Source organism: Jatropha curcas, chromosome 3, assembly GCF_041381405.1.
Source record: "Jatropha curcas cultivar XTBG-Jc1 chromosome 3, XTBG_Jcur_1.0, whole genome shotgun sequence".
NCBI lineage: Eukaryota > Viridiplantae > Streptophyta > Magnoliopsida > Malpighiales > Euphorbiaceae > Jatropha > Jatropha curcas.
The window spans coordinates 5966322-6027269 of record NC_143153.1 but is presented as its reverse complement, the minus strand read 5'-3'; the positions used below and the strand labels follow the sequence as shown (position 1 = coordinate 6027269).

The 60948-nt window shown below is 32.9% G+C and overlaps 6 protein-coding genes and 1 pseudogene across 11 annotated transcripts; 1 reads left to right on the top strand and 6 right to left on the bottom strand.

The window, feature by feature from the left end:
- Positions 1–276: 276 nt before the first annotated feature.
- On the bottom strand, positions 277–7174 carry LOC105641492 (uncharacterized). Of its 2 annotated transcripts, none has more exons than XM_020682276.3 (4): positions 4001–7174; positions 3815–3907; positions 1014–1087; positions 277–770 (listed from the first exon to the last, which is right to left on the bottom strand). In XM_020682276.3, the coding sequence occupies exon 1, from the start codon at positions 6863–6865 to the stop codon at positions 4136–4138; it is 2730 nt and encodes a 909-aa protein (XP_020537935.1). In that variant the 5' UTR covers positions 6866–7174; the 3' UTR covers positions 277–770; positions 1014–1087; positions 3815–3907; positions 4001–4135. The 2 variants fall into 2 exon arrangements, with proteins under 2 accessions (XP_020537935.1, XP_012081436.1); XM_012226046.4 differs by having other exon boundaries at positions 3815–3861.
- Positions 7175–18088: 10914 nt separating this feature from the next.
- Positions 18089–22291, bottom strand: LOC110010318 (uncharacterized; annotated as a pseudogene). Its single transcript, XR_005178643.2, has 2 exons — positions 21423–22291; positions 18089–19762 (listed from the first exon to the last, which is right to left on the bottom strand). The product of XR_005178643.2 is annotated as an uncharacterized LOC110010318 (transcript).
- Positions 22292–23163: 872 nt separating this feature from the next.
- Positions 23164–26690, top strand: LOC105641548 (pentatricopeptide repeat-containing protein ELI1, chloroplastic). Its single transcript, XM_012226134.4, has 2 exons — positions 23164–25397; positions 25487–26690. The coding sequence occupies exon 1, from the start codon at positions 23231–23233 to the stop codon at positions 25253–25255; it is 2025 nt and encodes a 674-aa protein (XP_012081524.1). The 5' UTR covers positions 23164–23230; the 3' UTR covers positions 25256–25397; positions 25487–26690.
- Positions 25796–28065, bottom strand: LOC105641493 (chlorophyll a-b binding protein 151, chloroplastic; the record flags this gene model as incomplete). Its single annotated transcript, NM_001308686.1, is given in 6 exon segments — positions 25796–25803; positions 25805–25808; positions 25810–25824; positions 25826–25858; positions 25860–26436; positions 27864–28065. Coding segments are annotated over 6 exon segments (783 nt in total), but the record flags the coding sequence as incomplete, so codon positions are not given.
- A 472-nt stretch (positions 28066–28537) lies between these two features.
- Positions 28538–31884, bottom strand: LOC105641549 (calcium-transporting ATPase 12, plasma membrane-type). The gene has a single exon (XM_012226135.4). The coding sequence runs from the start codon at positions 31620–31622 to the stop codon at positions 28677–28679; it is 2946 nt and encodes a 981-aa protein (XP_012081525.1). The 5' UTR covers positions 31623–31884; the 3' UTR covers positions 28538–28676.
- Positions 31885–42294: 10410 nt separating this feature from the next.
- Positions 42295–52300, bottom strand: LOC105641494 (Nucleoporin, Nup133/Nup155-like protein). 2 transcript variants are annotated; one of them, XM_012226050.4, is made up of 8 exons: positions 51944–52296; positions 50739–50863; positions 48824–50659; positions 47896–48617; positions 47663–47815; positions 45631–45967; positions 43835–43902; positions 42295–43131 (listed from the first exon to the last, which is right to left on the bottom strand). In XM_012226050.4, exons 1-8 carry the CDS (start codon positions 52132–52134, stop codon positions 42583–42585), a joined length of 3981 nt encoding a protein of 1326 aa, XP_012081440.1. In that variant the 5' UTR covers positions 52135–52296; the 3' UTR covers positions 42295–42582. The 2 variants fall into 2 exon arrangements, with proteins under 2 accessions (XP_012081440.1, XP_012081441.1); XM_012226051.4 differs by lacking the exon at positions 42295–43131 and having other exon boundaries at positions 43834–44427; positions 51944–52300.
- A 1551-nt stretch (positions 52301–53851) lies between these two features.
- Positions 53852–57920, bottom strand: LOC105641496 (Sterile alpha motif (SAM) domain-containing protein). 3 transcript variants are annotated; one of them, XM_012226052.4, is made up of 4 exons: positions 57763–57920; positions 57366–57456; positions 55287–55479; positions 53852–54275 (listed from the first exon to the last, which is right to left on the bottom strand). In XM_012226052.4, the coding sequence occupies exons 2-4, from the start codon at positions 57417–57419 to the stop codon at positions 54145–54147; spliced, it is 378 nt and encodes a 125-aa protein (XP_012081442.1). In that variant the 5' UTR covers positions 57420–57456; positions 57763–57920; the 3' UTR covers positions 53852–54144. The 3 variants fall into 3 exon arrangements, with proteins under 3 accessions (XP_012081442.1, XP_012081443.1, XP_020537946.1); XM_012226053.4 differs by having other exon boundaries at positions 57366–57451; XM_020682287.3 differs by lacking the exon at positions 57763–57920 and having other exon boundaries at positions 57366–57742.
- Between the last annotated feature and the right edge of the window lie 3028 nt (positions 57921–60948).

The following is a 60948-nucleotide window of genomic DNA, read 5'->3' as shown; positions in this document are numbered from 1 at the left end:
TAAAAAAGTGATTCCCTTTTCTCATAATTTAACCCAAAAGAAAATTTTATACTTCTCTTCGTGCAACTCATATTACCACTAAAAAACAAAAAGTGTCAATTTTTACATAGGATGCTGGGGACCGATTGTTTCACTGGTGGTCCTCTCCCGTTTGTTAGTCATTTGACTGCTATACATGTGAGAGAGCTTTGGTGCCTTTAGTCCTCTGCCCAGTTTGCACCATGCAAGGGCAGCATTTTGGGCAGGGTGGTCCAAAATGAATTATTTGTACACAAATTGAGATCAATTAGCTTCTCTGGATTTTATAACTTTAACCTGTCCTGGCCAATATAAAGAGCAGTTAACATCAAAATCATGCAAATGCACATTGATATGCATGTCTCTTAGTTGCTCAACTTGTTTGCAGCTTTTCCTGTAGAATATGCAAAATACCTTCTTTGATATTTCTATCATTCTCAAGTAAACAACTACCCAGTCACAAATCTATCATTCTAGTATGGTATACTATTCCAAGAATCCCAGATGTTCCTTGCTGTTAAAATTTGAAGCTATTTGTCTTCTGGGATTTACCTCAACAGTGATCTTTTCCATGAAACAAATGTTAAGGTAAACATGTCTCTCTATTAGATGCATTCCTCCTCCATCTGCTCTGACATTTCAAAAAACTACTCTTCCAACAATTAAAAAACAGAAACTAAAGTCTGCTACAGGAAGCATTGGTACAAAAATCAATCTGCCATACTATTGGATGGGCAAGTCTGGAAGAGAAACTGCCAAGAAAAATCATGTAATGTTAAATCCTATAATCAAATGTCACTTGTCAACTATGTGATAGAAATATCAAATATGATTTTCTCATAGCTACCACAAGTTTTATGATGTGCATGTCGCCTTTCAATTGAGGCCATCAATAAATAGATTTAATGAACACTTATTGATTATTACAGTTGCCGGTTTACAATCAATTGAAGTAAATCAGATCAAAATGAGTTTATATTCCCTCATGTTAGTACCTTAGTATTGCAATCACAGAGAGTCTTTAAGTTAAAATCCAGGCCTTTGCTACATCCAGATGTAATGCTGATTCCTGCCAAGAAAAAAAATGGGCCACGCAAGTGAAATTCTTATTTCCTTCTTATATTTCAAATTGATTTTCATCTATCATGTTTATAATCTATGATATGAACCAAAAATTAACAAGGCAAGACAGAGAGTTACAAACCCATGCTTACACAATCTCTTCCCTTCTACCCCTTGTGATCCACCAAAATATACAAAACGCTAGGGGTGTAAATGAAAAGAGCCGGCTCGCGAGCTATTTGAGCTCGACTCGGAAAAATTTCAAAAAGGTTCAGCTAGAATCGAGCCCGAGCCCGAGCTTGAGCTGACTCGTTTATTAAATGAGCCGAGCTCAAGTCTAATGATTTTCAGCTTGAAAGTTTGTCGAGCCTTATCAAGTTTTTAGATATACATATATATAATATCTATTTTAGATTTACTCAAGCATCTAACCTCGAGCCGAGCCCGAGCTCAAAATTTTTCGAATTGAACTCGAGCCTAAAATTTGCAGGCTCGTTGATTTTCGAGCCAAGCTCCTAATTGAAGAATTTGAAATTCTAGGGCTAATGTGTAGACAACAGCGAGGTCTGCAAAGAGCACACAAAATATATTGCAAATTTTCATGAATTTTTTTTATTCACTTTGATCATGATAGCAACTGGAACACATTTTAGAGCCAGTGCTTGTCTCAAACAGTTCACAACCAAAGCATCTGCTCATGGACAAACCCATCTATTACATGTCATGAGCATAATCATCATATACCCAAAGACCCAGATTTGCAAGATATGTGGATCTCCCGCCCAATAAGTGAGACTTCTAAATTTCCAAATGGGACTCTAAAACACTTCTGGCTACTTCTGGTAAATTGATTCTGCAAGACACCAACCTCCCTAGCCGCAGAAGTTATTATGAGCTTGACACATTAGTGCAAGCCCGAGATGGCATAGTGATTCCATGCTGTGTCAAGGTCTCCCTCCACTAAAATTTCAAACTTCCAAGTCTGACTCAATAGAACTAATAGTATTGTTTCTGAAGAATTGGGTACTGTAATAGACAATAAAACCACATCAAGTGTCACCAAGGAAGTCTTTGCATTCTGCGATTCATCACTAACGGCAAACAATTCCAGAAGTAAGAACAACATGTACATTTTTGGTGTGATTGGATTATTATATTGATTAATGCAAGTTCAGGAATGCTTAAGGTTACAATAGCTATGGTGTGTATCAATAAAACAGAGTGATGGTAGTGCTTAAGGCAAATGTATATACATGGAAACAGTAATTATGAGACATCAGCATTGGAATATTAATACAGACACCAGGAATGAAGGTTTTATAAAATAGAGTACCGCACTGTGACAGAATAGTGGTCCTAGACTCCTAGCAGTGGAAAGATTAAATATTGCATGTTGATAGCTTTCGACATGAACAAATGAGAGCATTGTGGTAATGATAATATAGTGGTAACAGCAACGCAAGGTGGCAATGTTGATTCTGGGAATTGTGGCAGCGGTAATTTTATTGTGAGGATATCATGATACACCGGTAATGACAAGGAGATCCGACTACGATAGAGATTATGCAGTTGCATGGAGTGATACAAAATGAAGGTGGTAGAATGACAGCTGCAGCAATGGCAGTGGTCATAGAAGTGGTGCACAACCCAGCGATGATGGAAAAAATGGTAGATAGAGAAATTGAACTTCCAAATCTATAAGAAAATGCCAGATTCTCTTGTATGGTTTTAAGACTATATTTCCTAATCCTTCTATTTTTCAGTCCTGCAGAATACCAAAAGGCAAATTTTGGGAAGTATCTTTATGAACATCCAGTTTTCCATTTTTTTTCCTTCTGGTCTACCCCAGGCCTTCAGGGCTTTCTATGTCCATTTTGATCAGAGGGGTTGGCCTTTTCAATTTTTATCTTCTCCAGTCTCACTTAAATATATCCTCTATTGTCCTTGTTATAATTTATGATCTTCTTTTCCTATCTTTATCTTCTTCAGTCTCACTTATTAAAATCTATGATCTTCTTTCCTCTCTCCAATACATTTTTCTTTTATATGAAAATCTTCATCCAGTCATCATACTCTTATGGTAACTAAAACAGTAATTGCAAATGAATTGTATCCATGAAAACAATAAATGTTCTCAAAGATAAGTCATGCTATGAATCATATAGCTTACTCTGCACAGAAGTTATGCCCTAGAGTGTTTTAGAACACCAAGCACATTGGCATAAAGGATCCCCTCTCATCATGGATAGTTGGCAATACACTGTTGAAATATCTCATCATGAGAGGAAAAATAGGGAAAAAAAGGCCAGTATTTATGCTGTAAAGAACTATTGAATAACAAAATGAAAATGTAAACTCTCCTCAACATTCCTTTGCTATGGAAAAAGAAAATTTTAGACTGGACATTTATCAGCATCTCATAAATTCCAAAAGCAAACTCCTTAAATACAGACTAATTTATCCATCTACAATCAATATTATCTCTCATCAATCACATAACTGTTAATCATATAACTGTTGACAAAATGTTAATTAATGAGGACACGAGCAAAATCAATGTAACCCAAAGACCACAAACTAGCAAGCAAAGATTAGTGACAGATATGCAGCCAGTGAAGTTTGAGATATACAAAAATGTGCCAAATTTGCCAATTGGCTTTAACCACTCTTCTCAATTTTTTGCCCACTTTATATTAGAAAAAAGATAGGGAGAGAAAATTTCTTATTCTTTTACCTGAAATGATCAGCATCTTCTGATGATACAACATAAGCTTCTTCATCCTGTCACATTATGCAATTCCACATCAATGAAAAATGGGTGTAGCTTCTGGCATTACAAAAAGAAAGAAACATGCAGAATTCAACGGAGAATGTAAAAGGTGTGAATGTAGATCATGGTTAAACAACTTCAAATGCTTACCTTTATTGAAGAATGGAGCTGGAAAGTAACGAGTGCTCAAAAAAAATTATATACAGGGACAGAAAAATTGTCATCCCAGCAAATATATTTCCAGGGTGCATTCCACAGACAAAGCCACACATCAACATTGGTATATTATGAAGGGAAGCTTAACTCTTTCAATTCATAACAGATTTTATCAGTTTCTAATGACTTTCCAGCTTTTGATAGTTCTCTTGCTAAGATTTCGTAAGTATGCAGACTGGGAGTACAGTTTCTAGATTCCATGAGAGAGAGAAACTTCATGCATACATCTGACTGCCCTTCCTGCAATAACCCATCAACCAAAACTGCCCAAACAATTATATCGCTATTCCATTTTTTCTCAAGCAATCTTTGAAATATGCTCTGAGCTTCTTCCACTCGATTTACTCTGCAAAGTGCACAAATGATCACTTTATAGATATACAGAGCATGCTTGAACTCTGTTACTGCCAGTGAATTGAATATTTCTAAAGCAGGATCCACTTCTAACTTCTTACAGTGAGCAAGTAAAAGCGAGCAGTAGATTTCTGTATTAGGAGATAAGCCTCTCTCCTTCATATTTTCTACCAGCTGACTTGCCTCGTAAGACTTGCCTTCTCTACACAAGCCACTGACTATAGTACTATACGTATTGAAAGTAATTTCAAATCCATTCTCTGCCAACCTTAATAAGAGATTACAAATCAATTCAAAAATATTAAGCATCTCATCTAAGCTGCACCCATAAACTATCTCATTTTGGGCCACAACTCTTTCTTGGCATTCTTCCCTCAACCCTTTCAACAATACATTGTAAGTTCGATAGTTTGGTTCGCATCCCATATCAATCATCCGCCGGAGAAGTGTGAATGCATGATCTAGCCTACCAAGCAACACAAAACCATCAATAAGTGCAGTAAATGTGACCACATCTGGGACCAATTTCTTTTTCTCCATTTCTTGAAGTAATCCCTCTGCATCATCCGCCTCGCCTTCTTGACATAAACCATAAATAAGAGAAGTATAAGTTTGCACATTTGGTAAACAATTGTTCTTTTCCATTTCATGCAAAATCTTGAATGCCAGATTGGTCCCACCATTCCTACAGAGTCCATCAATCAAACACGTGTAAGTGATTGTGTTTGGTAACAATCCTTCTTGTGTCATCTTATCACGAAATTTCTCAGCCTCCGAATATCTATTATCTCTAGAAAAACCACTTATAATGGCATTATAAGTTTCAACTCCAGGAGAACAACCATTTTCTTTCATCCTTTCAAACAATGACAAGGCAACATCCATCTTTCCCTCCTTACAGTAGCCATCAATCATGGCTGTATAAGTCCACTGGTTTGGGCTTTTGTCACGTTCAAGCATCTCACGGAAAATACCAGTTGCAGAATCCAATTTCCCCCCCTTGCAAAGACCTGAAATAAGTTCACAGTAAGTCATCTCATCAGGTTCACAGCCACTTTCCTTCATCATCTCAAAATATCTCATAGCATTGTTATGATATCCTCGTTTGAGGTTTTCAACAATGAGTGTATTGTATGTTGCCACAGTTGGAGACGGGCCATCCTTGAGCATTTTATTGAAAATAAATATTGGCTTCTCAATATTATCCACTGCAAACAGCACCTTTATAATCTGATTGTATGTTTGTACACTTGCCAAGGTACCAAGTCCCTCCATCCAATAAAATATCTTCAAAGCATTGCCAAATCTCCCTTCCATATAAAATCCATTTATCAATGCATTATATGTAACTGTGCTTGGAAAAAAACCTTCCCTAAGCATTTTGTGATACAACCCTATTGCCACTTCCACTTTTCTTGCATGAAACAACCCACTAATAAGCGCCGTATATGTTTGCACATTTGGCCTACAACCTCTGTTTCTCATACTTCTGACAAGACAAATAGCCTCGTCCACACGCCCGACTTCACACAAAATACTAATTGGCACTGTATATGTATACACAGTTGGTTCAATCCCTTTCTTAATCATTTCTTCAAGCATATCCATTGCATCACTAATCCTTCCTTCATTGCACAACCCATTGATGAGAGTTGAATATGTGACTGAATTAGGATCGCAACCATCCTTAAGCATTCTATCAAAAATCTCAAAAGCTTTATCCAAATTACGATTCCTACAGTGACCAAGAATCAACGAAGTATATGTGAAGGCATCAGGGAATATATCAAACTGAAAAAGCTTATTTAAAACCAACATAGCCTCCTGAACTTTTCCTTTCTTACACAAAATATTAATCATAGTATTAAATGTCAATAAACTAGGCTTAACCTCACTACTCAAAATTCGAATATACACATTTTGAGCTAAAGTAACCATGTCAAACTTGCCCAACTGAATCAGAAGAGTATTGAAACTGTACAAACTAAACTCAAAAACACCATTACAACTAAGTCCATTCAAATACTCAACTACCCTTTTAAGTTCTTCCTCATTTCTACAAGCTTTAATCATCAAAATCCTAACATGATCAGCAGGAGCAAAGGTTCGATCTCTCACAAGCCTATTTAGCATTGAAACAAAACAAACCATATCATGTTTGTAAAAATGCCTCCTAGAAATCCAATAAAAGAACTGAAGGGCAGTGTCTGTATTCTTATGCGTACTGATAATTTTTGAAACATGATGAGGCTTGAGGGCAGAAGCTAAGCGATTGAATTCAGGATTTCTAGGCCACTGGGGATCAGCCGATAAAAGGTCAAGTACTTTAGATATTAAATTGGACAAATGGGTTTTGGCGGTTGGGTAATTAGGTTTTGAAGAGAAGAAGAGACAATGGAGGGCGGTTTTTAGAAATGATGGGGACTTGATAAGGGGTTTAAGCATTTCGATTGCGGTGGTGATTTGGGTTCATGAAGGAGAGGGAAAGTAATGGGTGATTTGTAGGTTATGGAGATCTGAGGAAAGAAAAGAGCTTCTGGAGTTGGAGAGATGGTGAACGTGGTCATTGGAGGACCATCACTATTGCCAACCGCTAAGGCTAAAGTCTGTGTTTGCTGAAGGAGGGAAGAGAAAATTGGCCTAGCGTAATTGGCCTGAAAAGATTGTTAGGGTTGCGTTTGGCTTCTGGACTTGAAGCCCTGCGCTGTGCTGCAGCAAATGTGCCCCAGATTACTTTACACTCCCCCGTCCCATTTGCTTGCTATTCATTTTTAAATATTTCAAACTGTCTGTAAAATTTTTAAATTTAAATATGTTAATAATTATTTTTTTAATAATAATATTTATGATTGTTCATTAAATAAATAATTTTTATTAATATTAAGTTAAAAATTGAGGTACAAATTTAAATTATAATTAGATGAAATCAATAATTATTTGTTAACTGTAAATATGAATCCAAATATTAAATAAAGAACAAATATTTTAACTCAATTGGAATAAACTTTGTAATTTATTGTAATGATAATAAATGAATAATATTTAAATTCAATAAGAAATTTTTTTTAAAATAAAAAAAAAAGTTCTTAAACGAAACAACATTTAAATTTTTTTTTTTGAAATAAAGAAGACTTATTTCATAATTAATAATGAGAGTAGTCAAGAAAACAAAACCTCTTAGAATTGTAGTAACATAAATAGATCATAACAAAAAAATTAATAGAAAATTATATACAAAATATCTAAGTACAAACATATACAAGGACTGCAATAACATCAAACAAGTTTATGAAAACTAGTTTATTACTCAATCTGTTCTCTTTATTTAGAGAAAATAAAAAATGCACGGGAATTGAGGTGGAAGTTAAACGAAAAATTTTTTTCCATTTTCTACCTAATCTATCCCTAATTTGCCTTAATTGTTTTTTTGATTTGATGGAGCCAACTCACAGAGAGAGTCCCAAGAGTACATTTATTCGACAATTAATGTCTGAAATTGAGGGAATATTTAAGAAAATGCTCTAATTATTTTGAGAATTCAAAATTTTCAAATTTGACAATTTGAAATTTTGATTTTTCCGCACTTATATTCATTACTTAAGGTTTTCAATAATATGCATCCAAATTCAACGAAAATTTGGAGCCAAAATTTTTGGTTAAACCAACGGTCTCCTCAACTTCTACAATATGCTTATATATAAATTTCAACTAAACTTAGAATATGTAATTACATTCATAGAGTTTTTAAAAATAAGGGCAATAATTTTTCATACCTTATGAATCTATCATTTTTATTTAATCTCAGTGACATCCCAACAGATTTGGGCATACATTCTGAAGATACGCTCACCACTTTTCAACTGCCAGACTTGAACTATTTACCTGAAGACCAAGAAGGTGTTGTGGTTGTTGCTGACAGTAGTTAATCCCAAAATATTGTTTCAGATAGCAGGAAAAACAGAAAAAAGAAGAAATACATTGCTAATGACGTTAAAAAATCTATAACCACCACGCTTTTAGCTGAGATGCAATAAGGTAATGTAAAATAAGCGCAGTTATGAAAAAGTTGCGGTCATATTCAATATTTCTGTGAAGGAAGTTTATAAAATTTGGCAAATGAAAAACTTTATCCAGAGAATAACTCCAGTGCCATGAAAAATCCATGGAATATGGGAAGAAAAAGAGTTCAATTCTCAGATGAAAGGATAAAAGAAATTCTTCTTAGACATTGCATGATAATCGGTTCTTTAGCCATCATCACTACACCCTTTTTTTTCTATCGCAGACTCAGTTCGTTTCTCTTCCTCTCCTGTAGACTCAACATCTTCCTCAATCACTTTTCTCTTTTTATGTGGAGGGTTTTTTTTGCAGTGGCGTATGTTGACATTTGTGGACAACCTTCTTTGAGGGCTCTCTTTTATTTTCATTGCGTATTTTTTTCTTTTCACCCATCAGACCAGAGGGAGATTTTGTAGATTTTTTTCCCTAATTTGTTCTTTTTCGAAATAAGGTTTGAGGAGGATATGTGTTTTTGTTTAGTTATTTTTCATTTTCTGGCTTCCGTGGTCATTTTCTTGCTCAACGATTTCATATATAGTCGTCGATTGATGCTAATGAGAAGGCACAGGGCGGCGGTTGTAAAAATGAGAGGATTGTGGAGAGATGCAATGGAGGCAGTTTTCAAATGTTGTGTCTCTCTATATTTCGAAACCCTTATTTAAAGGAGGGAAAGAAAAAAAAGGGTGCATAACCATACAAATACACACTATCCTTTTTAGTAAAACATAATGTTGATAGACATAGATAATAAAATGAAAACACATTTGTAAATTAAGCACGTTTAAACGACTTAGACACCTGGAAGCGAAATAGATATGTGTCCAATATATTTTTAGTATGAGCACATTTGTTAACTCTCAATAGTTTACAATTCTGTGATAAAATAACCGTTCACTTTTACTTTGAAAACACAAGGGCATTAAATGCCCAGTCTTTGCTAACCGTGCACAATTAACACAAGGACGCAAATCAAATGAGAGTATTTTAGACTTTGAACAATTGCATCCTTCCCAAAGTTTCCATTTTAAGTAAATTTCTCTATATAAAAAAACATCCAAAATAGAAATTTTCTCTAAATAAAGAGAACAAGGGGAGTACTAAATATTTCGACTTTTAGTCTCGCGATCTCTATTTGCCTTGAAGGAAATAGCATATTTCTAGAAATTAACCATCTGGCCAAAAGCTTTTTCATACCTGAGCAAACAAATTTTTCATATAAGAACAATCCCTAGTCGAGACATTAAAGAAAAAAAAACTAAAAACAAATGTGAACTTTTTTTTTTTTTTTTTTTTTTGATAACAAAAGCATTGTGAACTTTATTCCAATATGAGGTTGATTTTTGAGGTTGATAACAAAAACAGATGCATTCAAGCAATGTGAGGTTGATTTTTGCTTTTTCATTTTTATTTAAAATTTTTGCTCTTAATTATAATTATAATTTATTTTCTTTTACTTTTTTATGTTATTAACTTTTAGAAACTTATTATCAATATTGATTAGGAAATTAATTGGTTCCTAAACTATTGTCACATTAATATATGAGGATCTCTATTTTCAAAAATTAACTACGAGGTCTCTAAATTATGATGTCATTAACATTTTGGTCCTTCCGTGTACAAAATAAAGGGACCAAAGTGTTAACAGAAATTATAAACTATGGACCTCATAATTAGTTTGATAACAATTTAGCGGCTAATTTCTCAAATAGTTAAAAAAAATATTACTTTAGATAGAATGATCAATGTGTTAACGAAATCATAAGTTAAGATCTCATAGTTAGTTTTTAAAAATTAGAATAAAGGCTATTGAACTTGCAAATCAAGATTAAAAAAAAAAAAAGCCTCATTTTGAGCTTTTGGGTCATTTACATCACTAACTCATACAAGAGATGTTCAAACAACACCAAAAAATGGGTTTCTTCAACGCGTCTAAATCACATGGTCAAGCCAAATTAAAATTATACTATAAATTAAAAAAAAAAAACAATGATGCGTATGAAGGAATAAAGTTCAATTTGCCTCTTGAACTTGAAAGCAATATTTCATTTGCCCAAAAATCAACTTTGTATATAATTTATACCTGAACTTACACCAAAAGAATAAAAAGCTCAATTTATTATTCAAAAGAATCAGCAAACTAACATTGAAAGCCCTCGAAGCACAAAATCCCCATCTCTCAATTTTTTTCATCATGTGCATCCAACAAGAGCAAAACAGAAAGAGATAGAAGCACCAGGCTATGGCTTTCTCCAATTGATCTTCAGCATCCATAAATATTTGAGCTCAAAGTTGAACTCACAAGGTCAGCAACTACATACATTGTTCTGGGTGGTTAGTTTTGAATTGGGTGTTGTTGTTAATGATGAAGTTAGTATAGTGAGGAGCATCAATTGGTTGCCATAGGTGGGAACTGTTATGAATTAATCTCAAATAATTCCATAATAACCCAGATCATGCAAACTACTAGATTCAACAAAATAGATTGAATAAAAAAAAGGTTGCGTACCTGACATCATTGTTGGTCGATCTTGAAGTGTAGAATTAGGTTTGCAGCCTTCCAGAGAATTGAAGAATCTATTTAGCGGAAGCAGTACGAAAGGAACGTAAAACTGAATCGTATTCAACTCCTCTGGGGACCACGACCTTTATATACCTGTAGCGTTAGTACAATTCCTATTTCGGTCCTTTAACAAAATAGAAATTATATAATGGTCTCTACACTTAATATCTATAATCAGTTGATACCTCAATAGTCAATTATTCACAATCAAGACTACATTTGAAATTGACTTTACAATTAGACTGCTGTACGTATTTATTTTACATATTAAGCCCACAATAGAAAATTAAATCCAACAATCTCCCACTTGGGCGAACATATGTTAAATAAAATACATACATCAAAATGAGCTCAACAAACGCAGTCATACAAGGTATCCAAAAACAATCTTGTCCATTAGTTATATTGATAAAGAACTGAAGAAACATTCGCCATAGATCTCATGACTAAGTTCATCATCAACTACATTACCAATACCCCTAAATGACATAGATTCATTATAGAAGTGTAGCATGAAAACTACATGCAATGTGATCATCATGTCTGTTTCCAACTGGTCACCAACAAAAGTGAGATCAAGCAAAACAATAATAATAATACAGAGTGTAACCATCAACCAAAATGAGTACTCAACAAAATTTCATAATAAAACATATCCAAAACAAAATAGAGCATTCAAAAAACATAATGTATACATAAAGAGCAAACTCCCACTAAAACTAGACAGTCTCAAGCAAAACGATACCCATATGAGCGGTGTGCTCATGGAAAACTTTCGGTATCACTGCCTTTGTAAGCGGATCCGCAATCATAGAGTTTGTTCCAATATGCTCTAAGGATATCTGTCCACTCTATACCCTCTCCTTCACAGCCAAGAACTTAATCTCAATGTGTTTTGATCGAGAAGAGCTCCTGTTGTTGTTGGAGAATAAAACGGCTGACCTGCTGTCACAATACAACTTCAGTGGTCTTTCTATTCCACCTACTACACGCAGCCCAGTGACAAGGTTTCTCAGCCAAATAGCTTGATTGGATGCCTCATAAGATGCTACAAATTCAGCTTCCATGGTGGAGGTTGCCACTAGAGTTTGTTTCACACTCTTCCAAGAAATGGCACCGCCAACCAATAGAAAAATGTAGCCAGATGTGGATTTTCTACTGTCTTGGCATCCAGCGAAATCAGAATCAGTATACCCAATGATCTCAAGCTGATCTGATCTCCTATATGTGAGCATATGTCCCTTAGTCCTCTGAAGATATCTCATGACTCTTTTGGCTGCTTTCCAATGATCCATTCCTGGATTGCTGAGATATCTGCCTAACATGCCAACTATAAAAGAAATGTCTGGACGAGTACAAACTTGAACATACATAAGACTTCCTACAGCTGACGCATAAGGAACCTTTTGCATTTCCTGAATTTCAAGTTCACTCTTTGGACATTGTTGATTACTAAATTTATCACCTTTTGCAATAGGGGTATCCAATGGTCTAGAATTCTGCATACTAAATCTCTTGAGCACTTTATCAATATAGCTCTTTTGTGATAATCCAAGAATACCTCGAGAACGGTCTCGATGTATCTGAATGCCTAAAACAAAAGAAGCTTCACCTAAATCTTTCATCTCAAAATGCTTTGAAAGAAAAACTTTGGTTTCATGCAGCAAGACTTTACAATTAGTAGCAAGAAGTATGTCATCCACATATAAGACCAAAAAGATAAACATACTCCCACTGAACTTATGGTACACACAATTTTCAACAGCATTTGCCTCAAAACCAAACGAGACAATTACTTGGTTGAACTTAAAGTACCATTGACGAGAAGCTTGCTTGAGTCCATAAATGGATTTCTTTAATTTGCATACCAGATGTTTTGGATCTCCAATTACAAAATTTTCTGGTTGCACCATATATATTGTTTCATCAATGTCGCCATTGAGAAACGCAGTCTTAACATCCATTTGATGAAGCTCAAGATCAAGATTTGCAACTAAGGTCATGATTGTCCTAAAAGAATCCTTCGAAGAAACTGGAGAGAAGGTTTCTTTATAGTCAATCCCTTCCTTTTGAGTAAAGCCTTTTGCTACAAGACGTGCTTTATATCTTTCCACATTTCCTTGAGAATCCCTTTTGGTTTTAAATATCCATTTGCAACCAATGGGTTTCTTTCCTTCAGGTAATTGAACAAGATCCCAAACTTGATTGTCTTGCATAAACTTATACTCTTCGTTCATTGCCTCAATCCACTTATGAGAGTTAGAACTCTGCATGGCATGATAGAAACTAACTGGATCATCATCTATCATGTCTACAGTATCCTCATGTTCCTAAAGAAACACTATATAATCATCTGGAATAGCACTTCTTCTCTCCCTAGTAGATCTCCTCAAAGGCATTTGAACAGGCTCTAATTCTTGAGGTTGTTGAATTTATTCTTGAGGAAGAATAGCATTGTCTTGAATTGGATCTTAAATAGCGACAGGAGCAACTGGAGTCTGTACGCTATCAGAAACAACAAAGGAATGAGAACCGAATCATCCTTACTTGGTTCCTCTTCAAAGACAATGTTTCTTTCTTTATTTCTCCCTCCAAAATCAACATCCTCAAAAAATGTTGCAATTCTCGTTTAAAAAAAGTTCTGGAAGTAGGATTATAAAACTTATAACCCCTAGACCGCTCAGAATATCCAACAAAGTAGCTGCTGATAGTTTTGGAGTCCAGTTTTGTTTCATTCGGCTTGTAAGGCCTTGCTTCAGCTGGACATCCCCAAACATGAAGATGCTTTAGACTAGGCTTACGTCCAGTCCAAAGTTCATAAGGTGTTTTAGCAACTGCTTTAGATGGAATCCTATTGAGAATATAAGCTGCTGTCTTTAACGCTTCACCCCACAGAGACTCTGGTAAAGTAGAATGACTAATCATACTCCTTACCATATCCATAAGAGTCCTATTACGTCTCTCAGATACACCATTCATGCTGGGAGTACCAGGCATTGTATATTGAGGGACAATTCCACATTCCTGTAGGAAAAGTGCAAAAGGTCCTGGACGTTGTTCGCCTGAACCGTCATATTTACCATAATATTCACCACCACGGTCAGATCGAACAGATTTAATCTTCTTTCCTAGTTGATTTTCAACTTCGGCTTTATAAGATTTAAACATGTCCAAAGACTCAGATTTTTCATGAATGAGATATAAGTAACCATAACGAGAATGGTCATCAATGAATGATATAAAATATCTTTGGCCATTTCTAGCTGCAATATGGAATGGACCGCAAATATCTGTATGAATCAGTTCTAAAACATTGGATGATCGAATGGCACCTAGTCTCTTTTGTTTAGTCTGTTTTCCTTTAATACACTCAATACAAGAATCCAAACCTGTGTAATCAAGTGTATCTAAGATACCATCAGAAACAAGACGCTCAATTCTTGATTTGGATACATGACCCAAACGTCTATGCCAAAGCACAGCTGAGTTATCAATATTCAACTTTCTTTTGGTACCTCTTGTAGTAACATGCAGGGATTCATGATAACTAGTATCAATGTCTAACATATATAGATTATCACATTCATTCAAGCAACCAGTACCCAAAACTTTTGAATTCATAGATAAAGTAAATACACTGTCTCCAAAAGAACAATGAAAACCAGATTTGTCCAAAAAGGAAACAGAAATCAAATTCCTTCTAAAAGAGCGAATAACAAAAGTATCTATAAGATCCAAAAAATAACCAGTACTTAAACATAATCTAAAATGTCCAATTGCCTCTACTTCAACCGGATCGCCATTTCCCACATAGACGTATCTTTCACCGTCAGTTGGCTTTCTATAGTTGAGGTAGCCCTGCAATGAAACACTTATATGAGCGATAGCACCAGAATCCATCCAATAAGTGTTTTTAGGAGCTGAAGTTAAATTAACTTCACAACAGACTAAAACAAGGTACTTACCCCTCTTTGCAAGCCAATTAGCAAATTTAGGACAGTCCTTTCTCAAGTGATCCGTCTTTCCACAAAAGAAGCATTTTGGCACATAAGGCTTCTTTTATACTGGATCTACAGCAGTAGCAACAGCAGGTTTCTCAATAGCCTTTTCAACAGTCTTTGCAGAAGGCCTCTTTCTTTTCTTGTTCTTGCCCTTCTCAGCTGAAGAAACAAAATGAGCACTCTCTCTTTTGTTAGAATTCATCTTTTCCTCCTCATCAACACAATGAGAAATGAGCTCGTTAAGAGTCCATTTATTCGGCTGACAATTATAGGAAGTCCTAATTTGTCCATACTGAGAAGGAAGAGAATTCATAACCAAATGGACTAAAAGGTCATCTGGTAAAGCCATCCCCAGTGCCTTCAGTCTCTTTGCAATCTGAGACATGCTAAGAATATGCTCCCGAACACCACCATTGCCAGCAAACTTCATGGAGGTTAATTTCCTAAAAGTGTTCCCACTTTGGCTTTGTCATTCTTGACACAAGCCCTCTCCAGCTCGGCAAGATAGTTTTGAGCATTGTTCTTTTCAGCTGAGACAGAGTCTCGAACATGTTCTGGAACTCCTTTCTGCATGATCATCAGACCTAAGCGATTAGAACGCTCCCACTTCTCATACTGAACCCTTTGAACATCAGTGCCGTATCAGTAAGAGAGCAGGTTCGTCCATCCTGAATGCAAGATCCAAATCCATACAGCCCAGAAAAATCATAATGTCTGATTTCCAAGACTCAAAATTTGATCCCTCAAGTTTAGGGACACAATCAGGATTAAATGACATGTTAGCTGACATCAGAGAAAATAAACAAATAGATAAGTATAAGCTCACAATCCACAAATGAAACAATTCACATAAGTAGAGATCAAAAATGGAAATAAGATACAGACACAACATTAATATTCTCATCTTTGGATGTAAAACGTTAACTTGTAATTAGTATCTCAACGCAGCAATCAAATATTGATAACATAGTCCTGACAAATAATGAATCTTCCTTTGGGCCGATATATCATTGTCATGGAAAATAATCAAACAATTATCATATATTTATTGCCAAACATGTATTCAAAACTCAGCCAGATAGCAACCTTCCTTTGGGCCGATTAACTATCCGCAACGAATTCTAATACACCTGTCTAATATTCTAAAATAAATCAATTCAAGCAATAGAGGTCACTTTGGTGACTTATTGATCAAATCAATTTATTTTAACAAATATCAAACACAATAGGGACTTAATCACTCCAAAATTTAATCTCAAGTCGACAAATTAATTCATTTAATTGTAATTAAAACAAAACAATTGCAATTAAATGAATTGATTGTCTAAATATTTAATAATCTAAAATTATTTAGCCCAAAAAAAAAAAAAATATATATATATATATATATAATCTAGTCTTTAAGTCACTAAATTAGAGACTAAGTTATAAAATTGGACTAAATAAATTTGAATAAATAAAGTTCGAGGGTCTAATTTAATTAAATATATGTCCATGGGTCCATACGAAAAAAAACAGAAAATTAGGGGCCTAATACGAAAAATAGAAAATTAGGGGCCTAATCTGAAATTTTCCAGGGACCTAACCGTAATTTTCCATCCCTAACCTTAAAACCAAAACGATCAGAGACGAAAACAACAGGACCGCCGCCAACTCTCTCCACCTGCCGTTCCAGACCCTTTTCCGCCGCCAACACCACCAGTTCCAACCGAAGACAAGCTCCAGTCGCCATTGGACGGTGAACGGCAGCCAAGGGAGTCAAAACCGGTGTTGAAATCACAAATCCCTAAACTGACAATTTCAAAGCAAATTCGCCGGCAACAATGGAGGTTTTCAGGTTTTTTTTTTTTTTTTAAACAAAATCCGGCCAGCAAAAAAAAAACAAAATACCAAACGAACAATTAATCGTCAATGGCGTTAGTTCAAAACCTCTTACCTGTTCTTCGGATTCCCCAAGAGCAGTGAGAACAAAAAAAAAATTTTTTTTTTTTATTATTAAACAAAACCCTCAATCCAAAAACAGTAGGGAAAACAAAAAAAAAAAAACATACGAAAATCAACCTAAAATCTAGCAATTATGAACTAGGCTCTGATACCACTTGTTATGAATTAATCTCAAATAATTTCATAATAACCCAGATTATGCAAACTACTAGATTCAACAAAATAGATTGAATAAAAAAAAGGTTGTGTACCTGACATCGTTGTTGGTCGATCTTGATGTGTAGAATTAGGTTTGCAGCCTTCCAGAGAATTGAAGAATCGATTTAGCGGAAGCAGTACGAAAGGAACGTAAAACTGAATCGTATTCAACTCCTCTGGGGACCACGACCTTTATATACCTGTAGCGTTAGTACAATTCCTATTTCGGTCCTTTAACAAAATAGAAATTATATAATGGTCTTTACACTTAATATCTATAATCAGTTGATACCTCAATAGTCAATTATTCACAATCAAGACCACATTTGAAATTAACTTTACAATTAGACTGTTGTACGTATTTATTTTACATATTAAGCCCACAATAGAAAATTAAATCCAACAGGAACTGCACATTTTGTGCTCAAATAGAATACGCAAGTGCTTGGAGATCTTATAGGTAGTGAAGTTGAAGAACTACCTTTGATAAAATTTTGACCAAAATTATAACTCATAAAACCATTATAACCAATGCCATATTTATCTTTTGAAGATCTTTGATTCCTTAACAAGACATCTAGGGTTTTATTTCCTTTTGTGAAATTTGCCAAATCATTTTTCAAGGCGTCAATTTCCTTTTTCAAGGCGTCAATTTCCTTTTTCAAAGATTCATTTTCAAAAGTAAGCTTGTTGCAATTTTCTTTTGAATCATCCAATTTTAATTTTTGATCCAAGTTTTAACACTAGCATACAAACTCAGTATGCATTCTTTACCTTCTTTAAAAGCTTCAATTTCTTATAAGAGATTTTTGCAAGTAATCTCTTTGAAAAAGGCGTCTCTTAAAAGATCACATTTAAGTTTAAGCTTTTTGAAATCTTTCCTTACACAATTATATGTTTTGCAAGTATCTTTAAAATCTAAGTAAAATTCCTTAGAATCATTTTCAAGTTCATTATAGCTCATAAGTGTAGAATCACTTACATCACTTCCATTTGCTTTACTAAATTTAGCTTTAGCAGGTGAAATTAGCTTACCAATTTCGTCTGATTCTTGATCACTTACAACCATCAAGCAAATGTTTGCCACTTCAGCTCCTTCATCACTGGAATTTGAGTCATCACTGTCACTCCAGGTTGCAATCATAACTTGCTTTGGTTTGTGCTTTTAAATTTCTTCTTAAGCTTTAGACAATTTGGTTTGATATATCTAGGTTTGCCATATTCAAAGCGTATAACTTCAGTTGGATCTTTCTTTTTTTGATTTTTTTATCTTCGGTGGAAGTGTTTTCTTGTCAAATTTCTTGTATCTTGTTCCACCTTTCTTTAGCATCCTTTTGAATTTTCTGGCCATGAGTACCATGTCATCACTATTAGCATCACTTGAACTTTCATCATTTGTGACAATTTTAAGGGCTAGAACTTTCTTCCTTTTGTTTTTAACTTTCTCAACATTTCTATTCATCATCATTTCATGTATGAGAAGTGAGCCGATCAACTCATCATAGGTGAGCTTTTTGAAATCCTTTACTTCAAACAAGAGGGTTACTTTTGATTCCCATCTATCCGGTAGAGATGGAAGAATTTTCTTTGTGAGCTCTTATTCTGAGATGGATTTGCCAAGTACCTTCAAAGAATTAACAATGTTAATAAATCTAGTATTCATATCAGTAATGGTTTCATCATTTTTCATGTAGAACATTTCATAATCTCTCCACAATAGATTTATCTTTAATTCCTTGACTTGGTTAGTTCCCTCTTATGTGACTTGTAGCTTTTCCCATATTTTCTTAGCTGAGGCACAACCTGAAACTTTATTATATTCATTAACATCTAAAGAACAATGTAAGATATTGGTAGCTTTAGCATGTAAGGTAATACTTTTCCAATCGTTGTCCATGTTTTCCTCTTTAAGCTTATCAATGGTAACACCATCAACAACTTTCTTAGGAATTTGAGGACCATTTAAAATATTTCTGCAACAATCAATATCAACAGATTGCACAAAATTTCTCATCTTAGTTTTTCAATAAGAATAATTTTTACCATTAAACAAAGGAGGTCTAGTGATAGACTGACCTTCAGAAGGTCCAACTATACCAAGGGTAGACAACGAAGCCATGGGATCTCTCAAAGGTGGTTAAACCTTATAAATTAAGAGCCAATGCTCTGATACCAGATTGTAAGCCCCGATAGGCTATACACAAGAGGAGGGTGAATTGTGATTTATAAAAAATTTAGAGTTTAAATACCTTTTTCAAACACAGCAGAAACACAATAGTATTCAGATAATTTTGTAGATTTAAAATCATATAACTCACTTAAGTAAAAAGATTATCTATAATACTATCAATCAATAGGTCTAAAAATAACTCACTAAATTGGGCAACTCTGTAACTCAAAAACAGTTTTAGTATGAAGCAATATTAATTATAAAGATTCAACAACTCAGAACGTAGAATGACTGTATAATCAAGATAACAACATATCATTTAGATTAAAGTCTTGACTTTCATAAGATTTATTGAATCTTCACTCGATGAATTTCTCCATTTAAATTCCTGCAAAAGACTTTAGCACAACCTACAAATAAATAATTCAATTATTATTTTTGTTTATCATCAAAATAGAGTATTGTAATAACCTTGAGCCAACAAAAATAGAAGCCAAAACATACATGCCAAATGCTTTAAATTTTTGATATATCGGTAGATTTGTTAATCTGGTATTTGCAGGAATTAAAATGTCATTATTGAAAAATAATAACAAATAACTACACACATAAAAGACATCTATCTTACACTTGATCAAGAAACAGAAAAAGAAAAAGACGAGAAATTCTAAGCAACTTGATTCTAAAATCAAATTTTAACAAATAGAAAATGAAGCATCAATCACAGAAACTAATTGACAACACTACAAATCCTCCTTACTTGTCTAGCTCTTCTAATAGGAGGTTTAATATTTCATCGCTGCCAACAACAGGACGAGGATTCACTTGCTTTCTTTGGTTGTTGAAGCTAAATATTTAAGGTTTTCTCTTCTTTTTTTTAATAAAGAAAGTTTTCTCTATTAGATGAAATGTTTTCTGCATTTAAATATCTATAAGAACAAAAAGCTGCAGGGAAAGAGTGTAAATAAAGATTAAAGAACAATGAATTGCACATATTGAAAAGAAAAGAATGAGAAACAACTGTATAATTACTGAAAGAATACAAAAAAGAAAAAAGAAAAAAAAGCACTATATTATAATCTTAAATTCTTTAACTAAGAACACCACTGTCATATCAAGATCAAAAGGTTAACAAGATTGTGCAGACCTAACAATCCATCTATATCTGAGTCCATTTTTGCCTCTTTAATCATAAACAACTTCCCTCCTATAAAATTACATGACCCCTTGATATTTTTTAAGATATATATCAATATCACTGATAAATTAAATATAAATTATTAAGGAGAAAATTAATTAATATTATATATACTTACACATGCAGATGCATCTCTTGCAACTACAGCCAGAATATCAGCAAAAGAAACAACACTAGGACAAATTCTACTTCAGATTTTGCTTTGTCAATAACTTTATAGCCTCTTGCACACTGAAAATTTTGAAACACGGTATTTCACTCTCCATAGTTGGGGTTTCCTCAAGTAATTTCGAAGTGTAGCCTCACATGTAATATTCAATAACAACAACATAAATATGAAATATGCTGCTTTGATGGAGATGAATGTACCATCAATTCTTATAATAATAGCATATAGCATTCTAGTGAACAAATTTTAAAGTAAAAGGCAAAAACTCAAATAGAACATATACATGTATAACTCTACTTGTGCATTTGAATTATAAATGACTTTCAACCAACACATCAAAAAAAGAACATTGAAAGGCATGTATGTTGTTATTGTCAATCAAAAGAACACAAAAAAGAATTGTTTGGTCAGATTGACACTAAAAAAGTCCTACAAAAAAGCTTTAGAAAAGCATATAAGTCCATCGTTATGGCCGCCACACTGGCCTTTGAAGGGGAAGATTATGCCTTATGTTGCCTTGCTTCATAAACTGCAGATTGGGTTCTCCAACTGCTACATGAGCATGAGTAACAGGCAGCAGATGTCTTTTTCTGGATTTGTAAACTTTGGCTTTTAAATACAAGTTAATGTTTTTTTCTCATGCCAATCTATGAGAATTAAATTATTTGCATTCACAGAATTGTGACAGTTATAAATATCTTACCATATGTTTAGGTGGCTGAATACATCATTTCCCCGTCGGCTCCTTTACTTTCAAATTGATCTTTGGCACCCTAAAAGTGAACTTTGGCACCCTAAAGTTTACTTTTTATAACAACTGTACACCTGGTAAAGTGATTGTGTACAACCCATCCTGATGACATGGAAAATTACAATTCTAGGTCATAATTAATTTTGCCACGTTGGATATGCAACAAAAAATTCATGAATCAATCCAAATCAAACCTAAATCGAACCAAATCAGCAACTAACCCAAAATCACTTCTCCCCTTCCTGATCGCACCATAGTCCCCTCTCCTATCCCCTTCGTTTTTCGTTCACCGGAGCTCAAAGCTCTGCCGATCTGATCACCTCACACCACCGGCAGCACCTCTAGCCACCGCTTTCTACCTTCATTCTTGTTCAAGGAGAGCTCATGAGAGAGACAAAGGGACTTGTCGATCGAGACAACCCTCTTTCTCCTTTCTTTTGGCATGTCTAGTGACCTGAGCTCAAGTCGCCCCGACCAAAGCTTCTTATCGTCATTCCTCCACCGATCACTCCATCTCCGGTCCCTCTCTTTCTATTCCGGTGAGCGCAGTAAAGAGCAAATCACAGTCTCACAGTCTCTCTCTTTCTCTTTCAGCGCTACTTTTCTGCTTCTTTGGCAAGGCCAGCCACAAGCCGGCGAGACCAGTCAAGGGTCCGCCAATTACACCTTCCCACCGTCCCTAATAACTTCACTGGGGACCGCTCTCATCAACTCCGGCTACCACAGTGAGATGAGATTGGTTTAGTTTGGGAATAACCCAAATTCAGCATGAATTTGCAGGAAGAAAATAGGATGAGAGAGAAAAAATAAGTTTAATAATATTCTAATTAAGTTAGTAATAAAAAAATTATTTTTTTCATTATTTAAAATGCAATCTAGGAATATTTTTACAAGTTCACACGTGGGAAAAAAAATTAAATTTTCACGGGTTGCTGACTCGATTAATAAGGATGTGATGTAAACAATTTTACAATTTTAGAATGCCACAAAGTCACTTTGAAAGTAGAGGAGACTACAAGACTTTTTTTGCGTAAGTTTAGGAGATAAACCATGTATGCGGCCATGTTTAGGTCTAAGCATGACCACGCAGTTTTGGTTATAAAAAAGGTGAAATCGGAACCGAACCGCTTTTAAACGGTTTTTGAACCATCAGTTTCGATTTTTTTTTATTTTGAACCGAAATTAAATAATGTATTTTAAATTTTTTAAAATGTTTTTTTAAGATTTATAGAATAAATAATAATAATAATAAATATTACTCTTGAAAAAAACTAAATCAATTTAATAAAAATTCTTAAAAATTACTGAAAAAAACAATAACAAAACAAAAAACAAGTTGGAGTTTTTAAAACATATTTTCTACGGTTTCAAATTGAAATCGCCGAATTTAAACCAAAACTGCCGATTTCGATTTTAAAAAATGAAAAATCGGAACTAAATTTTAAATTTACAGTTTTAATTACGATTTTAAATCCGAGACAATTAATCATGATTTAATGTCGATTTTAACCGATTCAGTTTCAATTCGATTTTGATTTAAAACCAAACTGCAGTAATCCCTATTTAGGTCCATACAAAATTGAAAACAAAAGAATTATTTAAAATGAAGTATAACTCATTTTTTATTCCTTTTAAAAATAGAGCACGTGTTAGTTTGATTATAACTGATCCTCGGCACTAATTATTATTTCCCTAAAATTTATGTTAGGATTTTATCTGCAATTGCTCTATCCATTTGCTTCTCTCGCAACCAATATCCAATGGTTGGAGTGATACCAAATCCTTCCCACCATTTCTATCTTCTTCAAACCTCAAAAACCCACAAAGAAACCCAACAACTCCACGCCCTATCCCTCAAAACCAACACTTTCGCTCACCCATCAATCTCCTCTCGCATCCTCTCTCTTTATGCTGACCCGAAAGTCAACAATCTTGAATATGCTATTTCTATTTTCTCTAAAATCCAACAACCCACTTTGGTTCTCTTTAATATAATTATTAAGTGCTACATTGAAAACCAATTATCTCATGATGCCATTTCTCTTTTTTCTGAATTGATTCATGATTTTAAACCTGATTGTTTTACTCTGCCTTGTGTGATTAAGGGTTGTGCAAGGTTACATGCAATTAAAGAAGGGAAACAGATTCATGGGTTGGTTTTGAAACTTGGGTTTGGTTTTGATAAGTTTGTACTGAGTAGTTTGGTTAATATGTATGCAAAATGTGAAGAGATTGATAGTGCAGAGAAAGTTTTTGTTTCAATGGATTATAAAGATTTAGTGTCATGGAATTCTTTGCTTGATGGTTATGTTAAATGTGGTCAAGTTGAGTTAGCAATGAAGTTGTTTGAAGAAATGCCTGAAAGGGATTTGTTTTCTTGGACTGTCTTGATTGATGGGTTTTCCAAGAGTGGAAAAGTTGATGTTGCTAGGGAGTTATTTGATATGATGCCTGATAGGAATTTGGTTTCTTGGAATGCCATGATCAATGGGTACATGAAATCAGGGTGCTTTGTGTTGGCCTCTGAATTGTTTAATAGGATGCCTAAGAAAAATTTGATCTCGTGGAATTCAATGATTGCTGGTTATGATTTGAACGGGAGGTATAGGGAAGCTTTGCAGTTGTTTGTACATATGTTGGAAGGGGATTCTATGCCTAGTCATGCTACATTAGTGAGTGTTTTTTCTGCAGTTTCTGGAGTGGCTAGTCTTAGTAAAGGAAAATGGATACATTCATTCATGGTTAAAAATGGTTTTGAATTAGATGGTGTTCTTGCTACATCATTGATAGATATGTATTCCAAGTGTGGGAGCATTGAGAGTGCTCTAACTGTTTTTCAGTTGATACGAAGGAAGAAGTTAGGGCATTGGACTGCTATACTAGTTGGCTTAGGAATGCATGGCATGGCTGAAGATGCTCAAGAATTATTTAATGAAATGCGCAGGATTGGAATGAAGCCTCATGCTATAATATTTATCGGTTTGTTGAATGCTTGTAGTCATGCAGGATTGGTTGATGATGGTCGTCAATATTTTAAGATGATGACTAATGAATATGGAATTGAACCTTCAATTGAACACTACGGTTGTTTGGTGGATATTTTATGTCGAGCTGGACATCTTGAAGAGGCAAAGAACATCATTGAGCATATGCCTAGGGCACCAAACAAGGTAATTTGGATGAGTTTGCTTAGTGGAGCTAGGATCCATGGAAACATCGATATTGGTGAGTATGCAGCTAGTCGTTTGATTGAGGTAGCTCCGGAGACTATTGGATGCTATGTTGTTCTCTCTAATATGTATGCTGCAATTGGTCTTTGGGACAAGGTTTCACAAGTAAGAGGAATTATGAAAAGGAGAGGGATTAGGAAGGACCCGGGATGTAGTTTAATAGAACATGGAGGCAAGCTTCATGAGTTTATTGCTAGTGATAGATCACATCCACAAACAAAAGAGATATATTTCAAGCTGAGAGAGATGGGGGAGAAACTCAAACTTGAGGGACATGTGCCTGACACAAGCCAGGTTCTTCTATGCATTGAAGAAGTGGAAGAGAAGAAAGCAGAACTGGAAACTCATAGTGAAAGGTTAGCTATCGCGTTTGGACTGATTAATATGGGTTCTGGAAGTCCTATTCGCATCATCAAGAACCTCCGAGTTTGTAATGACTGTCATACTGTGACTAAACTTTTGTCTAAAATCTACAGCCGCGAAATTATTGTGAGAGATAATAGCCGTTTCCATCATTTTAAACATGGAACCTGTTCCTGCAAGGATTTTTGGTGATTGTTTTGGCTTAACGGAATGGAGCCGTATTTTGTTTTTCTCAGATTGGAAGCATCAGGCAGTCCCTAGTTATTGATATAGGAAAATTATTGCTACTGCTTGTGTAACTTGTTCAGAATTTTAGCAGCCACAGAATTTACAGGTAAGTGTTGTGTATATATTTGGGTCCATCTTCCTAATTTTGTTTAAATTTAGTTACTCGAACCATTTTCCTTCTAATTGTATTTGCAGAGGGAGAGATGAGAATATGCTAGGGAGTAATGGAGCTGTTGTTGCAACTGTATGAAAGACTGAAAACATTTGATATTACTGGTGTGGCTAAATTATTAAATTTTATGGCACATTCCAACAATATAGATGGGTTCACGCACAAAGGAGTCTGATGTATTAATGATACAATACTTCCAGAATCCAGACAATCAGTTTCCACTACTATAACACGAGTAATGTTGGAGTCGACAACAAGAGCATTTCAACCGAAGGACAGGACTGAGTAATGTTACAACCTAATGGCATGTAATGATTCTCTTCATTTTCCAGGAACAAAGTTAGTGGCGTAGGCCCATGCATTGTTGGCCACTGGATCCGCAAGGTGATCAGAGAGGTTCTCTATGGGTCCCTTTCCAGTGACAATAGCCTGAACGAAGAATCCAAACATGGAAAACATTGCCAAACGTCCATTCTTGATTTCTTTCACCTTCAACTCTGCAAATGCATCAGGATCATCGGCCAATCCCAGAGGGTCAAAGGCACCGCCAGGGTAAATGGGGTCAAGACCTTCACCAAGCGGTCCTCCACCAACTCTGTACCCTTCGACGAATCCCATGAGCACAACCTGGACCGCCCAGATTGCAAGGATGCTCTGAGCATGGATGAGGTTGGGGTTGCCAAGGTAATCAAGACCACCCTCAGAGAAGATTTGGGCTCCGGCCTTGAACCAAACTGCCTCTCCAAACTTGACACCATTCTTTGAAAGTATTTCAGGGAAGACACAACCAAGTGCTCCAAGCATGGCCCATCTGCAGTGAATCACCTCAAGCTCACGGTTCTTGGCAAATGTCTCAGGGTCTGCAGATAAACCAGCAGTATCCCACCCATAATCACCTGGGAATTCACCGGTCAGATATGATGGAGTTTGCTCAGAGAATGGACCCAAGTACTTTGGGCGGTCTGGGCCATACCTGTTTTATCAATTAAAATTATGAGGTCAGATTTCTCAATTCATACTTTATTAAAGATGTGCACCATTTAATGCGAACATATTCTCAAAGTTCCAACATTTATGTAGTTTAAAGTATAGAACACGCTGTTAAAAGTTCCAGTGAAGGTTTTTTTTTTTTGTTTTTTTCCTAGCTAAGAAAAGTCTAGGGTGTATTATCATTAGGTTACGCTTGATATATATATATAAAAAAATCCGTTGTTATATTTTGATGAACCTTTTCTTTCTGAAATCCTTAAAATGGGATATTTAGAATCCCACATCTGATCACAAACTTCTTATTTTCTTTTTCTTTATTCCAAATCTGTAATTCCAAGGATTTGAATTGCATGCAAACAATAGAAGCCTAATTCCGTGTCTTTCATATTACCAAATTTTCTACGTTGTCGAATTAGATAAAATGTAGAAATTTAGAGATCCCTCATCACAAGAGTTAACCAACCATGATTTTCTGATATATTTTCTGATATTTTATCTTCACTAGCTAGCTATGATGCACGGACATGTAAACGCGAAAACCAGATACGGAGAAATGTCATTTTCAAAAATATAGGAAACGGAAACATGGAGGAACGCCTAAATAAAAAAAAATATAGAGGTTTATTTATTTATAAAATTTAAAAATATAGGAATAAATATAAAAATGATTTAGAAAGAGTACATTTTAAAGGACAATCAATTCATAAGTTCCGTACTCAATGAAAGAAAAAAGAAAACAAAATATTCAAATGTCAAAATGGAAAAAGATATGAAATTCTGTTAAATTTGAAGTTTTAATATTGAAATTAAAAGTAGGATTATTTGTCCTTTTCCAAATAAGATTTGCAAATCATCAAAATTTGATTTGGATTTAAAATCTGATTTTTTTAATGCAAGAAACGTTTCCGGAGAGAGAAAACGAGTGTCCGATTTTCAATATTTACAGAAACGGACTTGACACTTTCCGAAACAGGGAAACGTCAGTCTTCACTATTTCTTTGCCAGAACACAGAAGCTAATAATCTGTTGCTTCATCCACAAATCCATAAAATTTGGTTTTTGGATAATGTAATAATAGCCTATATTTAGGATTTAACGCATTAATCAAACCACTTCCAAACTAAAAAAAAAGCGATCTAATGCATGAAGCATCCCACACCACATGTGCGGGCTTTGGGGAGGGTTGATGCACGCACTCTCCCCTACTTCTAACATAACTGTTAAAAATCTTAAATGGAAAATATTAGAATGGATCAGAACCATATTTCCGTTACAACTATAGTCACATCAAGATTAGGCTGCTCCTTCTAATAATTAGTTTATTACTTGAAAAGTATTATTAGTCTAATGATAAACCAAAAATTACTTGCTAGAATACTGAATGCGAATGACAGATACAAGAATAATTACCATATGCTTTGGGGAGCACTCTTGACAGTTCTGCGCATGGTGATGCGACCACCTCCAAAGGAACCGACCTTGCGGACAAGCTCATTTGATTGCTTCAAAGCCGTCTGCCCAGCAAATGCAGATTGTTGGATTGCAGAGGTTGCCATGGCTATTACTTTCTTAAGCACTTCAGACTATGCCTTATGTGTTAGTTTTTGCCTGTGGAGGTGTTAAAGGAAGGAGAGAAGGATTATATTGAAAATTGAGAAGATGTTATGGATTAGGGAATCAGCACGTCAGCTGTATCTTATTGGTTATTGGATTGGATGTGGATTTCCATGTTGATTTTTTGAAGGAGATAAGAGGTTATGGCTATGCCATGTAGGATTCCAAGATCTTTCTTGCTCAGATTCTTTCACAGGACAATATGAACCACATACTGAGGGGGACAGGTTTTGCTATTTGTGGCTTGATTTTGTCATTTAACAAGAAAAATCTGCAATAAATGGGTTAATTAAGGCTAATTGAGGCTGTTAATTTGATTGTCTTTGGCCTGTGGAAGGTTTTAATAAAGTGAAAAGGCTCTATTTGATTCACCGAAAAATAATTTTTTATAAATAATTTATACTTTCTGTGGTAAATGTTCAACATGTACAGAAAGAATTGGCTAAAGAAGAGCTTATTTACGAGATATATAGACATTATTACAACTACAAGTAACACCTAATGAAAGGAGGGCTACAAATCATAGAGAGGCAAATACCAAACAAAAACATTTGATATTCACAAATAACGATTGATAGGATTAAAAAAGTAATTTTGATTATTGAAAGATCATAGAAAGTGGAATGCCAAACAAAGATGTGAACCATATGCTGTTGAAGACCAATTTGAGAATAAAACTGAAACTAATTCTACACCATATCCAAAGGCCCATGAAAGTGCAGAGATAATGAAACTCAAACCCCAATGCAACAAATTCAATCTCCCACAACCAGCTAAATTTGTTGCAAAATCAAGAATCAGCACCTGCATAGCCATTACGGCCCCCAAAGCCAGCAGAAACCAGTAGTGGTGAATAACTGAAATTGCTACTTCTTTACTTACTATGCTCATGACATTTAACTGATTAAATACCTGGCATAGCAAGAAGCTATTAAAGACCAATAATTTCCACATATCTTCATCTATGCTTTGTATAGCTTTACCAAGTAAGTGCATTACCAGCAAGAGAGAAGCCTGTGACATGGCTTGAGCTGCTATGTTGATCCTAACGGCTTTGGTTACCAGTGGCTCAGCCCTTTTAGCAGGTGGATTGGAAATGAGTTCTTTACTTGTCAACTCCATTACCATCATTAAACTGCCTAAAAGGCACATAACAAAGTTCACCCAAATTAATTGAATTGCTGTTAGTGGAGAGTCCCAAAAACATATTGCAGCAACAAGGTTTATCAGTAACCCTGAAATGCAAGCAGTCAGCTGTAGTTGAGTGAATTTCTGAATATTGTTGTATGCACACCTACCAAATTTCAGAAAATCAGGTAATGAACTTTTATCTGAAATAATAATGTGTGAGCTCTCTCGGGCAATTTCTGTGCTAAGGGTTACCTCTGTGATTCCCATGTCAGCTTTTTTTAAAGCTGAAGTATCACTTGTTAACCCTCCAAAGAATGCAACTACATGACCATTTTCTTGCAAACTTTGAACAACATGAAGCATGTCCTCACCTAAACAACTTCCCATAATATTTGCCTGTTCTATTTTCCTTCGTCTCTCAGTGTTATTCAAATCTCGAATTTGTACACCTTCAAGCTCAACATTATTTGAATCAAGGCAAAAGATTCCAAGTTTATGGGCTGCTTCTCTTGCTATTGAGAGCTCATCTTGTGATATCAATTTGATGCTCACTCCAGCATTTCGAAAATCTTCAAGCATTTTGAAACACGAGTATTTCAGACCAATCACTGCCAGCAAGCATGAACCTTGTGCATTAGGTTCTGGATCTGGACTCTCCGTTTGCTTACAAGCAAATCCAATGGCCAAAAGACCTCTGTGCTTCATATTTTCAATCACTTGCTCTAAATTTGTTTTATGATCTTCTATGTCATGAATTTCCCCCCTCCTATCATAGTAATGTGTACACAAGTTCAAGATTGTCAATGCATCTCCATGCAAGTGTAAATGCACAAATTGCTCAATCTCTTCATTTTTCTTCATCGCAGCCCAACGGTAAGTGTTTATGTTGGATGTTACACTCCCGTGATTGAGAACAGAGAACTGTTGGCTTAACCATTCCGTATCAATAACCCACTTGGACCTTGCCCAATCTGCAAGCGAACTGATGATGGGGGTAACAGACATGTCAGGAACAAGAGCAGGCATACCAATACTTTGGTGTAGAGCTTCCAGAACAACTTGAGGAATCTCAGAATCAAGATCATTATTGTACATATCTTCTCTGCCAATAAAGAATTCGTTAACCTCCATTTGGTTACAAATTAAGCCCCCAGTTGCATCGATGCAGATGACAGTAACAAGGCCCATGGCACCACAAGCTGATAAATTCTGAGGATTTACCCCATATGTTTTGACCTTCTCATTCCAGTACGAGAGGGAAACTGTAATTGCAAAAGGCATTCCATGTTGCATTCCTATCACTATTGCCGTAAGAAAGCCTGTCAAGACGCAAACCCTTCCTCTAGGCCTCCAGAACATACTCTCAAGTATCTTCATTAGCACATCAATTGAGACATTTCCCTTCAATTCTGGCAACACATGATCATTTTTGTGCTGTCTCTTGCATAGCAACCCGACAAACACAATAACAGCGATTAGCACAGACACAAGAAGACCAACATTGTCTATAAAATGGTCGAGTCTCTCTATTTTTTCTTGTAAAAGCGTCCTCTTTGTAGGATCGCCATATACTTTACTAGTATCCACCGCTTTCACAAGCATTTGGCCATGCCCTTGTATTACTTTTGATCCAGAGCAGATAAATGGGTTTGTGTCGTGATCAATTCTTGAATTCACTACTTGATCCAAAACCAAATCGTTGCCATTGACAAACAAACCATCAGCAGGAACCTTATCCCCTATTTTCAAATGCAGTAAATCACCTTGAGCAATATCTGATACCCGTATCCGCTGGAGTTCTCCATTTCTTGTGACTTCAACTTCCGATTTGTTCTTCTTCTTCACCTCCTTCTCACGAAGAAAGTTCGAAACCGAACGGGAAGTGACAAGGAATAAAGTGGCAATAATTATGGCAACCCCATCATGCCATCCATGATGAGCTCCTTCTTCAATCATCTCAACAGCAAATGACAATATAGCACAGATGAAAAGAAGGAAAATAGCACAGATGTTTTGGCCGTCCAAGAAGTAATGAAGAAATCCTTTTGCAGGAACTGCATTAGAACCAAGAATTGAATCTTGGATCCCAGTAAGCATATCAGAGTCAAGAACTGAGGCAGAACGTATATCTACTTCCTCATTGTCAGAACGTATATCCATGGCATGCCAAGATTGACTGGAGGAAGTTCTGGGAAGTTGATCAGAGGAAACAGATGGTGATCGCAGCGATAATGAGACATTGTGATCACGAGGGGTTTTCTTCAGAGAGATGAAAAAGCCAACAACTAAACACCTGCGCCAGAACCGGGCATATTTTCCAGGGGCGTTGGTGTTGGTGTTGGTGTTGGTGACGATTAAGCTAGCAGAAAGAGAAACTTCACAGTCAACATCACCATCATAGCATGTAGAGTTTGTCTGAGACATCGTTTTTGGTAGAGAAATAGCTCTTGACAGAAATCCAGAAACTGACTAAAAAGTCGAATCAATATCGACAAGGACTCAAAGAATAAAGGAAAAGAAGAACAATTCTTAAAAACTCTTTGAAGGGTATGTTCTCTAACTGTAATTTGACGAATGAAAGGATAGGGTATGAACTATTTATAGAGAAATAATTACGTCGGTTACTGAAGTTTTACAAAATTAATTAACTCACCCTTATATTTTTTACCATCTTGTTAAATAGCTTTTGTCCAAAATCATTGAACTTTTCTATTAAATGATACTAAAAAGAGCGCGAAATGCTTTAAAATCTTGAAAAATTAATTTTTTATTATTTTCTTTTTATATGATATTTGTTCTCTTGGGCTTTTAATTTTTTCATAGATCATCAACAATCAAATAATTGGTGTATTTAATCTAACGAGAACGAATCAAATCTTGGATACTAAATATCAAATAGTCAAAAATGTAAAAAAGAGTTAATTAATTTTGTAAAACTTCATAATTAAAATAATGATTTTCCATTTGCAGAGGAATTCCACAAAAATTCCTTTCTTCCTTATTTGAAGAAATAGATAACTAATTTAGTTTCTTTTTAGGCTCGTTGACAGAGGAAACCACTCAGAGGCTTCGTACCATACGTAAGTTCATTTGGTGCCTCTGTGGGAACTGGTAATTCCACGATGAGAAAGAAAAGTAAATGGACACATAAACTCTCTGCGCATGAATATCAATACTCTCACTCTTTGGAAAAGTCTATGTTGGCAACCTATTCGTTGCCGTTGGATTGTACGCATTACACGCAAATTCAACTCGCGCGGGTAGTACTATATTTTCATTCCTTCACTATCTATTTTATTAAATTTTTAAAAAAAAAACTATTTTATTAATATAAAAATTACCTTTTTAAAATAAAAATATATTTGATTACTAATAAAAGTTATTTCATGAATACATGTAAAAATATCATGAATAAATTTATAGGAAAAAAAGTTATCTTAAAACCATAAAACTTATTATGCTTGGTTTATTATATTTTTGCTTCGCATTGACTATAAAAAATTTTTTAATGTTACAAAATCTTTTTATAAAAAAATGTAAAATTCAAATTTAGTATACTTTATTTCATCAGGTTTTACTCTAAAAATTATTGAATATGTAAAAAATTTACAGTTCTAAATTTCTCTAATTCTACAAAACATGATATAATTTACAACTTATACATTATAATTCAGAAATTTCTCATAAAATTTTACTTTTATCATAACAAAATTCATGTAAAAAAATTTAACATAGTCAATGTAAAACAATACTGATTTGAGATCACTAAAATAATTTCTTTTCTTTATTATAATTAGTATTATATGGTTGCAATGTAATAAAAGAAAAGTTAAAAGGCAATTTATAGAATAAACTAGCTGAAGTCTTGCGCAATGCGCAAATCAATTTATAATTCATATTATATTTCAAATGTATTTAATAATTAGTTAGGTAGATAATACTTGTTTAAAGAATCGGGCATATTTAAATTATATTTCTTGAGCTCAAGCCAATCTCAAACAACACCATGTATTAGTCGAGCCAAGCCAAAATAATAATATGGTTGACTCGGCTCGGCTTATTTTCACTCCTAGATATAAAACAATAATATTATATTTATTTACTTACTTGAAAAAGAAAACTAAACAAAGTGAAAATGACAAACAAGCATTATTTATTCATCCCTTACTTAACATGTTTGTCACAAAGTCCAAAGATTTATGCATTTAGAAAGCAAAACCCCAAATCCAACTCCAAACGCATAAGATCCATTACTAGGGATGAAAGTGGACGGGTACCCGCAAAATTTTCATTGCCCACACTCAAATCCGCTTAAAAAACGTGATATAATTTTTAACATCTTATAAATTATAATTCAAAAATTTCTCATAAATTTTTACTTTTATCATTATGGGTCCATTATATGGCACAACCCGAGGTAGTGAATTGGGCTTTTTAAAAATTTAACTTTTAAAACCACAAATCAGAATTCTAAATGAGTGAAAATAGTTAGTTATTGGTTAAAACTTCCTCATAAAGCTTATAAAAAGATTAGAGTATTGAATGTAACTCAGATTCAGATTTCTTTAAAATATAATAAAATAAATTAGAACTGGAGAAATCATAACAGAAGTCTAAAATTCTATTAATCCCACAAAGATGAAACTTTACACATTCGGAATTAGAATAACATAAATAACTTTGTATTTCTGAAAACATAAATAGATGTGTAAGTTGAGCAAGTGCATTCAATCAAGATCTCAAAAATTAAAAGAAGATAAACACAAGGATTCATAGTGGTTCGGCGCTAGCCCGCTCACATCCACTCCTCAAGATTCATCTTGAGATTTCCACTATGTTAATTTTTTTAAAGAGTAAGAGACAAACTAACATTACAAAGAAAATATATCAAATACCTAAACTTAACTTTTAACCCACTAGATTTACAAAGGTTCTAGTAGACCTCTACCATTTTGCTTTACAAAGAACAGAAAACTCAAACTCAAGACATTAGAATCTCACTAATGGAGAAAATTACTTACAGTATAGCTTTATCACAAAAGCTAAACTCAAATATTTTTTTCATTAAAGATCTCTAGTCTACAATAGATTATAACAAATCTATAGATAGAGAAAAATTCAATTATGAGCACAAGATGAATAGAAGACATTTAAAACAAAAACTAAACTCAGAACTATTCTTCTAAAAAGTTGTTGTGAATTTTTTTTTTTCTTAAAAAAGATTTATGGAAGAATAGAGAAGAAAAGAAACAAGGAGACTGAAGAGAAGAGTTTTAAATATTTTTGAAAATTTAAAAATTTGATCTATTACTCTTAGAATTCATTTAGATTTTTATACTTAATGAAAAATATTCTCGTTAGAAACAAGATTACGAATAGGTTTTGAAGGAATATATGCTTCTGACACGCAAGGTTAAAAAGAAATGCTTTGGATGGTGTTAGAAAAATTGTCGGCAATCCTTTTGCACAAAAACCCTTTAGACTGGGTAGGTAACTGGTGGTTTTAGAAAACCAATTTCCTTTTTATCAGAATTTGTGAGTTCTGTATGCATAAAATGTTTTTGATTTAATATAACCTCTTAAACTTTTGCCAAAAACCTTTTTGCTTTTAGATTTTTGTAAAACACAATAATCAAAAGTTTTTTTCCTCTAAAATTTTCAATTAAAAGATTTCAAAATAATTTTTTTTTTAAAAAAAAAAAAAGAGAGATAAAAAATAATTTGTGCTTATAACAATATAATCTCTCTATCCCACATTAATCCTAAAACTCATATAAAATAATCAATACAAATTCTTCAATTTGACTTTATAGTCTTCAATGATAATCCTTGAGTTATAGGAATATGAATTCTTCATTTCCTTATCACCAAATATCCTGCCTCAAGCACTTTAGCACATACAAACTATTAAATTTATTTGATTTGTTAATCATCAAAATCTTTAGGATAATTGAACTTAGCTAACAATCATAACAAAATTCATGTAAAAAAATTTAAAATAGTCAATGTAAAACAATAATGGTTTGAGATCTCTAAAATAATTTCTGTTCTTTATTATAATTAGTATTATACGGTTGCAATATAATAAAAGAAAAGTTAAGTAGCTTTTTATTTATAGAATAAATAATAATGAAAGCAAATTGGTTAAATTATAAATTTATTATTTAAAAATTTCATATTTATACACCTACAAAGTTCAATGACATAAATTCATATTGGGAGCCACTTATATATATATATATATATATATATATATATATATATGTCCAAATGGGAAATATTGGGTTCCTAAAATGTCATTGTGGATTGACAAAAATATCATTGAAGATTTTAATTTTATTGGTTGAAAAATAAATGTAATTTATTTTGATTGGTTATATTAATTTTCTATTTAAATTTAATCAATATTAAAAAATTTAATTTAATTCTAAATTGGAATTACTTTTAATAATTTTTTTATTTATTAGCATAAGTTTTTATGAACCGAATATACATATTTATTTATAAGTTTTTAGTTAAGTTTAATCTAATTTAAAATATGAATTTTGATTGTTTTGTTAATTTCCTGTATGAATCTAAATTCTACTAGAAAATTTAATTTAATTCTAAGTAAGAATTTATCTTTTGTCCTATCCTAATTAGGAAAGTGTCATATCACACCACTATATTATTATTATTATTATTATTATTATTATTATTATTATTATCAAGAATTCGTTACTTGGAATGATTGAGCTCTCAATTATGTCTTCTTCCTTCGATAAGTATAATCTCATTACATTAATTATTTTTATTTTTTTATTGTTAGAATAATTTGATTATGTGATTATGTGAAATATATATACGCATATAAGTTTTATTAATTGTTGTAACGCCCTTTCTTGTCTATTATATATATTGATTTATTACAATTTATCATAGAGTTCAATTAATAAAAATTGTTTGTTTTGTCATTCTCCCTCTTAGTTTTAGAGATCTTAATTATTTTGCTTAATCTCGTAATTAAATTTTTATGTATTTTTTTGAGAAGAAATTAAATTTTTATTTATTAATTCTTATTTAGAAATTCATTATATAATTAAACGTTATATTTTAATGCATTTATTTTATATATTAGAGTATATGTTGGATTCGTGATATATGTACTCAAAAGATTTAACTATGATAATAAAAGAAAATTTTGTAATCCATTTAATTAATAAAAACAACACACCTTCATAATTTTGAAATATATTATTTATATTAAACTCTTAAAAAAGAATAAATAAATCATGATTATACCAAAAAAAAAAAAAAAACTTAAATAGAAGATTTGAACGAGAGAAAGGTTACTTTTTAAATAATCAATGCAACGAGTGAGTGCAACAAGTATCAACAAGCATCAATAATCAATAATGTGCAACGCACGTTAAAAAAATATTAATATAAATTAAAAAAAAAAATCAATTTCACAAAGTTTAAAGTAGATAAAATTTAAGAATTGAAAAACATGATTAGTTTATTAAATGATTATAAGAAAAAAGAATTACTTACAATGGAATAAATTTTAATTTCTTTTTAAAAAAGTGATTGATATTATTAATAAATTAAATCAATCTAGTCAACTATAGATATGAAAATTATTAGAGAACTTCGCATTTATTTGTTTATCAATATTATATTAATTTGCTTACTTGAAAAAGAAAATTGAACAAAGTAAAAATGACAAAAATAACCATTATTTATTCATTCATTACTTACAAAACAAAACTCTCAAAGTCCAACTCCAAAGAGCATAAGAACTACCAGTTCACCGCCCCTTCATTTTTGGAACGCGAAGCGAGAAATTTCTTTGCAAATTCACTGTAAAGACATAAGAAAGAGGGTTAATGGAAATATAGTAAAAATAGAAAGGTTTAAATGGAATAACACTGTTGCCATAGAGTGTACATTTTTTTCAAAGAAAAGAAAAGGTTAGTAAGATAAAGTTTGGCTAAAGTTGACATATATTGCTATCATTTCTTGAAGAGACTACATTTATTATCATAACCATAAATCTTATAAAGAAATTTGTCGTGTCTCTAACTCAAATAAATAAATATATAACTGAAACAGACGCATAACTGAAATTTGCACTTACAAGCGTAGGGATTTTTTTTTTTTTTTTTTTAGGGTACACAAGAAAGAGTGACTTTGAAAGGAGGTAGCAAGCCGTAAGAGGGATTGTATAGTTCCTTTACAATTAATAAATTTGGTAAGAGTTTGAAAAATTAATGTGAACACAGTTGTAGCCTCACGTTTCTGGAAGTTTTTCTTTTTAATGTTGACATGCATTCATTTTTCTCCTCTAGAGATTGAGAATAAAAATAATAATTAAAGAGGAAGTCTTGGGTTTAGTTGAATTGGTTGACTAATTGGCACTTTACATTCTACTTAATTTGCAACTCTCTTATATTTTTATTTTATTTTATTATTTTAGCTTACTTTGGAAGTTTAGTTGCAATTTTATCCTAAATCAAAATTAGAATAAAAGAAATATTATTTTATTATGATTAAAACCTCAATATATCAAACTAGCTCTTAAATTTAATCGAGTTGTACTTTTAGTTTTTAGATTTTCATTAGATTCTATTCAAACTCTTGCATATTTTTATTTAGTTGAACAATTATTTAATACTTTAATACCTTTTTCGATATAAGACATCAACAAATATCTCTGTATTTTACTTCTATTACACTATTAGGTACTTTTGTCCAATTTTTCGATCTTTTCCGTTAAGTCAATAAGAAAACACAAAGTCAAATGAGATGTATTAAAATGTTATATCAGAAAAATTATAGTGCAATCTCTATAGTTTAAAAAATATAACTAGTTCGTCCATATATTTTTAAATACAAAAGGGTATTTTGGTTATTTCATAAGGTACTTAACGTAAAAGATGCAAAAATTAGACAGAATGACTTTATATTTTGACAGAAGTAAATTATAGTGATATTTTAGTCTAATTCCTAAAAGATGTGGACTAGTTGTATTTCACAAATCATAAGAATCCTAATATAATTTTTCCTTATGAATAGTATATTGACAAAATTATATAAGAAGCCATAATAATATCTATACAGCTTGGTAATCCTATTTCTTCAAGATATTTGTTGCCACAAAATATATTTTGGTTAGAAATCCATTTATGTGTTTTTTACTTTAGTTAACACAATGTTGTTATAAATATTTTTAACAATACAATGTTATTGTCAATCTATAATAATTTTAAAATGTTTTAAAAAATAACAATACCAAGTAAATTGATTACTAATGAAATTAATTTCATCATTAATTTATAGTTTAAATAATATTAAAAAATTATATTCATAATAATTGAAAAATAAATACATGAAATGCTATAGATAATAAAGAACTTTTTTTTACATATATATTAAGTGATATATACATCTATATATATAGTAAAGGTTAAAATTAGTATTATATCTATTAGCTTTAAATAACTTATTCATTATAATTTCACGACTCATTATTCTCGTAAAAATTAATATTTTATCTATTTAGCATCTCAATTAAAGTCTTTTAATATTATTGTACACAAAAGAAAAAAAAAGTATTGTAATTTGAATCTATTAGATATATAATATTTCTCAAATGAGAATAAACAATTTTCATAAATGAAATCAAAATTTACTTTTTATTAATTTTTTTGTCAATCTAGGTAAAAAAATTAAATTTATATAGATATTATTGTTTTGTGTTTAAATAGGATGTCAAATATTATTATTTTAATGATTGAACTAATACAAATAAAAAATATTGTTTAAAAATGGTATCAGTAAAGCTTTACATAAGTTTGAAATATTAATATGTAATTTGATTGAAAAATTATTATCAACATTTAATAATTAGTATTTTATGGATAACTGTATATTATAAATGCATATATACTTAATGTTAATAATAATATGCATGTACTTGAATTATCAAAAATTTCAAATTTCAATGATTTTATATTATAAGAGAAGATATAATTGGGTTTTAAAAAAAATGAAAAAGCATGAAAACAAATCAAATTAAAAAAAAAAAAAAAAGCTAACTATTAATAATTTTTTATATTTAAATCAATGGTACATGCATCAATTATGTATATTATAAAATTTACTATTTAACATATTTATAATTATGCATTTAAAAATGCAATGGAAAACTCATATTAAGCTTTACTTAAATAAATTAAAAAAATTAATTTAATAAATTTTAAATGGATAATAAAATTTAAGTTATGACAATAATGTAACTAAAGAATAATAAAAGAGTTAAGTGGGAAAATAATATTGGACATAAATTTAATTAAAGAGCAATATAGGGGTTAAGTGAGAAAAATATTATTATGGTAAGAATGTAGTTAAAGAATAATAAAATAATTTAAAAGGGAAAACATCTTCGGATAGAAATGTAATTAATAAAAGTAAAATGGTTAAATTGTAAGATTACTATTATGACAATAGTAATGTTACACGCTGCTTAGATATATAAACGAGCATGTAACTCGACGCGATACGTCGATTAAATATCATAAATTGTATATTAATAAATATAATTTTAAAGTTGTGTCATAATATAATAAAATATGATATTTTATAATAAAAGTTCATATTTGATTCTTTAGATTTATTGACTTTGTACATAATAATTTAACTGTAGACAACAATATAAATACTATGTCATCATTATCACGTGCATGTAATTATATAAGAAATCATAATTGTATCCATACAGTTTGATAATGTCATCCAATAGGGTTTTGTCAAGTTGTCAACATATAAATACAAATATGTTTTTCAATCAAATAAGATTGAAGGTTCGTATAAGTTCGTTTTTGTCTTAGTTAACACAATTTCATTATAAATCTCTTAACAATATAATTTTATTGTCAATCCATAATAATTCTAAAATAATTTGAAAAATAATATTAACAACTAAAAATATTTATTAATCAAATTAATTTATTAATTTATTATTTAAATAAACATCAATGGAAAATTATATTCATAATTAGTTGAAAATAAATACATGAAATAGATAATGCGGAACATTATTTGTTTTTTTTATATGTATATATACTAAGTGGCATGTACATCCAACTTTTGTATCTATTTATCTTTAAGTAATTTACTCATTATAATTTTATAACTCATTATTTTGAATAAAAATTAATATTTAATATTTAATATCTTAATTAAAAAATTTTAATATGAATGTATTTTTAATATTCATTTTTTATCGTTGAAATTTTAATTTGAATCAATTCAGATACAACATGCCATAAAGATGTAAACTTTTATAGATATTATTTTTGGGTTTAAATAAGTTATCAAATATTATTATTTTATTGATTGAATTAACAAAAGAATAAAAATATTATTTTTTTTAGAATAATATTAGTAGAGCTTTATATAAGTTTATAATATTAATTTTTAATTTGCTTAAAAAAATTATTAGCAACATTTAATTGTTAATATTTGATGGACAATTATTTAAGTTTATAATATTAATAGAGTTCGGATACCGATTGTTTACACAAAATAAACTATTCAACTTATTTATAATTATACATTCAAAAAATTAATGAGAAACTCACATCAAATTTTACTTATATAAATTAAAATTTTTTAATTTGATAAATTTTAACTGAATAATTAAAATTTAGTTTATAAAATAATGATTAAAAAATAATAAAAGAATTAAGTGAGAAAATAATATCAAATAGGAATATAATTAAAACTTATAAAAAGGTTAAGTGAGAAAAGTACTATATTAGCAGGAATTTAATTAAAGAATAATAAAAAAGTTAAAAAGAAAATTTTACAGGATAAAAAATGTAATAAAATAAAAATAAAAGGCTAACGCGTTTTTTTTCTTAAACGGCAGTAATGTAATTCAAAGAACGCGTCGAGAAAGGTAGAGAAAAAGGCGCACACGCACACCAACGACGAGGACCCAAAATTATAATTTGTCATCTTGTTGTATCTATAGTTAATAATGCAAATAAATAGATTTTTTTTTATTAATAATCAAACACTTAATTGTTTTTCAATAATTAATAACCACACTATATTGATGTAGCATTTTATTCCCTTTTGAGTACTATATATATAATTCTACGTCTCCTAAATTTATCGTACAAATTTTTATTTTTTTATGTTAAATATATTTTTAAAGGGTGATAAAAATTAATATCTTGAGCAAAAGACATCTATGGTTAACAATTCCTCAAATTTTTTTTCTTTTCCCGATCAAGTAATTTCATGGTTTGAATAATTGTTTTAATTTGTAAAAGAAATATTTATATTTATTGTTATTAGTTTAGCTAAGAAGATGAGTTTATTATTTTTAATTTATGCTCCATTTGTTTCCGTAAAGTAACTTGCTGAAAAATATTTTCATGAAAAATATTTTTCAAATGAGTTATTTTCTATTGTTTGATTGTAATATTAAAAATTAGCTAAAAATATTAAAGTCTTTATCTCATAGGACCGTAAAAAATATTAATAATAATAGAAATGTTATAATTTAAAAATTTTATTATTAAATATGAAAAGAATGCAAAAAGAAACGTAAATTATGAATGCCGCCGGTGGTCGTAGTCGGTGGTAAATGGTAACTAGTGGTAGTGACTACGATGATTAATGAATCAAAAAAATATGGATTTACAAAGTTTATCAATATCCAGAAAATATTATACTCTCTCGAAATTCAACTTAATTCAAACCTATAACGAACACCACCTTTATAAAAATTCAACTTAATTTGATAAATCGTGTTATCTATAAAACTAATGTGAAAATAATAAAGTTAATTTAGTCCTCAAGGAAAACAAAAGGAGATGAGATAACACTAAATCCAGATCACCCCTGCCACGTTAGGTTAAACAATCAAAGGTCTGGTAACAGTATAGGTAAATGCAGTTGTAAAATCCGAAACCACCTGCCAATTAGTTTTAGAAGCATTTCACTCTTTTTGCAGGCTCCGTCGGCTATAAAACCAAAAGTTCGCTTCTTTCATATCCTGTGTTAAAATCTGCTGCTGTTAGTTCCATTTGCAACAAAGACATGCTATAAATTGTAGGAGAGCCTCAACATTCCACTTTGGACAATGAGAAATTATCACTTGTAGTGCAACACAATTATAACAGTGCATCGCTGCGTCAGTGATAAAATGACCCAGCCTATTACCGGAATATTTTCTAAACCGACATGCCTCCATCACATCCATGTGCATTCTTCAACTGCAATTAAAAACCTTGCTGCACGTAGAAATACGCTATGCTATGTGCTACAAATCACTAAGAGTTGTACAAGAATAAGAGAATGGTTGAAGAAAATTGATTAGCGTTTACTATCATTCCATTGGAGAAGGACCGTCTTCTGCTTTTGTATCATCCTGTAAACTACCTAACATTATGGCAGTCAGCATTAGCTTCCCAGCATCAGGGAAATCATTGTGCTGCATCAAAATTGTTTCTACAGAAAATTCCAAATCCTTAGATGGTGAAACCTCTGAGTTATCTTTCCTCAGTGGCAACACTTCATCAAAACCTTCTCCTACAGTTTCTGCTTGAGGACCATAACATCTACTCGATGCCTGGAAAAGCACTGTGTCTCTCAGTTGCTGCAGTGTTTCCTCGTCACTCCATCCTTCATCAATAGATGCTTGATAAAGTTTCCCCCAGTCGTCCTGATCAGCAGCATTCTTCCAACACTCCTCCAGAAGGTTTCGGTGGCTCCTACGAAATGAGGAGCTGGTCCATGCAAACACATCAAAAGCTCGCAATGCAAGCTCTGGGCTTTCTGCTTTCAGGCATTGTTCTATGAGCTCCTCAGGACGCAACAGACGCTGTTCATTATCCATCTCTGCTCCATTAGCCTGAAGTACTTTCATGATTTCTTCCTGCAAGTGGGCAGAAACTAAACATTGGAAGCTTTCATGCAGAATTATAATTATTTGTAGAGAATAGCTATGCTTCTTCCTGTATGTTGTAATTGGGCTGTATTTGACTTAACAGAAAAAGGCAAGTAGCTCAAGTTCACAATAAACTTTGTGGCTTCATCAGATTGAAGAATGAAGAAAATGGATTTAGAGAAAAACATATCAAACACTCAGTGCAGAGAGGAAGGACTGTCAAAATCCAGTATATTGCTAAATGCTAATGATAACCCGAGGTCGCTTGAGCACCAAATGAAAATCACCACGTTGAAAATGAGCATATATACTCACATTTTAATTAATTGTCAATATACATGAAATCATGTGGTTCTTGCTAGTAAATAAAAAATGTTTTATGAAGTCATGCAGGTGGGATATGGGAGAATGAAATTCCAGCATGATCCACACTACTATGATCAAAATGATTTGAGGCATAAACTGTTAATAGTGAATCCTTTACGTCCTAACAATGTCATATGGACTCCAAAGAAATACAAACATGAGAATAACTTCAGAAGTGAATAACATACAGCATGAAGGCAATGACTAGTAAAAGATCAAAGTTACACACTTGTCTGTTAGGACTATGTTTATCAAAATACAAGCAATACTTAGGAAGACAGTTCAACCAGAGGAACACAGCAATGTTCTTAGAAACAGAATATACCTGCAATTTCAAGATCTTCAAATCTGCATCAATGCGCTTAACCTTTGTCTCAGAATCAACATTGTTATCTGCTTATGTAGTTCAAGAAAAGAAATCAAACATAAAACAGAAGAATATAAAAGAACTAACTCTGCTCGATAATGGTTACCCATAGTTGGTCCCAAGCCAAGAAAAAATGGAACAGTAAACTAGGTGATAATCAGCATAAAACATTGTTACATCCATATGAGACTTGTCCAAATAGGATATTGTATACCATTTGGGGGCACTACTACAGAAGTTCAATAATAGCTTAGCTACAAGAGAAGAAAACACAAGATAAACCTCACCAAGTGAAAGAAAGAATAGGCATTGGCGATAGGATTGAGATAGAGGTTTAATCTAATTGAGTCCATTTCTCAATCATGGATCTCCCTCCACAGAATGTGGATATCCATTTATGGTATAGCACAAGGTTAAACAATTGAAAGGGTCACATGATCTTCAACATCTTCAGTCTCCGGCATCAGCATTGCAACTTGAAATTAGCAAGAAAACCGATACTACAAGGGGTTTGGTCAGATCCTCAAGAATGGCACTCAAAATCGTGCAACCTCCCCGAAAAAAAAAGGAAAAAGAAAAAACAACTTAGATTACTTGACTTGATGAGATACAAGGCATATTTACTTTTTTTTCATATAAAATTGACAAGGATATGCAAAATGACCACACCCTTCAATAGTGAATAAATCTACAAATAATCTGAAGAAATCGGATGCCTTTATGAAAAGGCAACTCACATAAGCTCGAGGTGATCATAGTTCAATTAACTGAACCATATGGCCTTCCTAAAAGCCAAACAGATCACTTCTTTTATATTTTGATAAAAGTTTGGGAGCATCTACTGATTAATATTCGCTCAGTTAATCTTATTGGCCAGTTCACAAATTTATAAATTGATTTTTTATTCTTAATTTATTAAAACTTTAGTAGGGGCTGTCCCCTAATTGAGTAGTAAATTTTAATATAATTCTAAATATATATTATTTATAATTTTGAACTCAGCCAAGTTTATATATATAAGTTTATTTAGTTTTCTGTGTTAACCAAGTTGAGCCAAGACATGCATAGGTATTCTAAGAATTCACTGAGTTGAACTCAAGCATGAAAACTAAAAACTAATTGAGCTCGAGTCAAGTTTCAAGCCTTGAGTTTTCTATTTGAGTCAAGCTTGAGCTCTACATAATATCCACTCAACCCAGCTTGATTACAACCTTAGGGCCCAATACTCCATACCAATTAAATCCAGCTGATATCTGGCACCGACTTGAAAATATTGAAAGGGACTGTCGTCTAAACTATCATTATGTTGAATAACAATAAGTACTTTTTTGCCAATTGTTATAAAATGGTCTCTTACATGCATGCATCGATTCAGTTGGTTAACGACCATCTATTAAATTATGGGTTAGAAACGGTAAACACATCATATTACTAACTAAACTTCGTCAATATGTTTGGTTGACCAAAAATTTCAGTTTGACTCTCAGTTTTGATTTGATTTCATGGATCTGCATTCCTCCTCAAGCTCCAACTGGTTTGTAGGGATTGTCAGAACAGGTATTTGCCAGAATTTTTTATTATCAGACATCATGACTCCAACTTTTTTTTAGAAATGACTCTAAAATAGTTGTTGGATTGAATTTGCTTTTTGTAAGATAACTCTATCTGATCTCATTGAAATTTTAACAGACCCCCATATACTTAAACATACCCATCCAAAAGAGATGTGACGAGCAACACAGAGTAAATTATACCTGCCATGGCAGCAATCTTTGAGAGATTTAAAAAACGCTTTCTGTCTGCTAGTGTTGTCATCAAGTTGGTATGCTCAGGCTCTGCACCCTCTTCACCTTCTGAAATAGAGAACTCATCTTGGGAAACAGCCAAAACATGAAGAGTTTCAGAAGCCGAGGAAAACTGATGAAGAAATAACTCATGAAGCCAAAGCAGATCCTGATGATGTTTTAGAAAAATGGATAACTCTTCCTGGAATTCCTCTCCAAGCCTCAGAAGCTTGGAAAATTGCCTCTTTGCATGCAGTTGTTTGAAAACAAAATAACTGAAACCTCCTTTAGGTCCCATGCTCTCGTGCTGAGGAAAAACAGAAGCAACAGTTAATGTAAGGAAACAATTAAGCTATCTCTGTATATTGGTGAAAGGAAACATGTCCTGGTAAGAAAAATATTTCTGGTAACTGTTTTATTTTGGAATTCAAACATTACAAAATTCGAGAAAACAAATTTCAAACTACACCTTCCAGTAGGTATTTCAAATCATTCTCAAAGAAATATTCATCCACATTCACATTTTTAACCTCCATACAAATCCCAAAGGAAACTAACAGTTTCTGAGTCAAGTTCTGTAAGATTACATCGTCTAGTGGGTATTTTAAATTCATGTTTAAATAAGCCTTTATCCACATTCGTGATTTCATTTATGAATCTACCCAACCAGGAAAACCCATATTAAAAGACCAAGTAATTTAAAATAAAATACCAAGTTGGAATATTTTCATTTTTACTCCCCATTAATCCAAAAGCAACCTAACAGAATTTGTGTCGCATTCTCTGAGACCCTTCGGTGTCTGTACACACTTTCTCCTCCTATTTCTTCTTTTTCAAGTACCACTACAGTACCGCATCCAAACCATTTCAGCCCTTCAACTTCAATACTCAAGCTCTATAAACCCAGTCGTGCCTATGCCATCCGAAAGCCTAAAACCCCTGAACCATCAACCTTTACCACTTCTCAATTAACTTCAATATTATCAATTAAATCTTAACTTCTTCACTGCCCCACCACATTTCAAGAAACCCCTTCATTCAATTCCCATCGTTATTTTGCAATGAATCCCAGTTAAAAAAAACCCTAGCTCATTCCTGAACCTATTTTACTTTACACCTTAACCTATGCCCTAAAGTCCATCATCAGCTCATGTTATGTCCACCACACCATCCTAAATCAATCTATCAAGCCATTTCACTAAACAAATATAAACAAACAATGGAAATCATTATTATTCATCCACTTCCTAACAAGTTTGATAAAAGTTTGCCAAAAGTTCATCTACATTTTCAAAGTTAAGTAGATAATTAAGAACACGACTCCAGATAACTGTCATGCCTTAGCATCTGCATAAACACATGCACAGATATCTATTTGTGTGTCAATTTCCTTGGGAACATTTTTTTTTATCTCTTTTTTTAATCATGGGCTTGCTAATTTGAATGATTCCCTCACAAATATCAAGAAACACATAATGTGCACAATACAGTAAAAAGAGCTCAACAAATATTCAACAAATCTTTATAATTGAAGCTTGTGGCACCTTTCTACTCTGAAGCATCTGTGCTACTTGTAAAATTAATTGTCTCATTCTTATGGAGGCATCACTTAGAAGGAAACTTGATGCAAATGATGCTTCTAACAACCAGGTCTGTTCAGGAAATTTATCCGTTTCTTTGGGCCCCTTTTAGTATTATTGTTGTTTTCGGTTTTTGTTTCTCAAGTGTGAGAGAAAGATCCATTATTAAACTGAATTCATTTTTATTTGCATCTTAAAAACAGAAAAACAGGTAGGCACAGCTATGGAAAACCACAAAAAGTGGTTTTTTACTTGTTTCATTAACTCAATTTCCAAGAAACGAACCTTTGGTTTAGAAAAATATATACTTAAAACTAGAAATAGAAATGATACCAAACAGCCCTTTCTTTTTTAAAAAAACAAGGAGTAAATGTAGAATGCATGCCTTTTTATATTTTAAAGCCAAAAACAACAAAAATTACCATAAGATTTCTGAGAAGTATAGAATCATTGAGGTCACAGCATATACTCCACATGGTATTATACCCTTCATGCCTTTTTGCAATTGATAGCAATCTTGAAGAAAGCTTTCTTAGGATTTCATTATTTGGTTCATTAGATCCTACATTCAAGACCTGAAAAGAAGAATAGCAAAGAGGCAGTTTATATTTAATTTTGGCATCAAAGTACAAAATTCTCAATAGAGAAAGATTACCTGATGCCTGCCCTCAGCAAAATCTTTCAATTTTTGATAGAGGGAGTGAAGAAGCAAATCCCGCCTAGTCCAGTACTCATCTAGTAGACCTTTATGTTCTTCTCCACACTCAATTTTTGCTGTAATAGCACCAGAAAATGCTTCAAGAAGAACTTCAGCCAATTCTTCTAGATGACTATGCAAATCTGATTTTATGGAACTACTGAGTCCAGTAGTTTCATTTAACAGCTGAAGCATGAAAGATGCAACTCTCCACAGCCCATTGCGCACCACAGGTCGACAATACCAAGGTGTTAAGCCCTCAAGTGGCGGATACCACATGTTATGCTCATTTCTATAAAGTATAGCTTTGCGAACTACAGAGACAACAGCATTTGAGAGTTCACAAGCTCTTTGGATCTGAATCTCAAGTGGTTGTTCCTCACTTATTACATATTCCAAGTGTCTGTCTAAGCAATAAAATACTTCTTCAAGGTCAGACACCTTACTGTAGAACACTTCAGCATTGTCTCTATCCATAAGAAGAACAGTATTCCGACGGGTTCTCTCACCAACTAACTGAATAAGATCCCAAAGAGCTCCTGAACTTTGAGCTTCTGCAGTAGAATATGGGTATCCAGCTGCATTTGAACGGCTCTGGCTGATCACATTTTGCAGTTCTCTCAGTTGAATCATTCCAGCAAGCTTTTCGCCATGTTCTAAGATAATTTGCAAAGATTGTCCTGCAAAAGAAAGCTCCAATTAGGCTTCACAAGTTTCACAATTCATTCAAGTGTTTCTTTCTTCATTTATTATTGACTCGATATATTAGTAAAGAAGTACCCCAGCCCATCCCAAACTAAGATAGCTTTATAAATATTCTCAATATGATCTACAAACAGAAGAAAATATGCATAGACACATAATTGAAATATACAATAAACCATACTCTGTTTAGAACAAAGCTCCTCATGACACTTGGATAAAGCAAGAAACTGAAGAAATCTTTGATGCTTTTGGTGTTTATCCATTAGTTGGTTGGAAACTATGGTTAAAGCCACAATTTCAGCGCCTCTAGTGGTTGTCCAGTGTTTAGCTAAGGTGTCAACAATAGATCTGCTTGTCCGGGCGAAAACATTTGTTTCTCCATCCCTTTCAAATGCCCCAGACTTTTGAAGCCTTTCAAATGATGCACCAACCTGCCCTGTTAACAGAAAATCTTGGAAAAACTGACCAAGTAAAGCTTCCGATTCTTCATCTCGGGCAGTTCTATGTGCAATAGTCATACCAGCCCTTTGTCTACCACCAGCATCCCATGCTTCAGAACTAGCTCTTCTAGGACCAACATTTTCTGCAAATGTGATGTTTCTTCTTTCTTCCTGTGCAGATCCTTCATTTGAGCTTCCCTTACGTGACAAACTTCTCTCAGGTGGTTCAACTCCGCCAAGTACAACAGCTTTTTCTGGTATTGCCCATATTCCAGCTTTCTCTGTTAATACAACCCATGCACCATCTTCACCATCATTTTCAGAAGGAAGAACAGATGCATCCAAAACCTTTCCTGCATCATAGGGTAGGTCAAACTGATAAAGTCGGGTTGAGTTCCTATAATAATGGGATACTGTTGCCATTCCATCTCCAGAAAGTATGATTGCTGAGCCTGATGGCCTGCCCCCCACCCGAAGTCTCATGGAAAATAAGAAATCCTCATCTTCTACTCTTGCTTTTGGGATTATCACTTGGATTGGAGCTTTTTTCTCCAAAACTCTTTCATTTATATTAGGAGATATGTTCACTCCTGATTTATATTGCATGGTCAGAAGAGAGTACTGCGTGTAGCTTGAACTGCTAACCCTGTCCTTACAGAATGTAGCAACGAGAACGGTGATCACTTTACCCTGATCATCCACCTGCACATCCAAAGGCCAGATACGTTTCTGACCTGCCAAATCCTTCTTGATGCCCAAATCTCCATCAGTGCCAACAATTTCATGGGACCAGAGCTTTGATACATTTAAATCAGGTTGAAATGTAATATTAAAGCACTGTATCTCATGATCAGTCAACAGAAGAAACTGTCTTTCAGAATCCTCAGAATGGAGTGAAAAATGCCAAATAAGTGACCTTGGATATCCCTTGCTCGAAACAAATTGACCATTATCATTTCCTTTAAAGGATGCAGGTACTATGTCACTATATGCTTTACTACGTTGAATGCCAGTTGGGCTGCAATAAAATTGCCATAGCTCACCACTGGAACTACAAACCAAAGCAACACACACCTGCTGGACGGCAGGCATTGGAGCTGCAATCAAAGAGTTGAAAGAATTCAATCGACTTGAACTACTTCCAGGCTTATTATATTGTCGTTGCCCGTTTGGGGTGGTCTTGCCATCAAGAGAGGAAGAAGTTACTTCCAATTCATCAGCAGAAGATAGATTGGAAACAGGAGTAGATCCCCCTCCAGAGTAAATGTCAGGCCAGTAGACAACTGCTTGAGATTTTTTGTTACACATTACAATACCAGCTGAATTGGAACCCTGTACACCTTTCTTAATTCTTCTGCGGGATTTATCCCAATTGACAACACACAGCATCCAATTGCCACCATCATAGGGACCTTTCCCAATGTCTCTAATATCCAGAACATGTGAAGGAAGTTCAAGAACAACGCAATCTTTTGAAGCCACAGAGGATAAGTAACTCCATAAAAAGAGTCTGTTTCCACAGAGAATCCAAGAAAGGCATGATTCCTTATCCATTCCACCAGATACACCCACATTGTCTGCCAAATAGCCTAAGAAGTTTAATGAAACATTTCTAAAAACAGATAATAGTCAAAAAAATTTTATCTGAGTACAAACCAAGAAAATGCTTCTGCAAAAAGCCAGCCTGTTCATCACGAACTACTTGGGGGAAGTCTCCAACATATACAGGCTTAATTGGATCTACCTCATTCCCTTTCTCATTTTTGTTTGCTGGTTGTATACTAGGAGCAAAAAATAAGAAATATCAAAACTAACATTACACTACCTACTAAAAAATACTGAAAAACATAACTCTCTGAGGCAAACAACAAAATGATGGTGGGTTATTGAACAACTACGCGTAGAGAAATGTATCTAGTGGGATCAGAAAGATCTACGATCCTTTCTGATTCTTTCCAAAGCTTTATCATATGCTTCTTTTTAAATCCAATTTAACTTTCATCATTCCTTCATTTCTATGCAACTGAAGGGAAAGACTAATAAGTTAGAAAACGGTATTCAGTCAATCCATCACACCAGTATATTGTATGCATGCAAGATAAATCTAGGTCCTCATCAAGATAAAATATATCTACATGAGTTCCCTTCAATTTCAAATTCTTAATACTCATATTTTCGTTCTATTCAGCCATAACAACTTGGCTGCGCTCCCTGAATAAAATGGAAGCAAATATGCTTAGATGTGGATCACTCAGAACAGTTCTATGGAGAAGTTTTGGACAGCGCTAGGCAAGCACACAGGGTTCAAGCCCAGGGAGCAGCCATTCCATAAATAATATACAGTTTCAAGATCCTAAACCATCTCTAGGAGACGTGATTTTTATATTCTACAAGATACTAAACCTCGCATCATGCACTCTTCCATTTGCATATGTTCCCAAAAATTTGTCCATCTTAATTAAATCATTTTCCTTTCCTTTCATAAAGATCAAGGATTTCTACAAAAGAACACTTGATATACGCAGTTCAATATTATTACCACATTACCGCAGTACTAGCCAAAAAAAGTCACATACCATTTTCATCCACACAAAATCACATGAAATACTGGCGCATTCTAGCCCAAAAAATAACTTCAATTAACATCACAGGCTTTAAAAAATCAAAAATCAATATAATCCAGCACTTGAATAAAAGCAAACACAGTTTTCACATACATATATTACTGCCAACTGACATCTCCAATCGATCATAACTATACAGTTGAAAATTAGCATTATAATGTGGCACTTGAAAATACAATTATGTAAGCGTGATACAGAATAAAGAGAGTGAAGACTGTGATAAGCAAATAAAAATACCGGGCAAGAACAGAAAGGCGAGGAGCCCAAGGAGCAGGAGTACCGGTGCTAGGCCGATCAGGAATTGAATTGTCGTGAAGAGATTTACGGCTATCTGTTGCAGGTGTAATCGGAGAATCAGTTGCTTTCTGCCCTAGATTTCGGTCCTTTCGGGAGCTGAAATGCGTCCTCCTGGTTGCTGGAGAGAACATTGCTTCAAGCTTTTTTCTTAGACAGGTAGAGTAAATGAATGTGAGGTTTAGGGTTTATAGGCTGGTGAAAATGAGAGTGAAACTGTTGAGTGGGAGAATTTTGAATTTTTTTTTTTTTTTTTCTTTTCTCCTCTCCGGATGCTCGAAGAAGGAATGTGAAGGTGGAGTTGTGATCGGATGCGCTCGAGCTTATGGATTTTCAGTACGCATTATGTGCAACCGTCGGTTTAGTTTCCAAACCGAAACCGAAGAAAGGAGGGAAAATGTTAACCGAATTCGAACCGATCAGCGGAATAACCGTAACCGACTTTAAACAGAAGTCGGTCGGTTCAGAGTTTATAATTTTATTTCAGTATATTATTAGTTTGGGAATTTTAACTATTTATCACTATATGAAATGAAATCCAAATCGAAAACCGTTTAAAACCAAATCAAAACAAAAACCAATCGATTTTTCGATTAGTTCCGACTTATGCTCACCCTGATTATATCTACGAAGTAACTTACAAAGAAAATGCTTATCAACACTATATATATGGATGATGAAATTGATAGTATAGATAATAAATAATTATTCAATAATTCAATAACATGAAAATTTGTTGAGAACAACTATAATTTTTTTTAAGGTTGTATGTATTGATTTTGAAATAAAATTAAATCCACTAACCAAAGTTTCTAATTCGTGACACTTGATAACTTAGCTAATAGCGGATAGCCAATACTGCTAGATAATAAGTGTTGTTATTAAGTAAAATTTTAATAATAATAGCTATTGTAAAATAAGCATTAGAGTTACAATAATTATTTTTATAAATTTAATATAGATGATCTTCTCATTAATGTGAAAAATGGAAGATTTCGAATTAAAGTTGCTCGACCATAAAAGATTTGATCAATTTAGTATGATATATTTGTAGAAGCTTTGCTTTCTTTGCCCTTTTGTAACGAGAGAGAGAGAGAGAGAGCTGTTAATAATTTAAATGGGCCAATAACTTGGTAGACTAAAAATATTTGTTGATCCAACAACAAGTTTAAATAGCCAAGTACTTTTTTTTTTTTAACAAAACACATTTTATTAGTCATTAGTTAATTAAGATATTTTACGAACCAAAATTTTTATGACCACAAAAAAAAAATTTTCAGCTTTTAATTTAGAATTTCCTTATTACAATTTTGTCATCTAAATTGAAGCCTATGACAAGAAAATTGTTGGAATTTTCTCAGTCAAAGACTGAAGCATAATATTATAAGCTCGTTAATTGGTTGTCATTCTTTTATCCGTTTCATATAATTGAACGTTGGAGTCAATTTTTGTGCTTAGACACGTGAACTTCTCAGGTATACTCGATGACCATGTTATGCAAAAGGACAAAGACTACCAAAATTTGAAACTTGCGGGTGAGGAATGCATTACAAAGAGGAATCCAAATTTGGTACATAACAAAGAAGGGAAAATGGCAGTTCAGAAGAACCCAAATCGCATAGATGCAGCCAACTACAAAATATGAACACTCAGTATTTCATATTTTGAACTTCATTTGTACGTGTAGCAATGTGTAAACAATAACGATTACCTTCACTGTATCTTCTTCTATGTGAATAATGTCATTCTTCGAAAAGCTTCAAAGAAAAAATCATCACAAGCAAATGATATTATGCGAGCAAAGAACATTCTTGGTTGTTAAATAATCAGGGAAAGATTGATGCTATAAAATTTCTGTGGAGAATGTCCAAGAGCAAATTTTTTCTCAACTGAACAATATTACAGTGATTTTCTTGACATGACATTCATATTCTGCTCTCAAGATTGAAACAGAAGTATAACTACAAATCATCAGGAATAAATATATAAAAAAAAAGCCCGTATATGAAAGAAAGTTCTCCATTGAAGAACTTTCAGCAAGATCTTGCCAGATTGACAACAAAAGTTTTTGAGTTCTCTACTATTCTGTTCCCTAAGCAAAAACAAAACTACAAATACATACACGTACGATTTTCTTTTTTCCTTCAGGGTTCCAGCTTCAAAGAAACAACTCGTGACTGTCTGTTGCGTTTTGCTACCTTGACAAAGACTATAGAGAGGCAAGACGGAGCCCACCATGGCCGGCGAACTTTTTGCTCTCCTTTTAGGCAAGCCACTGGAATGATGTTAATAAAAGCAACTCAATTAAAATCTTAATCTAGAAAAAGTAGGATTTAAAAAAAAAAAAAAGCATGTGTGTCTCAGTCACTCATTTTCGAAGCTACATCCAATGCAAGTTCAATACCCACCTATTTCCAGTATAGCACTTTCATTTTGCACAAGAAAAACATTTAGCTTCAATTTTGCTTAAATGAGGTCAATGCTGATAAATTTTGAAAAGTCTAATTTAAAATTTTTACATGTTGACCAAGAATTGTTCAAATATAGTTTTACAATTAAAATTAGGCTTTTCCTAGCTAACACAAAGGATAGGCAATAGTGCCTTCATTGAAACAAAATAAAAACGAGTGACTTTTGTGATACCCATGTACAAATTGAAATTAAATAACCTGACTGGAATTTGGTAATAAAGTCAGACGTTTGAAATTAAGGCATGCCAGAGCATGCATTTATTCATTCATCCACAACAATGCCAAACCTTGTTCTAAGACGGTACAGAAAATCAAAAATATCAATTATTTTTTCCCATGGGTTGATCCCACATACACATCTGCTCAAGGAAAAGAAGGGAAAAAAAAGAAGACATGCACTAATGCACAAAACTGGAGCAACAGTAATTATGGCTTAGCCTATTCCATACTTCAAACTTTTGAGATTATCAACTTATTAACTTCTCAAAGCTAAAATTGCAAAGAAGGAAACGGTAATAGAAATTCCTTCAACCTTTATAAATAGTCAGTACGTATTAAACATGTTGAATATGACCTTAAAGTACGTTAAAACTTAAAGGTAATTTAGCAATTAGAAAGAATCTGAAGTTCATACAAAAGTGCACTATATGAAACACCATGAGCAAAGCTCTGATGCCTGCTATCATGGAAGTCTTTTGCAAGTTAGAAGAAAAGTGTCTTCACACACACAGTTAACTTGTTAAGGACATAGCAAGCAGGCAATATTTTCATAAAGATTTAGTTAGCTGCAAGACACAGAAAGAGGGGGGGAGGACCTTTTATTCGTCTGAGCTCCTTACACAGCGTGATGAAGTCTCCCCATTTCATGTGGCACCGCCTTATAAACCGTAGAATCTGTTCAGTTGTGAACATGGACATGCCCTCTAAATACTCTCCATTGACACCATTCTCTTTGAAAATCTGTCGGTAGCTACCCAGGTTTATCTCTTCCAACCACAAACCCACATCCTAGCCAAATGAGAAGAGGCATTCCAAGCCAAAAGATTAGTCTCTACGGTACAAGGCATGCATGAATATCCAGATAAATTTGAGAACATTTCAATCAAGATAATAACCTGATATAACTTGCTATTTGTCAATTATGATCACTGACAAGTTTTTAGTTGTCTAGAAAAGCAAAATTATCAGGCAATATTTAGGTCTGCCCAACCAAAATCATAATTTTGGACAATGAGCAAAAGTAAGTCGCATCATTTTGCATTCTTCATGAGAAAATGATCGTTTGATCATTAATTAATCTAGTCCATGCTATCTTATTGATGCAGGTTCCTACCTTATCACTTTGCATGCTCGCATTTGAACAAAAAAATAAAAGGAAAACACATATAGTATCAGACAGCCCAACTTCTTTGGGAAATCTACTTCATGGGCTTAACACCTCGTCATAATCCAAAACCTTATGGGCATGACCTATGAGTTCTTTCCACTTATATTTGCCATACCTAGTCCACTCTTTTGTAATGTGGGATTCCAAATCGCACCTAGTATCTCAAGACACAATTTTGATGGCTCTTAAATAATTGCTATAGGTATGTCACTAATTTGGAAAATCATTGTACTTCATTATAATCCAAGATTATCATCACTTATCATAGTATATCTCACGTTAAACTACAGGTTGATCTCTGTTGCACCATACTTAGTCTGTATCAGTCATTACCAGCTAAGTGCATTAGTTCTTGCTCTCTCTTGTTTAGCAACATGTAACAGTACTCCCAACAGAGAATCATCTTCATGATATCCTTACATTCCCCAAAGGGTACTCCAAACTATGCAATACTAACATAATTAACTGAAAGTAATTAGCAGAAAAACATTTGCCACTTATTAATTTGTGAATATTCTCATGCTGAATTAAGTTTGATGTTTGTAGGCAAACCCAATATTTCTACCTTTCAAACATCCTTATAGAAATGGAATGTATCTTCATCTAAGAATCCTTCTACCACCAAGCATAAAATTCTGCAACGAACTTCACTGTTAACACTGCTTTTTCATGCAACAATTAGTTTAAGCACCTATTTTAAGCTACAAACCCATCATCAGAACAATAGTGCTAATATAAGTAATGCTAAATACCATAGCTCAGAGTATACAAGAAGAAAAGGATAAATTCCCACATAAAAAGCTAACGGAGACAGCTATTTTGACAACAATACAAACACAGTACCTCAGCAAACAAACTATTTCCTTCAGTTTATCATTGAATATGACTGGCTTATGCAGACAGAAACTCTAGAAGCAAGAATTCCAGTGCTATACCCAAATAACATGACTGACTAAGTAACAAGTGTACAACTAACAAACATAAAGAGTACATGGGGATCGAAATAAAATAGGTATTTATTCATTGATAGTTTGGAGCACCTGTAAGTGATAGCTAAAACCATATTCTGAAAGTGACTACAACACCTTAGGAACCCTTAAGAACAAATTTGTAACATATAGAGATCATAGAAAACTGCCTCGGAAATCATCACTTGTGCTTAGGAAAACTAAGCACCATCACTTCTCCTTTGATTCAGTCAATTGGTTTTGTATTGCAAAAATAACAAAATGCCTCCACGGCACCATCACTAAAAAAATGAAAATGACAATTGAAATATGACAACATAAATTCACCCAACACACAAAAATTGAAAAAAAAAATCATTTGCCTTACATAATCATATATAAAATTGAGCATCACAATCAGAACTTCCAACCCCGATATTAAAAATACGCTTTGACAGCGACTAAAATTGTCACCAGTATAAACAAGATCTAACAGAAGATCCACTATATATATTATTTCTTTTTAGAAAAAGAAAAGAATATTGGAAGAAATCGATTACCTCAACAGTCCAAATGAAGAAATCAAGAGGTTCAGGCGGCCTTTCTTTGCTCATTTCCTTAGTAAATGTCCCCAAACCAAAATTACCTAACCTTCAAAGCCAAACAGAATCTAAATTTCACAAAATTCAATCCAATTTTTCACTCAAAAACAAAGACCAAAGCAAAATCAGAACTCGGTTTGATTCCCAAGAAAATAAATGAAAATTCCCGGATTCAGAAACAAGAGCACTTTGAATCAAATTTAGCTTTCCCTTTACCAAAGCCTTTTAATACATATTTAATAAAATACTAATAAAAATAAATAATAATCTTCCCCTTTTTGTTTTTTTTTTTTTTTTCCTTTTCCAAGTGAAGCAAACAGAAAGCGAGGGAGAGAAGAGAGAGATGGATACTGACCGTGTGGGAGAGTGTGGAAATTAATGAAGCGAGTTTCGCTCCATTTGAGATTTGGAAAATAAAAAATAAACAAAAATAAATAGAGAGAGAGTGTGTCTGTGAAAGAGATGATAATGCAAAAACAGGAGAGAGTGAAAAGACAACGGCACAGTCTCTTTGTGTCGGTTTAATGGGACTCTGATCTGATTGGGTTTAGTTCGGTTTTTCCTTTTTTTTTTTTTTTAACAATATTATATATATATATATATATAAAATTTCTCCACCCCTGACCCCACAACTACATTCGCGAGACTGACTTGTTTGTGTTGTTTTCCGTTACTTCCTTCTTCTTCCTCGCCTCCACTTCAAGCGCCTTTCAGTTCCTGCTTCTTCACTTGCTGTTCTTTACCTTTTTCTTTTCGAAATCCAGTAACTGAACTATATGGAGAAGATAGTAACTAACAATAACAATAACGAAGCGTTTAGTTGACTTCTACTATTTGGAGCCGTGGAAATCATTTGAATAGAATTTATGCAATTAAAATATAAAATTCAATTGAATTTCACATTATAATATTATTTAAAAGATTGAATTTTATTTCTTAAACTATCTTGAAACCAAACGACCAAGAAATTCAATTGAATTTTTAACAAAATTTTGACTTATAGAATTGAATCAAACAGGCTCTAAAGTATAAGAAAAATATTATTGCTAAGTTAGAATATTTCATTCATAAAATTATTTCTATTAACATTTTTTAAATTTTTATATAAATTGAAATATCAATAATATGTAAATTAAATTATTTCTGTTAATAAAACTTTTTTGGAGGTATTTCTATTAATAAATTCAAATATATTTCTTAATAATAATAATAAATTATATTATTTTTGTAGAATAAGTTATTTTATAGAAAATAATTATAATCACTTAAATTAAAGATACATTAAAAGTAATAATTAAATATAATATATTATTGCCATATACCCAATCAAAACTAATCACCTTTATTTTTTCAACTAATAAAATTAAAATCCTCAAACATGTTTTATTCTTACCATATTTAATATATACCTTATACATAATATAATATAATTTATTATTTTATTCAATAAAATTTAAATTTAAAGAGGAAATGAATATAAACAATCAAAATTAAAATTACTTTTATTTTTCAACCAATAAAATTAAAATTCTTAATGATTTTTTTGTCAATCCATACACTTAGTGGAGGCTTTTTTCGAGCTCTCGATATTCTCCCATTTTCAATTTTATATATATTATAAATATTATTAAGTCTGGATATGACTCGTTCTAAATCGAGCAACTCAATCCAACCTAAACTAACCCGAAGGATTTGACAAAATAATGGGTTGGATTGAGTGGGTCATCTTTATAATTCACGGATTGGATTGAATTGTGTCACAATTCACTAGATAAAACCACAAACGCAATCCAACCTATAAATAATATTAAATATATATTTATATTTATGTGTAATTATGAATTATTTAATTAATTTGATTTGATTTGCAATTTTGAATATAAAAATAAATTATTTACATATTTAGTAGACATTGCCTTTTAGATTATTGTTTTTTTTTTTCTTTAATATAAACTTGTTTTGAATTGTTGCTATTGGAGTATATTATAGTTTAAAACATATCGTTACTATGTATTTTAATTTTACCAGTAATTAGAAAATTTAATTTTTCATTGTTGTTACCGCTGATTATGATTATGATGATGATAATAATGATGATCATATTAAGAAATTTAAATTTAATATTGTTATTATAATATATTTATAGTTTGTGAAGATTATTGTACAATTAAGTTTCTAAGGTTTTTTTTTTTTTTTGGTAATTCTTCTTAAATAGTTGTATTTAATTTAAAAATATTTTTATTATTCATATTTTTTTGCCCGCGGATTTAGATTAAACTCGTATCCAACTCAATCTATTTATAACATGTGAGTTGCACATTTAATAGATTAGTTTGTCAAAAAAATCATTGATCCGCATATACGAATCAAGTAGTTTAAATTAATAAAACCGGCTCAACCCGACCCACATGCAACCCTAAACACTATAGATTGCCATAAAATACTCTTTGTGTGACATCCCAGGTTTGGGGCACAACACCTTAGGCGAATCCCACATCGGCTACGCACAAGGTGAAAGTCCTATACATAAAGGGTGGCAACCTTGAACATGGTAGACGCGTTTTGGGCTGGCATAGCGGAGATTTTCCCTGGCCCAGAAACAAAACCGTGAGGGTTCAGGCCAGGTTTGGCACCCAAAGCGGACAATATCTACCATGGGCTGGACTGTTACAATTTGGTATCAAAGCCAAGCCTTGTCCCTCTGGCCGGTGGTGGGGCAAACCTCAGCGAGGACGCTGAGTCCTTAAGGGGGGGTGTATGTGACATCCCAGGTTTGGGGCACAACACCTTAGGCGAATCCCACATCGGCTACGCACAAGGTGGAAGTCCTGTACATAAAGGGTGGCAACCTTGAACATGGTAGACGCGTTTTGGGCTGGCAGAGCGGAGGTTTTCCCTGGCCCAGAAATAAAACCGTGAGAGTTCAGGCCAGGTTTGGCACCCAAAGCGGACAATATCTACCATGGGCTGGGCTGTTACACTTTGCAAAACATCTTGTTTATTATTTACTATTTGTAATCAATTCATTATTTATTAGAATATACCAAATAAGTAATATACCTTATTCGTTTAATCTATTATTTACAATCAAAACTTTTTATTAATAATCAATATTTTATTACCATATATATATATAAAATTTCTCCAATAGAATTTAGATTTACATAAGAAATTAATATTTTTTTTTCAAAATATAATTCATTAATAATATTATTAATAACTACAAATACTCATATAGACCAGACGTAGAATTCTACTATTTATAGCTAATTGAGTTCGTTGATCTTTTAACAAAATAAAAGAATTCATATTCTTTTGAACAATGAAACTAATATTAAAAAAAATATAATATTACATTTTTCCACTTGGAGTTGATCTTGACAATAGATATAAAACAATTAGTCCGTTAATTGATTTGGACGACAAGATAATAATTATTTTGGATCTTCTATACCTGAATTGTTTTCTTCAAGAATTTGCAACATATGACGAACACAAATGAGTTTATGCCATTATGTGTCTATAGCATCAATAGAGGAAT

Coding starts and splice junctions, on each gene's coding strand:
- LOC105641492 (XM_020682276.3), bottom strand. CDS start 6,865: ATGCTTAAACCCCTTATCAAGTCCCCATCATTTCTAAAAACCGCCCTC.
- LOC105641548 (XM_012226134.4), top strand. CDS start 23,231: ATGGTTGGAGTGATACCAAATCCTTCCCACCATTTCTATCTTCTTCAA.
- LOC105641549 (XM_012226135.4), bottom strand. CDS start 31,622: ATGTCTCAGACAAACTCTACATGCTATGATGGTGATGTTGACTGTGAA.
- LOC105641494 (XM_012226050.4), bottom strand. CDS start 52,134: ATGTTCTCTCCAGCAACCAGGAGGACGCATTTCAGCTCCCGAAAGGAC. Junction 45,968..47,662: donor TACTTCTCAGAAATCTTATG/GTAATTTTTGTT, acceptor GTTTTTCCTCAG/CACGAGAGCATGGGACCTAA. Junction 43,132..43,834: donor TGAAGATCTTGAAATTGCAG/GTATATTCTGTT, acceptor GCCCACTTGCAG/GAAGAAATCATGAAAGTACT.
- LOC105641496 (XM_012226052.4), bottom strand. CDS start 57,419: ATGAGCAAAGAAAGGCCGCCTGAACCTCTTGATTTCTTCATTTGGACT. Junction 55,480..57,365: donor TCTTCATTTGGACTGTTGAG/GTAATCGATTTC, acceptor TCATTTGGCTAG/GATGTGGGTTTGTGGTTGGA. Junction 54,276..55,286: donor GGAGCTCAGACGAATAAAAG/GTCCTCCCCCCC, acceptor ACATCATTCCAG/TGGCTTGCCTAAAAGGAGAG.